This window comes from Leptonychotes weddellii, chromosome 4, assembly GCF_054177405.1.
Source record: "Leptonychotes weddellii isolate Sample4059 chromosome 4, ASM5417740v2, whole genome shotgun sequence".
NCBI classification, from domain to species: Eukaryota; Metazoa; Chordata; class Mammalia; order Carnivora; family Phocidae; genus Leptonychotes; species Leptonychotes weddellii.
In genome coordinates this window covers 18,353,909-18,423,487 of record NC_138372.1, presented here as the reverse complement: position 1 = coordinate 18,423,487, position 69,579 = coordinate 18,353,909, and the positions used below count along the sequence as shown (strand labels likewise).

The following is a 69,579-nucleotide window of genomic DNA, read 5'->3' as shown; positions in this document are numbered from 1 at the left end:
CATCGTGTACAACATGATTTCACTTGTGCAAACAAAGAAAAACCCACCCCCAAACTATTTATATTTGTTAAATATGTAACCCAGATGTAAACAGAAGCCTCCTTGCCTTATAAGAGCTCCAATCTCGATCCATGAGAGCAGCAAGAAAACATGAAATGTGCCGCAGATGCCTGCTCAGGAGAGTGGGCCCAGAACAATGGAAGGCCTTTGTGTTAGCTCCAAGAGGAGTCTGATAGAGGAGCTGGGGGCCTGAATTGCTTGGGTTAGGAAGGGAGGAGAGTGTGACTTTCCCGAGGGTCAAGGTGGTAGAATGCATGGGGCAAAGGGCCAGGGAGCACCCCTCCCTGGGAATGGGGATGCCTGAGAGGATGTGAACCCATCACAGAGATGACACTTAAAATTGCTATGCAGGGTACACGTGAACATTTCTGGGACCCCAAACCCTCTGTGAAGTCTACTCGACTGACCAGTGTCTGTGTGCATGAGTTTTAGGGTAGAATCCAGAAAGAAGCTGACCTTTCATCTGGGTCAGAGAAAGGAGATGGCCAGGGCAGAAGCAAGGGCCAGAGACTGAGGAGACTGGGCACAGAGGGTCCTCTTCTTTCCCCCAACACCATTCTTGGGACTCAAAGAAGTGACTTTCAACCTCCCATGATTCATGAAGGTGGAAGTAGGAGCCCTTCTCAGCATGTCCGCTACATCTCAGAGGCAAAGGGGGCCTCAGAACACATCAGGACTCCTCTGTGTAAGTGCCCAGGAAAAACCTGGAAGGGTCCGCATTAACGTGACAGGGGCTGCGCTGCCTCTGGGAGGAGAGTGGGTTTGGAGAGGTGAAAATTTTCACGTTTGCCTTCTATGTGTCTGTATTGAGTTGTTTCAAAAAATGTTTTTACAGTGAGCACGCAATACTGTTATGTTTAGGGAAAGCAAACACTGCCTGCGCCTTCCTCCCAGCCCACCCAAGGAGTACCTGGCCAGGGTGGAAAAGTTAGGATGTAGGAGTAGGTAAGTAGGAATAAGAAGCAGAAGTCATAACTCACTGCCTAGCAATGACCGTTCTCCCAAATGCTGCTCAAACTCCGGGGAGATGTCTGGCCCCCGGGCGGGCCCTCTTAGCGCACCCCGAACAGGCCTCGCCAATTTGCCCCAGCCCCAGACTAGCCAAAGGTCAGAGTAGCCAAAAAGGTTGCCTTAGGGCTCAGGGCTGTGAGGGGTCTCAACCTTGTGCCTGGAGTGCCCTGGTGGAAAATGGGGCCTTTGCTTTGGCATGGGGACTGCTGTGGCGCTTGGGTAAGTCTCTGTTCAATTTAGGGGCTGTGCAGGGGACATGGATGGGAGCCCCCCTGTGGCACTGAGGGCACCGCCTTCTCGTGACATAGAGGTCAGAAGTTTGGTCAACTTACTGTGAGCAAGTTACTTAACCATTCCAGGCTTCAGTGTTCTTTTTTGTAAAATGTTGTGAGGGTTAAATGAGATAATGCATCATATAGTTGGCACAAAGTAACCTTAGGAAGAATAAGGATATTGTAAGAACAGTCTTTGCTCAGCCAAGCCCTCTAGCCCTCATGAAGGAGGGGAGAGGGATGAAATTTTTTCCTGTAGGGGAGTGGGAGATGGAGCCCAAGGGCCAGTGTTCTGTCTGGTTGGAGCAGAAAGACTTGTGAGTCCATCTTGGGGCACCAGCATGAGCAAGGAAGCTGGACACTTCCAAAGGTTCAGTGGTAGAAAATGGTGGGTAGTGGGGTGGCAGTTGACAGCTTTAAGGGCTGGGGCCTATCATGGGGACCAGACCAGTGTGGATTCTAGTCTGCACTCTGCCATCAGGGTGGCCCAGCACGCACTACTGGGCCTCAGAATAGTATGGAGGTTTCTTTTCTTTCCTAAAGATTTATTTATTTTAGGGGCACCTGGGTGGCTCAGTCGGTTAAGCATCTGCCTTTGGCTCAGGTCATGATCCTGGGATCGTGAGAGCAGGAGAGAACAAGCAGGGTCCTGGGATCAAGCCCTGCATTGGGCTCCCTGCTCAGCGGGGAGCCTGCTTCTCCCTCTGCCTCTGCTGCTCCCCCTGCTTATGCTCTCTCTGTCAAATAAATAAATACAAATCTTTAAATTAAAAAAATTATTTATTTGAGAGAGAGAAAGCACATGTGAGTGGGGGGAGGGGCGGAGGGAGAGAATCTCAGAGCCAGACGTGGGGCTCCATCTCACCACCCTGAGATCATCTGACCTGAACCAAAACGAAGAGTCGGATGCTCAACTGACTGAGCCACCCAGGCGCCCCTGTGTGGAGGTTTCTAGTGCAGCCTTCCTTCAGGCTCATTAATACAAGTTCAAATCAGGTTTAGTCACTCGACAACTATGTGATTTGGGGCAAGTTACTTAACCCTCCTAGTGCTTCAATTCTCCATCTGTAAAATGGGAAGCATGCCGTTACTAGCTTGTCGTGAGAATTAAATGTGTAAGTCAAACACATTGTGTAAAGGATACCAGGCATACAATGAGGGCTTGCTAACCACGAAGACTTGGTATTGTCCGTCTGCAGCACGGAAATGGCAGGTGATCCGTGGGGTTCTTTCTGGTTTGGGAAGTCATCATCTTTCGTGTCTGACCCAGCTTCTCAGAGGGCAATTTAAGACCAGTCCCCTCTTGTTCCGTTCTACCTGCAGCCCTAGAGAATGACAAAGCTCTTGAATAACTGAGAAAAACATTCTCTACCCCCTGCATTTCTGTGGGAGAATGAAGGGAACGTTTTCTGCTCTGGCCAGTCATTAATGCTCCAACTTCTCAGTCCAGAGCCCAGTCCAGGCTCTGATCATTTACATTCCCATCTTCAAACCCAACTCACTAATTCCCACAGCAAATGCCACATGAGCATTTGCAGAACCGATTCATGATTCACTGAGTGGACACTGGAGCCAGATGGGCCTGCACTAGACTCGTGGCTGGACCACACTGGGTCTCTGAGACCCTGTTTCTTCACCTGTAAAATGGATAAATTAATTCCCACTTCTCAATTTAATGTGAGGATAAAATCAAACAATCTCTTGAATCCATTTGGGGCTGTTTTTAGCTGCAAGTAACAGGTGACTTGACAAAACCAATCAAGGCATTTCATTCTCTCCCAGAAGTATCTGGATTTGGTAGCTCTGAAGTTGGCTGGGCCGCTAGCTCAGGCTCCCTCTTTTTGCTCTGCCATCTTCAGTGTCTTGACCTTATGATCCCAAAGTGGTTGCTGCAACCCCAAACTTCATATCCTCATAAAACACACTCAAGCAAAAGGGTGTCTGGGTGGCTCCGTTGGGATTGAGCCCTAGTCAGCAGGGAGCCTGCTTCTCCCTCTCCTTCTGCAGCTCCCCCTGCTTGTGCTCTCCTGCTCTCTCTCTCTCGAATAAATAAATAAAATCTTAAAAAAAAGAAAAATCACACTCAAGCAGGAAGTGGGGTGGGGCAGGGAGGGGAGGGGAGGAAGAGGCTGAGGCACAAGTCCAAGCGCTGGTACTTTATTGGGAAGGCGCAGGCCCAGGGTGCGGGGGGCCAGGAGGAAGGGAAGAGGCAAAGCAATGAGGAGTGCTGTGTTAGGTCCGGGCTACTGCTTCCCAGCAAGCTGCAGAGAGGCACAGCTGGGCACGCAGCAAGTGTATTAACTAGCACAGAGACTTTTCTGGAAGAGCTGAAAGGAGGAATTTTGGAGAAAAGGAGGCAGTTAGTCCAGTTCCCTCCCTTTCCATCTACCATTTCCTACTTTTCAACATTTGCCTCTGGGGAGTTAATGTCTCCACGGTTCTGGACTGAATCACTAACCACTTGGCTGCGTCTGAGGAAGCCGGACCTCATGCCCCTAGGAGTGGTTTTTCATCCAGGCCTCAGAATGGAGGGGTTACTTGGTGCAGGGGGTCCAAATGGGAGCACTAAAGAGGCAGTTGAGAAATCTTTGGGAACCCGCTGCAGGCAGAATAGTGCAGACTGCGGCAACTAGTTGGGTCTAAAGCAGATTTTAAAAAATGAGCCAATAGGATTTATTGATGGATTGATGATGGAGTGTGGGGGAGGAGGAGAAATTAAGGTTTTGGTGGATGATGGTGCTGTTTACTTAGATGGGGAAAGCTTGGGGGGGGAGTTACTTTGTGAGGAAAACTAATTTTTTGCCCGTGTTAAATTGGTGAAGTCTACTAAGTGATCTAACTCTGGATCTGAGGGGCAGAGGTTCTAGCTGGAGATCTGAATTTGAGTCACTGTCACTATATGGTATTTAAAGTCAGAATACTGGTTGTGGTCACCTAAGAAAAGAGGTTGGTTGAAAAGAGCACGGAGAGACGAGACAGAAACTTTGACTAGGGCAAGCCGCACACCATGGGTGGCCTGTTTAACAGGTGGTGGGGGCAAAAGCCTCCTCATCTGGGGGCACTGAGGAGAGGATGGAGGGTTGGGAGTGGTGATGGAGACTACACTTTGGGGAGCTTTGCTATAAAGGGGAGCAGAGAAATGGGGCAGTGGCTCAAGAGGGCCAAGGTAGGATGCTTTGCAGGTGTTTGCAGGTGGGAATGAGCCAGCACGGTAAGATGGATAATGCCAGAGAGAAAGGGGACAGCTGCACGGATTTAGTCTCAGAGCAAAGAGGGATGGATCCAGATCTCAAGTCGAAGGCATGGCCTTAGAGAAGAGAGGGGACCCCCCCACAGGAGGGGACGTGGGGTGTGGGCACACTACACTGCAGGCAGGCAGCAGAGGAAGGGAAAGATGAAGTCACTCTGTTCTGACTCCATCTTCTATGACTGAAGTTTGAGGCACTGAAGTCATTGAAGAGGGTGTTGAAGACGGGAGAAGAGACAAGGGTGGGAAGTAGGTCATCCGAGCGAGAAAAGGTGAGTATTTCAGGGAAATGTAACAGGAGAGCTTGGCGGTGTGGGGGGCCCACTTGAAGTGCGGTCCTAAGTATGGAGTGAGTCGGGGTGGCATGGTTGGTGGGTGCTCTCTGCAATGTTAGGTTGTTTAGGTGCAGGTAGGTGCTGGAGAGGTGCCATGCAAGGGAGACGGGAGGGAGTGGAGTGTGCTTAGAGCCAGGCAACAAAATCTGAGTAAGGCAAGTGGACACAGGAGAGAAGAGGTGACTGGTGCAGAAAAGGTGCAAAGAGGTCGGATCAGTGGGTTGGAAATCTCAGTGAGGCTGGAAGAGGCGAAGGCTATTTACAAGGCAGTAATAAAAAGTTAACCACGGGACAAAAACACACCTTTCAAAATACCAAACAGCTAAAAGAAAAATGAAAAGAGGGAGTGCCTGGGGGGCTGATTTGGTTAAGCGACTGCCTTCAGCTCGGGTCATGATCCCAGGGTCCTGGGATCGAGCCCCGCGTCCGGCTCCCTGCTCAGTGGGGAGTCTGCTCCTCTCTCTCCCCCTGACCCTCTCCCCTGCTTGTGCTCTTGCTCTCTCTCAAGTGAATTAGAAAGAAAGAAAGAAAGAAAGAAAGAAAGAAAGAAAGAAAGAAAGAAAGAAAGAAAGAAAGAAAGAAAAAGAAAAGAAAGAAAAAGAAAGAAGAAAAAAATAAACAGGACTATATATAAAAGACTTGAGATACATGTAAATATAACATAAAACAGGATGATGGATGAGAAGCCAAACATATTTATCATTTTGTGCTGCTGTAAAAGAATTGAGGAATCTCTACAATGGATCTCTAGAATATACTGGCTGGTTTTTGTTTTTTTAAGATTTTATTTATTTGAGAGAGAGAGCATGTGCAAACTAGGGGTGGGGCAGAGGGAGAGAATCTCAAGCAGACTCTGCAGTGAGCGTGGAGCCTGTTGTGGGGCTCGATCTCACACACCCCCCTCCCCGAGACCATGACCTGAGCCAAAACCAAGAGTCAGATGCTTAACTGACTGAGCCACCCAGGTGCCCCCAGAATATACTGTTAAGTGAATATGCAAGATAGAGAAATGTATAGTATGCTTTTTTTTTTTTTTTTAAGATTTATTTATTTGAGAGAGAGGGTGAGCGAGTGCAGGGTGGGGGAGGAGGGGAGGAACAGAGGGAGGGAGAGGGAGAGTCTTAAGCAGACTCCACGCGTGAGCCCGACGTGGGGCTCGATCCCATGACCCTGAGGTCGGGTTGGACACCCAACTGACTGTGCCACCCAGGCGCCCCCAGTATGCTCTCTTTATATAAGAAAGGGGAACTATAACATATTCATCTGTTTAAATTTAAAAATAATTGGAATGATTAAATCGAATAAAAAAGGTCATTAAATGGGAAGGGAGGGAATAAGGTGGAGGACATAGGAACAGAAATTAGATTTTGAAGAGATCATGTTTTGTAGATTAGACTTGGAACTATATAAATATTTTATGTATTAAACTAAGAGAAATTCTTTTTTTTTTACATTCTGTAAGGAAATGCAAGTTGACATTTTCTCATGTCCGAGATATGTAGAAAGGATGTATTTGCACATAAATTTCCAGGTGTAGCTCCGCTTTGTTCAATGTCATAGATGGCTTTACAGGAATATTTTTATAGAGACATATCATCATTTCATTATTCAACACCATGCGTTGTGCTTTGACTCATCATTTCCTCTGCGTTAACCCACAGAGTGTGGCGGGCCCCTGGGGCGCTGCACAAAGCATGCGGCGCAGGGCCCATGCTAATCTCCTCTGGATCGTTCCAATTCTAGTCTACGTGTTGCCGAAGGGAGCCCAAGATAGTCTTTAAAAATGGAAAAATACATAAAACAGGTTAATGTATATGAGTATCCAGTGAGTAGCAAGCCACACAGAAAGGAACTATAGTAAACTGAAAACACCGTGAATGGACGTATCTGCGTCCTAGGAAATATCCCCCAAAGAACTACAAACAAAACCTTAAACTCCCTTTTGTTATTCTGATACTGTTGTGTGATGTGCAATAAAACAACTGAGTAATTGTGATTATCTATTTCATAATTCAGGATACAAATGAGAACTGGGATTCTCAATGTTGAGAAAAAAATATACACATGGAAGATATGAGTTAAGAAAATTTCTTAAGTCTTGAATTTGAATAGAAAGTATGAATGTGTTTTACCTTAAAAAGAAAACGTGTCCTAGCTTTGTCTACCAAAGGCCATAAACAATGACCAACATAGCAGCAGTAGACTATTAATTCTAGAGCCTTGATTTTGGTCTTGCAATGCCATTCACCACTAAAAGGAACCAGGATTTTGGTTTTTTCCTAGAAACAGATGACCCCAGGTCTGGAGCAGGAAATGTACAACATAAGTCTGGAATATCCTATCATACAAGATAGCAAGGAAGTTACCAATTCTACCATCAAAAGGGTTGTTATCAAAAGGACTCAGCAGCCACCTGAAGAGGCCCCCCCACTGGACAAAAAGAACAATTTGAGCGTCATTAAGTTGAATAACTACAATGAACTGAAACATATAAAATGTTTAATTCAGTGACCATGATACTAACAACACTAAAAAACAACCCACTGATCACTTTTGTATGGAGAATGCTAGTAAACCCAACTCATTATTTTGAAAACTGGCCAGATTTTTCCAATATGAACTCTAATTCTAGCTAACCAAAGAGCGGATGAGTCAAAGTTTCTCTTCACATTGGTATTTCAGGCATTATGTGAAGAAGGGATGGTAGAATTAGAGTATCCTCATTTTGCAACCCTTGATGAATTAATGAATCTAGGCACTGACCTTCAACGGCCACAGTATATAGACAACCAAGCGTGATGCATCTCCTGATGAAAGCATACACCGTCCCGCATCAGGCTCCCTGCTCGGCGGGGAGTCTGCTTCTCCCTCTGACCCTCCTCCCTCTCCTGCTCTCTGTCTCTCATTCTCTCTCTCTCAAATAAATAAATAAAATCTTTAAAAAAAAAAAAAAAAGCAAGCATACAGCACTATGTGGTTTTCTTACCACTAAATCTGAATCCAATCACACCTCCAGATCTATTCCTATTTAGTAGGAAATACAAAGGATAAAGAAATCTGTGTAATGACACCATGGAGATAGAAGAGCAAAATCCAGGGATGCCAGGGTGGCTCAGTCATTAGGCGTCTGCCTTCGCCTCGGGTCATGATCCCAGGGTCCTGGGATCGAGCCTCGCATCGGGCTCCCTGCTCTGCGGGAAGCCTGCTTCTCCCTCTCCCACTCCCCCTGCTTGTGTTCCCTCTCTCGCTGTGTCTCTGTTAAATAAATAAATAAAATCTTAAAAAAAAAAAGCAAAATCCAGACTGGGAGAGATGGAGGGAACTTATAGGCACCAAGAGATAAGAAATATGCCAGCCATTTGCAATACATAGATTCTCATTCAAATAAATAAATTACTGAAGAAAAAAAAAAAAAGACAGGCAATTAGAAATTTGAGAATTTGAGTATTTCATATTAAGGAATTGTTATTTTGGTAGGCTAATGATACTGTGTTTTCTACGAAGTCCCTATCCTTTAAAAATACATAAGTATTTATGGATGAAATGGGGTGTCAGGTTATGGTAAGGGAGAGGAGCCCGTGGTATAAATTAAGCGAAATTAGCTATGAGTTGATAATTGCTGAAACTATGTGATAGGTACGGGGTTTTGCTTAGTCTACTTTTGCACATATTTGAGGGATTTTTTAAAAAGATTTATTTATTTTAGAGAGGAGAGTGCACGCAGTGGCAAAGAGGGCAGAGGGAGAGAAGCAGACTACCCACTGCACTAGGAGCCTGACACGCAGCTCAATCTCACGATCCTGAGATCAAGACCTGAGCCGAAATCAAGAGTCAGACGCTTAACTGACTGAGGTACCCAGGCGCTCCTATTTGAAATTTTCCATGACAAAAAAACAAGAATTTCCAAACTCAGGTCATCATGATTTAGGCTTTCCCTGGAAATGTGTGATGATGGGGAGGGACGGAGGTATCTGGGGTATCTTTCAGGTTTCTTGCTTAAGGAATGGAACAGGTGGTGGTGTTTTACCAGGTTCAGGAAGAGTAGGGGAGGTGGGTTTGTGAAGAACAAGAGTTCCACTCTGGCCATGTTGATTTGGGGTTCCTGTAGTACATCTGGGTGGGACTGCACAAGAGGTTGGTGGAAATACTGAACTCAGAGATGGGGGCAGGTAATGAAAATGTGAGTCACTGGATGATGTCACAGGGAGAAACTATAGAGAAGGGGCTTAAGAAGTGGTCAACCAGACAAATAGTATCTTAGGAACCGGAGGGCCCCAGGCAGGTCTAGAACAGTTTTTAAAAGAGGGGAATACTTGAGTCTTACATCACACAGCATACAGAAATTAACTCAAAATGTTTTAAAGAGGGGCGCCTGGGTGGCTCAGTCGTTAAGCGTCTGCCTTCGGCTCAGGTCATGATCCCAGGGTCTTGGGATCGAGCCCCACATCGGGTTCCATGCTCCGCAGGAAGCCTCCTTCTCCCTCTCTCACTCCCACAAGCATGCTTGTGTTCCCTCTCTCGCTGTGTCTCTGTCAGATAAATAAGTATTTTTTAAAAAAAGTTTTAAAGACCTCAATTTAAGAGTTAAAATTATTTAAAACTCTTAGGAGACGCAAGTGTAAACCTTTATGACCCTGGACTGGGTAACAGATTTATCTTATTATTTTTTAAGATTTTATTTACTTATTTGGCAGAGAGAGAGGGATATCACAAGCAGGGGGAGGAGAGGGAGAAGCAGACTCCCTGCTGAGCAGGGAGCCTGATGTGGGGCTCAATCCCAGGACCCTGGGATGACCTGAGCCGAAGGCACTCAACCGATTGAGCCACCCAGGTGGTCCTGTGGAACAGATTTAGGACACCAAGGCATAAGCAATAAAAAATTAAGTAAATTGGACTTCCCCAAAACTAAAAACTGTTATGTGACAAATAACCCTATCAAGTAAGTGAAGAAAACCCATAGAATGGGAGAAAACATTTGCAAATCATAAATCTGGTCAGAATCTAATATGCAAAATATATAAAGAACTCCTGCACCTCACCAATAAAAAGATAAATAACCCAATTAAAACATGAGCAAAAGGGGCGCCTGGCTGGCTCAGTCAGTAGAGTGTGTGCCTCTTGATCTGGGGGTCGTGAGTTCAAGCCCCACGTTGGCCGTAGAGTATACTTAACCAAAAAAATGGGCAGAGGATTTGAACATGTTAAAAAAAAAAAAGTTCAACACACATGGAAAGATGCTCAACATCCTAGGATGAGGAAAATACAAATCCATACCACACTGAAAGATCACTTCCTACCCCATCCAGATGCCTGTAATAAAAAAAGAAATGGCAAAATGTGTGCTGACGAGGATGTGGAGAAATCGGAACCCTCGTGCCCAGCTCGTGGGAGTGGGACATGGTGCCGCTGCTGTGAAAATGGCCGGGCAGCTCGAGGAGGGACAGCAATTCAAGACCCGGCAATCCTACCCCAAGGTACGGGCGGGAAAGAGCTGAAAACATCTGTCCACGCAAGAACGCGTACACAGTAGAGAAGGATTCGTAAAGCCTTCAAGTGGAAAGAACCCAAATGCCTATCAGCTGATCAATGAATAAACAAATTCTGGCACAGGTTTTCCCCACTATCCAGAAGTAGAGCTTTCCCATGAACTCCTTCCGAAGCCAGGGGGCACAGACGGAAGCAATCCCCATTCATTTAGATGGAGACGTTTGTGAGCTTTCCCGGACCCCCAAAAACATCTCTTAGGCTTGTCGGAGACCTTCGGACACGCTTGCTAACGGATGCACAAAATAAATCAAGATAAAGCACAGATGCTCACACAGTTCAAAGGTGTTATGGTGGTTTGGTTTGGAGTGTTGTTCGTGGGGAGGGAGCCTGGCAGGGCCACTCTCGGGGCTCAGGCTGAGTGCTGCCTGGAGAAAGGCTATGGAATCGCAATGCTGCTCTTTTCGGCTTTTTTTTTTTTTTAGGTCTTTTGTAAAAGCAAAGTGGCATAATGTGAACTTTCAAAAAGTGTAAGAGGTTATCTGTAAAAGGACTATTTGACCAAAGGAGTCAAGTACATGCTAGAACACGGATGGAACTCAAGAACCTCGTGCTACGAAGCCAGTCACAAGACTACATGTCCTGGGATTCCATTTAGAAGAAATGTCCAGAATAGGCCCATCTAGAGAGACAGTAGATTCACAGTTGCCTAGGCCAGAAGACGGAACGGGGAGTGATTGCTAAGTATGGGCTTTCTTTTTTGTAATGGAACATTCTGCAATTGTATATCGTTCCACAACCTCGTGAATATTCTAAAAACTACTGAATTGCGTGCTTTAAAATGAATTTTTTTTTAAAAAATTTTTTATTAGAGAGAGAGCGCAAGGGACACAAGCAGGGGGAATGGGAGAGGGAGAAGCAGGCCTCCTGCAGAGCAGGGAGCCCGATGCGGGGCTCGATCCCAGGACCCCGGGATCATGACCTGAGCTGAAGGTAGACGCTTAACGACTAAGCCACCCGGGCGCCCCTAAAATGGTGAGTTTTTAATGCAAATTCTAGTTCAACTTTGGGCTCGTGCTCAGCAGATGCTGCAGTGAAGCCAGGCCCAGGGAGGCCTGGAGACACCATGTGCCCTGAGCCGGGTGGCGGTTGGCCATTCATGACACCTGTCCTCTTCTGTCATCTCCCACCCCCTCCCCCACCCGGCCCCCATTTAATTCCAGCAACTCTGGTGAATCCTAAACAGAATCTGTGGTTTCATCCCTCTCACCATGATTGGTTTAGGAGCAGGCAGGCAGTCCAGTTCTGCCCAAAGAAACTCGGGTTGCTGAGAGGCTTCTGGGAAATTCTCTTCAGGAGAAACAGGTCTTCTGCCTCTGGACACCAGAGTGTCAAGTTGAGGCCTGGAGCAGCTGACTTGGGAGGTGGGGTGGTTGGACAACATGCTGAGGACAACAGGGCAGAAAAGTTGGAAAGAAACAGCTGGGTACTTAGAACCACCTTACCTCAGGACTTCTCTTAGCGAGATCGATCTTCCTCCTATTGAAGCCACTTTATTTTACTTAGAGCCCAGAACATCCATTCTAATACAGGTTATGGTGACTGCTCCCCAGAGATGGGATAAAATGGGCTTGGAGACAGGGCCATGGGAAGGAAATCCATTTTATCATCAGACTTCGTTCGGGTCAGGGCTGGCACGGAGCAGGATTATGGCTGGCTTAAATAGTCTTTTTTTTTTTTTTTTTTTTAAAGATTTTATTTATTTATTTGAGAGAGAGAATGAGACAGAGAGAGAGAACATGAAAGGGGGGAGGATCAGAGGGAGAAGCAGACTCCCCGCCGAGCAGGGACTCCGATGCGGGACTCGATCCCGAGACTCCAGGATCATGACCTGAGCCACCCAGGCGCCCCCTGGCTTAAACAGTCTTACCCTGTTTTCAGGATTGGTTTCTTGGTCTGTAAGCCCAGGTACTCTCATGGTCCACGGCTAGTCCCATCAGCAAATATTTCCCGTGAAGGAAAAACAAAGTTCAAGCTCACCCTACTCATCCTAATTCCTAAGTAACAGAAGAGAGGGTTACTACTGGGTTTAACTTCAGCCAGTCACTTCACATGTTTTAACTGTAAAATGGGGGCAAAACACCTAATTTTTGACACAAAAATTAAGAGCCTTTGGCTGAGCTCCTAGCATGGTCCACAGCTCAACACATTTAACTGAATCTGAAGTCCTACAAACACTGATTAAAGTAGCCCCAGCTGTGGCTTTCTCAAATTCTGCAACTTCTGCTCAAATACCAAGCTGCCGTCTCCCTCACAGCTATACCATCCCACTCTGCAGAGGACGCTGCCCTCTGACTAAAAATTAAGAGTGTACCACCTAGAACGATTTCAGCAATAGAGAAAGCAAGTGGCTACAAATTGCCTAAGTGGACAAATTATCCAAAAGGTGCCCCCAAACAGAAGTCAGAAGTTATTTTTGAATAAAGCTGGGAGTTTGAACCCTGACTCTGTTACTCACTGTATGTATACAGAACCCCGAACAAGTTTCTTCATCTGAGCTCATTTCCTCACACATAAAAAGGGTGTTAACACTTGTGTTGCCCATTTCTCCCGAACGATAGAGGTGACCTGTGAAAGCATATTCAAATTGCAAGCATCAATTTATTACAAGTTCTCTTTCCTAAGAGCTAACTTCTTGCTCCTTCCTCTGGAGGAAAGGTGCTTCACTGCAGGGTCTCTAAACTGAAGCAATCAGAAAGTCTCCATTAAAAGCTCTGGTTTTGGAGCTAGAACAGTTACCAGCAAGGACAAGAAATTAATCAATTCACAGAAGACTTGCAGGCCTGCTTAAGAGAGTGCCCATCAGTCTAACACATCTTATGGCCAATTGTATAGACAGAGAAGCATTTTTTCCTGACACAAAGACTATAGTTGGACATACTAACTTTCTAGTTTTATAGAGATTTTAAGTGTGAATGAAGTGGAAAGGCTCTTCTGCTGTCCACTACCAGGCCAACACCTCAGATCTACCCAAACTCTGCCTTTAAAAATACACTTCAGGTAATGCTACATAACCAAGTACAGAAATCACTCCTCTGCTCCTGGCCTCTCACCAGTCCACTGCAGGGATCTTTCCTAACTGCACCTAGCACTGTGTTCTACAGACAGACTCGAGACCAGAACGGCTGTACCTGAAACCTCTACACCTCACACCAGAATGCATCCTGTCCCAAGAGACCTGGAGAAACCAGGCTCCCCCACTCCTGGGAAAAGATTAGAGGCAGCATTCCAAGCCAAACTGTATCCAGCTTTATTAAAGATACTTTTCATAAACAATCATGGTATTTCAGGCAGGACATGGGCAGACGATCGTTAACAGTATACAACAACTTTCAAACTCCCTTCTTCAATGGACTACCAAAATCAGAAAGCCACTATAAAACCCAATGAAGTCTTCATGTGATGCTCTGAACAGGGAAAGTTTAGAGTGAGGGTTGACAGTTCACATTTAGCATGTTGTTTAACAACTTTTCACAAGCCGACCCTGACTTTCAGGAAATGAAATGAAAATGGCAGAATTATCAATCTGAAGATCCACGAGCTAAAAAAGGAACTTTTTTGAGGGACGCCATCTCAGTGGTGACACTGTAAAGTCCAGATTGCCTGACATACTGGGAACCATGTCTTGGGTGTCAGGTTCCAACAGGTCTCTGGGTTTAAGGGAGTCAAGTCTATGTTGAAGGCAGAGAGGGAGAAGACATAAAAAAATGAGTTTTAGTTTTTCCACACCACCGAGGCGTTTGTGCCAAGGCGGCTCATGTGTGTCAACATCAACGAATCCCTCCTGGGAGCCAAGAGGAAGTTTCTCAAAACTAGAAGGGAAAGGTGTTTTTCCCCTTTTTTCAATCTAGCTTCGGAGATACTCTATTAGTGACATATGCCCTTCCCCCAAAACAATGAAGTGTTCTGTGTGCTAACAACATAGCTTAAAAAAAAGTAAAACAAAATTCTGCATTTTTATAAAACTTGATAAAAAATAGTATTTCAAACTGTACAGTCACCAGAAGTACACAGTTATCAAAAATGCACACACTTCACTTGGCATCTCCAGCACCTTCAGCTTTCTGTGCCTAGAAGAAAAAGATTAATACGTTACCACCTATAGATTTGACACTATTTTCATTCACATCCCATCCCTAGCACTACTTTGCTCCCACACCCAAGTTCAGATTTTAGATCCTTCAAGACGCAGTCCTTGTTTTGAGAATAACTTGGTAACTTTCCCTCTAGACCTCACTGTACCATCGGGGAAGGGGGCACATTAGCATTAGAAGGGGAGTTTATCCCCAGCTTGAAAACTCTATGGTGTAGCATGAGCTTGGGACACGGAGCTCACACTACAGTGCCCGTTATTGGATGGCAGAGACTTTAAGAACCCAGAATTTAAGTTAACGGGAAAACCATAAGCAAACTCTGGACTGAAAAGCAGACTTGGGCGATACAGACGCAGGAGAAAGGTAATAAAAGCTTTTGGGATCGGTAACTGACTCAGAGCCAACTTCACAAAAAGTGAAAGAGCAGTTGTACCTGGTCTGTTTTGGCATCTCCGTTTTCTGCAGGGTTATTCCCATCCTTGCCAGCATCAGCTTTCCCCTTTTTCCCTTTGGGTACCTTCTCTCCCTTCTAAAAAGGGGAAGCGAGAAAAAATAGAGTAGTTTCTTCTAATTTTGCATTAGCAGGGTATGGTCTGCAAAATTCTGTATGACACAGTATTGTTTATCAAAGATAACACATACACAAACTATAAACCCTCCCCCATCGATAAAAACGGATCAAAACAAGGCCAAATTATCATTTGCTGTGGTCTTTAGCACATAAGTTTTTATTCCACTGTAAATAATAGAAAAAACAGCGCCTTGAATACTTAGGTTTTAAATGTACAATCTTCTGTAAACTGATGACTACCCTTCCCCTCCTACCCAGGACCTTGTTGTCCAATTATTGTTATCCTGATGATAGAGTTCTTGGTTAGAAAACCAGTACTACAAATGTCAGGGATAAATAAGGCAAGCTATCAAAATAATAGGGATTCTGATCTGTAAACGGGGTCGTCATTGTGCTGAATTAAGACACTGAAGGACAGGCCTCATACTGTGAAAATGACCAATTCCAACATAAGTTTAAGGCCCAGTCCAAGTAACTTTCTCGTATCAAGTCTGTGTCAATGGATGAACCCATTATAGAGCAGAACTGTCAGCAACGTGGGAAACCACACAGCTTTATGCAACTCCTAGAAGCACCCTGGTCTCTCAGTTCCACTCACCTTTGCAGGGGCCTTTTTAGGCTTGGGCTCTGGCTTTGGAGGAGCAGGTTTCTTTTATGTCAGGGAGAGAGGAAGAGAACATTAGTACGAAAACAACCCACTGCCAAACCACAGTACACCACTGGCACAAAAAAAGTTTCTTCTTTTTCGTAAAGCTTCTGGGGTTGGCTTTCCGCTGGAGTTTCCTATATTCAGGAACCCATTTAAGTAACACACCAAGGTGTCCCACTTTGACTACAGCCACCAGAATTTCAGAACCAGCAAATATCAAACAGGAGAGCCCACAAGAGAGTAGATCATTCAAAAGCAGCCACTAACCATAACCCACGGGAAACAAAGGAAATTTTTAATGCTTTTTAGTTTCAGGAATAAACATAATTTAATAGCAGACACTTACAGCAGATAACCTTGCAGATCTTCTCTGTGGCTATTAAAAGAAAAAAAAAAAGATTAAAAATAGGACAGTTAAAAAAATCAAAAGGTAAGAAATTTTCTCATGAGTCTGGTCTAGACTACTGGAAGTGCAGAAAGCTTAGGGAAATTCGGGACTAGAGGTGTGGTTAATTGCCAGCAAAGGAGTCCCAAAGCTTTTTAAGACTCACCTCATCCTTCACCTTGGCTTTATCTCCTTTAGCATCCCCTTCAGCCTATAAAAGACAAACAAAGCCTAAGAAAGTTGTAGCTTCTAAGGCAATTCTTAAGGACTCACTAAGCGTAACAGTCCTAAGGAAAAAACCGAAGGGGGAAGTCTTGCACACAACTTTTCCATACAAATCTTCCGGTTTTAGCATCCCCAGCACCTATGAAAATGCCCGAAGTGCTCAAAGATCTGACTGCTCCTCTATGCAAGCATCACGCCCGAAATGGCCCAAAGCGCGCAGTAAAGGCGGGCGTCTGAGCCCCAGCCGGCCGGGAGCCTCCGCCAGGCCGCCCGGGGCAGCGCGCGCTAAACCGGAGCGCGGAGGAGCGCGGAGGAGCGCGGAGGAGCGCGGAGGAGCGCGGAGGAGCGCGGAGGAGCGCGGAGGAGCGCGGAGGAGCGCGGAGGAGCGCAGCCCTCGCCGCCGCGCCAGGCAGAAGCAACAGCTGCAGATGGTGCAAACAAACCGCTCCGGAGGCGGGGCCCGGGCGCCGTTACCATGGCAGCCGTCGAGGGCGGGAGACTGGAGGCGCGCGCAGCCGGGGGAACTCGTGGGCGGCAGCGGCGCGTACCGGCGCGAGTCCCGTGCGCCGGGGCCGTGGGCGGAGGCGGGGCCACACAGCGAAGCCCCGCCCCAAGGGACACGGGCCCCGCCCCCTCACGGCGGCGGTTTTTTGGCGGCAGCGCGCTCCCCCGCCCGCCAAGCCCGAGCGCCGCCTTCCCGCCCTTTCGGGTTTGAATTGCCCGCCCGCGGGGAGGGGAGGGGGCACGGCGATGGGGGAGGGGGCGCGGGGCGGGCGCGTCGAACCCGAGGGGAGCGGGATAAACAGCCGCCAACATGGCTCCTCCCGCCGCGGCCGCCGCTCCTCCAATATGGCCTCTGGCGCCCGCGGGCAGCCGAGACGCGCAGGGTTAGCCCGGGGCAGTCTGACACCGCCTCGAGCCCCTGTGCAGGGCGTCTGAGCCTGCTCCAGCCCGGCGCCGATGCTCGCGTCGCGAAGCCGGGGAAGCGGCGGCGGCGGCAGCAGCGGTAGTGGCGGCGGTAGTGGCGGCCCAGCGCCTGGGCCCCTCGCGCCACGTACCTTTCTCTTGGGCATGGTGGCGACGGCGGCGGGACGTAAGCGCTGGACGCAGGGATGCAGCGGCGCGCGGGCTTTGGCCGGTCCGGGGGTCGTTCTCGCCTCTTCTTCTTCACACTGCTCGGGCTCCGGGGGGTTTATAAAGTTTTTATAGCGCTGGGAGCCCCGGACCGGTTAGAACCGGATTTCACCTCCCGCCGCCGCTCATTGGCTCAGCTGGGGTCACGTGGGCGGGGTTTAAACTCACCTCCTCTGGAGGGAGTGAGGAGGGGGGTACGGGGGAAGGGCGCGCGAGACGGCGGCGCGCCTAGGGGGTGGGGGCGCAGTGGGGGGAGGCGCGCGTCGATGGCAATAAACGAGGGTGTGTGTGTGTGTGTGTGTGTGTATGTGTGTATGTGTATATGTGTGTGTGCGCGAGTCGGCGGGCTCTGCGTTTCGGCTCCCGCCAAGAGCTGGCTTTTGCAAACTACCAAGTTCCTTCCACCTTATGCAACCCAGCTACCCACTTCTCCAAGCCATGCGACACTTAGGGCGCATCTCGGCCGCTTTCCTTCCTGTTCCCGCTGGGGGCCCCAGAAGAAGGGTTTTCGAGGCCTGGCCGCACCGCCCTTCTCCGCCAGAGGCGGGAGGAAGCGCGCGGCGTGGAGGCACAGGCTGCAATTCCCAGGGCCAAGGCGGACGCTGAAGTGGGGAAAGAGCGGGGAAGCCAGCTTGGCGCAGCCGGACGTGCATCCTTCCAAGCTGCCACTCCGAGGAATCCTCTCGTGCTCCTCACCTGGAAGGCGTTCCGCTCGAGGTGGGGTGAGGGTTCGAGGTGGGGAGACTTTACACGCAGAGGTCCCTTTCGGGTGCAGTGGGGCAGGTAGGAGCTGTCCTTTCAGCACCCGCTTCTCGGCCGCCTCCCCAAATGCCAACGAAGCCCCCCCACCTCAAAGCCTGTCGAGGGGCTCCCTTAGGTCCCTGTATTCCCGAACCTCGGAACCCCGCCACAGAATGATGGAGAGCAGCCGCCTAGGCCTACTAGCACTCCCCTCCCCCTACGCTCCACCCGCTCTGGAGACATCAAGCTCAGCTGCCCCCACCCGACGCGGCCACCAAGCCCGGGCGCTGCAAACGCAGCTGGCGAAATCCCTCCTTCCACACTGGCAGGCTGGCTTCCTCTCACTTGCGGGAGGACAAGAAGGGTGGAGGAAAGCGACCGGGGATCAGGAAACAAGTAGAGGAACAGGTGTTGCGATGGCAAAAGGGCTTTTCCACTGGCTTCCCCCACCCCGCACTTTCCCAAAGCTGGGGATCCTGGAGGTAGCCAAGCGCACCTGAGGAAAAGCAGACAATTGCAGCCGCAAAACCAGGTGTTCTTCTGTTGTACTGTTTGTAGACAAGTTTTACATCTAAGAATTTTTAAAATTCTATTTGAAACCCAGAAGAACACAAGAACACAATATCCTCAAGTGGGGGACTGGCTCACAGGTAAGAGGACATTTAAATAGGTCCCACCTACTTTCCTGAGGCAAGGGTTGAGCCGGTCTGTACAAATCCTGCGGGTAGAAAGCAATCACAATGAGTCCCTATCAACTATTTGCAGCTCCTGCACCTTGGCAGTAGTGGTCCCTCAGCCCCTACCCATCCCACTCTGTGTACCTTCTCCAGGATACAGGACCTAAAGCCAAAGAGAGACACCAGCTCCATTAATCATCTCTGCTGTACCTCAGTCATATTAGGGAAAGTCAGAAACAGAACGGAGACAGGACTCAATAGCCAGGCTCACTGGGCAGATTCCGTTTGTTGCCTCCAGCCCCTCATTCCCGCTTTAATTGTAGGGCTCTGCATTACAGCCGCATAATTCATGCCTCCCTAATTAAGGCTGTCAACAGCCCCATTGTAAAGCTGGAAAATGTACAGCACCTGCTCTCTGGGAACCCTGTGCCAGGGATTGGTTGTGGGGAATGCCAGGTGTGTGTGGGGGGCTTGCCAAAGGGTGTATTGATTGGCTTCTCAATCGCAGTGTCTGGCATTTCTGCCTGATTCTGGGAGCAGGGATGATGGCCAATGGGTCTCTTGTGCCAGGTATCCTGGCACAGGAAGGGGAAGAGGAGACTGGAATACAGGGAAGTTAGGGGTTTAAAGACTGCTGGGAGCACTGCTTGCAAGACCCCACCTCTCCCCTAGAGGGAGGTGCTGGGGAAACAGTTCGCAGAAAGTAAAATGGGAAGACTAAACAGAGTGGTGTTTGGCTGGTGTTAAAGGCTGGTGCTTGCAGCTCTGGGCACCTGAAGCAGAGCTGCTCAGGCAGACGGCCCTTCAAAGGCACTAATCCTCTCAGCAGCTCTGCAGCAAGGCCTGGCAGGGAGAGGTAAGGGAAAGGACATGGCCCTTGACTTGGTCCTCTTCTCCCTGCTGGGCAGAGTTGGCCCTAAGAAGCGGAGACTCCACTGCGCTGAGAATAAATCAGTCTCAGGGGCTACTTAGGGGGCCAGGTCAAGAACAGAGAAGCCTCAAAGACTGAGGCGGTAGGAAGCAGAGTCTGAGATGGTGAGGACGGCAGTCAGTCAGTTGGGAGAAGTGCTTGTTTCTGTGCTCTGGGTCCTGTGACGCGTTCCAGGGAAGGAGGCCTGTGGTGGATTAGATTCACCAGGGCCTACAGGCCCTTCTGTTACCCTGTAGTCATGGAGGGGGCTGGTCTCACAGGGGCGTGGAGCCTGGCCCCATGCCCTGCAAGAGGAGGAGAAAAGCTTGTGTGGGCTGAGTCGACAATAGGTAATTGGATTGTAATCACCCGCCTGGCTTCCGCGCGCCATTGGGGGCGCTGAGCCTTTCAGTGAGCAATCAGTACTGTGTGGTGGGAGGGGGTAGAGATTCAATAGCAAATCCCAGGTGGAGAGCCCAGGGGGAGGAGCAGCAGATGGGCAAATTTTCTTTCTGTCTCTCCCTCCTCTTCCTTGCCCAAATAACGCTGGCTGCCTATTAGCTATTTACCAGCAGATCCAAGGTGGAGCCAAATCTTTTGTCAAAGTCGGGTAGAAGGTTAAGATGGAAGGGTAAAGGGCTAGGGTTTTGGGGAGACCTCTGCCCTGAAATTCTGTGTGTTGAAGGATGTGCTGGTAAAAAAATAAAGTGCATCTAGGAGCACACGTAGAGGTGGCAGAGGTGGAAGGAACAGGCAGCAAAGACCTGGGACTCCCTGCTCTCCAAACCTACGGGTGACCAGAGCTGGCTTTAGTGTACTTATGGGAGACTCGCACCTCAACCCTCCCCAGGGGCCACTGTCCCAGGCAGTCCAAAAGGTGTATCTACGGCCAGCAGACCTGGCCTCTGGGGCTCCCCTGCCAAGCAAAGGAAACACAATTCATCATTAGGAGGGAGACGCCTTTCACCAAGAAAAGAGAGGGGAGTGGGGCCCTGGAGGCAGAGGGCAGGGCAAAGTGGCAGGAGGCCAGCCTCACTCAGGCTGATGCAGTGCCCAGACGTGCCAGCCAGTCAGCCCGCTTGAGTTCCAAGGCCTGCAGGAAGCCTTGGACCCGCTCTTCCCGTCTGGCTGAGAGTTTGTGCAAGTGCGTCCGTCGGAGCTGGGCATCCCCACTGGCCTGGAGCCCCTCTTGCAGCAGCTGCTCTGTCACTGCAGCCTGGTCCCTCTCCAGCTGCTGCCTCTTCCGCTCCTCTGCATACATGTCTCGGGCCTTCTGCTAGACAAAAGTGGGGGTCGGGGTGGGGAGATCATTTTTAGGTGTGAGTGGAACTGGGATGGAGGAGGTAGGGGGTGGGGCACCAGGCGGGCCAAGTTAAGTGGAACAATGGGGAGTTTGTACCAGATCAGGAAGAGCTTGGGAGTGGCTGTGCAGGGGGGGCGCCCATGAGGCAGAGGACCGGCAGCGGCAGTTCTGGGTCCATCTTGGTTTGTTTTGGGTGGGAGCCTCTGTCTTTCTTGAAATTCTTCTCAGGCTCACACTTGGAGGGGAACCAGGCGAACGTGGGTCTGACTTCTGGTTGCCCCACCAACTAGCTTTGTGGCTTTGGGCAAATCCTCTCCTAACCTCATTTCTTCATCTGTAAAGTGGGGGTTGTGTCTACCTTGAAGAGTGATTTTAAGGATTAGAGATAATATATGCAAAACCCTCTCTCGCATATTAGCAGGCTCTCACACAGAAACAGCAATTTCACAAGTTATTGTCTATTCTCTGCTGCAAGGAAGGTCCTATTCCTGCCTGGGGCACGGCCAATGGGTCACCTCCTTTGGCTTCCCGGGTCATTCTAAGGGTGCCATCCTCCCAACCCCCTCAACTATTTTTCCGAGTTTGGCTCCAGACTTGCCTCCTGTAGGGAGACCGGCCTGACTCTTCCAGCAAATGATCCTCCTAGGAACGTGGTGAGAAACAGGTTCGGCTCTCTTAAGCCACTTACTGCATTCTACCGAGTAGAATAGGTGTTATCCATAGGCCACTTCTTCTGTTAGAAAATAAAGCACGTGAAGGCTTGCCCGAGTGCTCGGGGCTCCTGGAACCAGCTCTGACACCAGGGAAGGGATCGTGCTCCCTGGCAGCACTTCTCATTCGCTTGTGTATCTCCAAACAAACCATAAACTCCCAGAAGGCAGAGACCGTGTGGCGTTTCCTCTCTGGCACTTTGGGCGCCCTGTACATGTGAAATACTCAACTGACTGACCAGGTGGCCCTAGGAGGGCAGGGAGGAAGCTCCTGGTGAGGGGAAAATCCCCCCGGAGCCGGACCAAGGCCATCCTGACTGGATATGGAGCCTTGGCTCCAGAGCTCCTCCTGCCAAACCTATTCCACGTGTAAGAAACTACACTTTGCCGCTAGGTTGGCCTTCTATACCCTGATGACCCTTACCACATTCTACCTTGTAGTACAGTATTTGTGTACTTGTGTCCTACTCAGCCTGTAAACCTGGATTGCTCCGCCTTCCTCCCTTAAAGAGTATCTTACACATGCACAAGCACTTGACCCTCTCAGTGCAGCTACTTTTTATCTTTTGGAGACAGACATGGAAATTCAGAGTAGGGAAATGATTTGCTAGGGTCTCTCAGCAATCAAGGTTTACTGCATGAATAAAGATAACAAATGGAAATTCTGGAAAATCCCTCCCTAGGCTCCTGTATGAACCCAGGCATTCAAGGGCACTCTTCTGCTAGGGTGATGAGCTCACACATGGAGCTATGAAGACTAGAAGGGTTTGAGAAGTCACTGTGAAGGCCTTCCATCTTGCTGGAAGGGCTTCTTCCTGGCCTTGGGCAGAAGGAGGAACCCTGGGTTTTGTGTACAGAACCTTACTAGGGTATGATGTACAGGATATGGAGGATATGGTCTCAGCAATCCACGTGCTTATGGGCCGATTAGGACACAGAGCTCAGAGAAGAGAGACATTGTCACTGATGATGATCAAGAAACAGTGACACCTCATGGACAGGCAGAATCTGAGCTGGGTTTTAACCAATGGGGAGGATTTGGATAAAGGTGGGGTGTATGGGGGGAGAAGAATATCAGGCAGTGGGAATAACGGCAAAGACACACGGAATTGAAGAGCTTGACCAGGCCAGAGTGAGTCCTCTGCACAATGGGTGGCTTGAGGAAAAATGAGAAAATGAATGGCCAACTTGGTAGTTGGCTATTCACGGTCAGCTGCTCTTCTCTTACCACTGCTTGTGGACCAAGCCAAGTAGGTAAGTACTGGCAGGACAGAAACGAGGGGAGTACTCAGCCACAGAGGGAGGAAACATGGAGCTGCTTAAAGTCACTCTGTGAGGCTCAGGCTTCTTCTGATGGCATCCCCAGACTGAGTGCCGGGCAGGGAGGCTGCAGTCAAGGGAGGGCCTGGCCCCTAATTGCCAGGAATCAGATTCACTGTTAGGATGACAGAGCCAGGGGAGCTCCTAAAGACCATCTACCCAGGGCGCCTGGGTGGCTCAGATGGTTAAGCGTCTGCCTTCAGCTCAGGTCATGATCCCAGAGTCCTGGGATCGAGTCCCACATCGGGCTCCCTGCTAGGCGGGGAGCTTGCTTCTCTCTCTCTCTCTCTCTCTCTCTCTCGGACTCTCATGAATAAATAAATAAAACATTTAAAAAAAAAAAAAAAAGACCATCTACCCAGCCTCCCCATTGTACAGATAAGGATACTGAGGCTGAGGTGGGGAGGGCCTAGGTCACAGCAGGCTGAAGTTCCACTGGTTTCTCCACTAAGGTAGCTTCCTGAGAGACCTATGGGAAATGTGTCTCTGGATAAGCTGTGCTTTGTAGGGGTGGCGTGGGGAACCAGTGCATATAAATGCCTGTCTATCCAGCCTCCGCATGGTCTGGATCTACCTCCACATTTCAGATGTGTTTTAAGTCTTCTCAGGTATTCAGCCTCAGAAGATCCAGGCTCAAGAAGTCCTAACAATCAATTTCTCTCTCCCTGACCATACTGTCTACTTTCCCTTTTAATGACCAATCAGGTGTGGGTATTAATAATTTCCTTAGAGACTTTTTATACAGACCTCATGCCATCTTGGTGCAAGGGCTCCATGGAGCTTGCTTTGAGAAATGGGGCTCTGCCCTATTCATCTAAACCTCTCCTGAGCATTAAGCCTCTCTGCTCTTGTTCTCTCCTCAGCAGAATTAGGGAGCAAGATGTAACAGCCCCTCCAGTACATAAATCCTCAAGTCCTCCGCTACACTGTCTGGGCCTGGAGAGAGGCTGAAGGCATTTGGTTACAAAACATTTATTAGCCAATGACAAGTCCACCCATAAGTCCCCATTTGCCGCAGTCAACGTGCCCAGGTGAGTAGCATGGGGGATGCATTTCTGATGGCTGCCTGAGACAGCTACCCCTGCCAGAAACACCACATACTGAAGCACCCCCAGGGTCTCCTGCCTAGGGAACTGTACTGGCACGGGATGAGAAGGGTGCTCTGAGCCTATGGCTTTTCTGGAGACAGGAGAACTCTGATGAAGAGCTCAGAGACACACACGGGAAAGGATACTGGCCATGATTCTCTGAAGATGAATTCTGTTCCAGCACTGCTCTCAGCACTTTTGCTGTATTAGCTTACTGCACCCTATCACAAACCTGTGAGGCAGGACTTTTTTTTTTTTTTTTTTAAGTAGGCGCCATGCCCAGTGCAGAGCCCAATGTGGGGCTTGAACTCACAACCCTGAGATTAAGACCTGGGCCGAAATCAAGAGTCGGACCCTGAGCCCACGGAGCCACCTAGGCGCCCCAGGCAGGCATTCTTATTGACACCACTCCTCATTTTACAGATGAGGAGAATGATACTCTGCAGGGTTAAGTCATTGCAAGTCAGTCCCAGAATGAGCAGGATTAGCAGGCAACGCCATGGTTCAGTCAGGAATGTAGGAGACAATAGTTCAAGCTTTTAACTTTTCCTAAGGAGAAGACAGCGACTACCTGAAGAAATAAAATAGAAATAAAACAGTCGGGCGCCTGGGTGGCTCAGTTGGTTAAGCGACTGCCTTCGGCTCAGGTCATGATCCTGGAGTCCCGGGATCGAGTCCCGCATCGGGCTCTCTGCTCGGCAGGGAGTCTGCTTCTCCCTCTGACCCTCCTCCCTCTCATGCTCTCTGTCTCTCATTCTCTCTCTCTCAAATAAATAAATAAAAACAAACAAACAAACAAACAAAAAGAAATAAAACAGTCGACTGACTCAGCCTCACGTTTCATCTCTGATAAATGCATCAAAGGAAGTTTAGTGGGAACACGTATCCTCTGTGATACCATTCTTACCGAAGAGATAGACCAAACACTTACTAGTCATCTCCGTCAGTGACCCCCCATGGACCTTCCATTCCTGCAGCTTGTAACTGAGGCTCAGTGGCTCTGCATTGCCACCCACCCCTCCCCTGCTGATGTTCTGTCTTACTGCATGCTTTACCAGCAGCCCCTATTTTCTACAGCTGATGGGTGATCACCTGAACACTGCCAAGGTCCCTTCAGATACCAAGGTCTAGCCCCAACCTGTAGCTGAGTCCCTGCTTCCCTTAGCTTGCACCAGGGACGCTCATCCCAGTGAGTTACTCTAGGTCTAGAAGCTACCCCCCTGGCTTCCTGTAGGAACAGAGACACACTGTGCTGGGCTTAGAGATAGAGCAGCTCAGATTTGAACAATGGGAATTTGGGAAATGGGATGGGAACACAGACATGGAGGTTGGAAACTGAAGGGTAGGAAACTGAACAAGGAACCATGAAGTCTAGTTTGGTCATGAGACAGGGTACATAAAGGGGAGACACTGGAAAGACCAGCTCTCTGGTCTGAGGTCAGACTGGCGAGGATGTTGTTAATCTGGAATCTACTCTTAGTGCTTCTGCTGAGGTGCTGAGATTTCTAGAAACAGAGCTTTGAGGACTCCTGGGTAGATAAAGCCTGGCCAGGATCCCCAAGAGGCCCCCTGAAAAAAGGGTTCAGGACATCTCTGTTTTAACTTTGGTTTCCTTACTTTAAAAATGGTGGCAATAACCATGGTATCGACCTTCTAGCACTAGACAGAATCCACGTAAAGGATGCCTAACATGTGGTAAGAACTCGATAAATGTTTGCAATTAGGATTCCCAAGTACAAATTGGGACTCTTAATACTTGTCCTCAAACATGTCCCACCTCACCCCAGGAAAGAGCAGAACCATCCTCCCAACCACCCAGGCCAAAACTTACACGTCTGGATTACTAGTACCATTAATATTTGTACTCAATTTGTTTTATCCTCTGAGATCCATGAGGTTCAAAATTACATCATCAACATTATCACTAACAAAAACCTCTTAAATAATGGTTAAGTTTCCTTTCAGTTTGTATTACCCTTAGAATAGATCTCACTAAAGATGTATAGTCAGAGAACTATGTTGAGATAACCTGAATTCTTTTCTCTAGGGGTTACATTATTAATTTAGAGTTACTTTCATTTGTTTCTGTTTTTAACATTTGTTTTTCCCCATCTCGGTCCACTCAAACCTCCCCCTCCCTACAGCCACCACCTGACCCTGAGGCACATCCTTTCATCTGGACTACTGTAGGAGTTTGGTCCCTGACTCCCGCTTCCCTGAAAATCCTGGGTGATTGTTGCAAAATGTAAATCAGATCCTGTCATTCCTCTGATCAAAATTCTTCAGCCGCGTCACCATGGCCCATAAGGTCCTATATAACCAGAGGCCTGACTCCCACCCAGCCTCATCTCACACCCTTCTCCCCCCTGCATGATGGCCTCTTCATTTGTTCTTCCAAGACCCAGACTTGATGATCTCGGTGTCCTTACATTGCTGCTCCTGTTGCAGAGAGTGATTCTTTACCCCCAGATTTTCACACATCTGGCTGCTTCTCATCTTTTATATCATGGCTTAAAAACCACCTCCTCGGAAAGTCCTTCCTTGACTGCTCTATGCAGTACCTCTTGCTTTCTTCATTACTTTCTAGTATATCACTCTATTTTCTTCACTGCCTTATTACAGTCTGAAATTACCTTATATATTTGTTTACTTGTTTATTATCTATCTCAAGTAAGACTACAAGCTCCACGAAGGTAGGAATCTTATGCTTAGTGTAGTCTCTGACTCATACTTGGTACTCAATAAATGTTCATGCAATGAATGAAAGCTAAGTCCTCTGAAATTACTATAAAAGGCTTCTGAGCAGCCAAGTCAGAGATGAGAGTATATCCATACACAAAAGCTCATGCACCAACATCCTCTGGGCTTCAGAGCCAATTTACCTCACTTTATAGACCTATTTCTAACAAGCTCGACTGACTGGTTTCCTTGCCTATAGCTGATTTAAAACAGTAAATAGGAAGAGGAGGAGAGGGATGCTGTCAAAATTAGCCATTGACGGTGGTAGAAAATGAGACGGAGGATGTACAAAAATACACACGAAATCCCAAAGCCAAGTATTTGGGGACCATCTAGCTTAGGGCAAACAGTCCCACCCTTCAAGGGCATCCCTGTCCAATGAAGGGCTTTAAGATGGCAGTGGCCATCATCATTATTAGCGAGTGCCTGGTGTATACTAGGTGGCAATGATTATGTACAAGACACATTTCGGAAGGTTTTCCATCAAAAAAGGATAGAGGGCGTCTGGGTGGCTCAGTCGGTTAAGCGACTGCCTTCGGCTCAGGTCATGATCCCAGGGTCCTGGGATCGAGTCCCACATCGGGCTCCCTGCTCGGCGGGAAGCCTGCTTCTCCCTCTCCCACTCCCCCTGCTTGTGTTCCCTCTCTCGCTGTGTCTCTCTGTCAAATAAATAAATAAAATCTTTAAAAAAAAAAAAAAAAGGATAGGAAAAATTTTGGTTCTTAAAGGAGCTTTGATCACGTGGAAAAATCTGATATTCATTCCTCACTGATGGTGGATAATTGAGACTCTGCTGTTTTTCCTTTCACTTGAACAGAACTTCCTCTTTTAATTCTTCATATTCTAATGACCAAGCACATGACCAAAGCTTCATGATTTGACTGACTTATACCAGGAGTTCTGGATGTGGGATTCATGGACAGATTCCAGGGGTTATGTAAACCCCCGGTAGTAGTCTAAGTGTTTCAGTGATGAGTACAATTCTATGCAAAATGCCATATGTTAGAATGATCTGTGCAATTTTTCTAGGGAGATGGTCTACGGTTTTCATCAGATTCTCCAAAGAGATTAAGAAGCCCTGACTTAAATCATTATTTCCTCCTGGCCATTTTCTTTCTAGACTCAAAAAACAGCAGCAGCTTTGGGTTTAAAAGTCTGTGGCCTAGAGACAGTGACTCTGTCCCTGTTTCCAGATTTGGAAAATGAAGACACCAAACCTGTGGGATTGCTGGAAGGGTTAAGAAAACTTACTTGAAAACATCTAACGTACTAACCACCACACAAACTACCATTATTATTAAGAATTCTAATCAGATGCAGGTGACTCTGCCTCCTATTAAAACCTGTTTCAAGATGTGGTGATCAAAACTGAAAGAACTTCAAATGTTTGCAGAACATATTTTATATAATAGAAAGACAGCGCTACTTTGTTCTTAATCCCTTCTGGAAGAGGCTTGACTTTTGTATACTTCCATTTCTACAATCTTTTATTAGTTTAATACCGTCAGGGAATGGCCAATCTCTCTGAGAGGTCTTTCCTGTGTTTCTGAGGCAAAGAGATTAAAGACATGTAACTTGAATCCTAGTTCTGTCTCTTATTGGTTATGTGTCCTTAACAAAAGAATTTCGATGTATTCACTTGCACAAGTGGGGCTGATAATACCCAGGTCATTGGGATCTTGGGAGCATTAAATGATATAGTACCTATAAAATGTTCACAGTCCCTGACAAATAGTAAACAAGTAGTAGCTACTATCATCATTAACATGCTTATTAGCAAGTGCCTCGTGTAAGTAGCAGGTGGTCAATCGATGCTAACCTTTTCTTCCATCACATCCAGTCAGACCAGCCCTGAACTCTTTCTTACCTGGAGCGTGCTATGGTTCATCTGGTACTGCAGGATGGCCTCACAGAGGTTCCAAAATGTGTATTCTGGCCACAGAACGGGTTGGAACACCAAGCAGGAGTGGGAAGTCTGGGAAAGCGGGGGAAGGAAGACAGGATAGTTTAGCAGCATGCTGCTGGAACATATTCCTGGTCAGGCTTCCAAAGAAGGAGCAGGATGAGCATAACCCAGGGGCCCAGAGATGAAGAGAGCCCGGGCACCTCAAGCTGGAGCTACCATCGCTGCCAGTCCTGAAGTCCCTCGCTCATGGGGAGGGGTCATCTGAGGCACCTGAGTGCAGCAAGGCAGAACTATAGCAAGACTAGATCAACATTCCCACCAGGATTTTTCTAAGAGCCAATTTTAGGACTATGAAATAACATCTGGATTATGTTATCGGGTCTTGGCCCTTAGAGGTCATCTGGGAGACATGTTGTCTGATAAAAGTCAGCAGTGAACAAATGGTAGCTGGGGCTGTTATTTTTAAGTAGCAGAGTAGGACACGTGGTGAAGAGCATGGGCTCTGGGGCCAGACTACCTGGCTTCGGATCCTGGGTCCACTATTTACCATCCATGTGACATGAAGCAAGTTACTTAACCTCTCTGGGCCTCAGTCTCCTCAACTGTAAAACTGGGGAATAAGAATACCTGGTTTTTAAGGTACAATGAAAATTAAACAAGGTAATGTACACAAAGCAGTCAGACTACAGAGCTGGGTGAACCCTAATAATAATCACTGATGTAAGAATTCCTTTTGGAACATTCTTGACAGCCACCGCTTGATACCTTTAGTAGTGAGGAGTTCAGTGCCTCAAGAGGGCTGACTTTAGTTGTCAGACAGCTTGTTCTGCTAAACCAATGTCACCTTCCCTGGTACTTCTACCAAAGTCTCAAGTCTTTTCTCTGGAACAGGTCTGTTTCTTCCTCAAAGTGACATTCTTTCAAATATTTGAAGTCAAGATTAGAACTGTTATTTGTCCCCAAGGTTGTCATGTCTTGCTCAGTTTACCTTTGCCAAAAAACCATACATTTTAAGGCAGCAGGGATTATTTCTGACTTGGTGATTGCCATATTCCCAGCACACGAAGGAGGAATTCAGTATTTTTTTCTAAGGGAATAAACTGTCACCATGCCTCCCTTTTCCAGACCACTATCCTTCACTCATTCCTTACATGCCGTGAGTTCCAGATTCCTTGCTATCCAGGTTGGCTGCTTCTGGTAAGTCCTCCAGTTTACCAATGCAGTCTTTTAAAACTCAGTGCCCAGAAGTAAACTTTCCAGACATGATCTGACCAGCACAGCAGACCACCGAACCATAAGCTGCACATTATTTCTTTCAATATAGCCAAAGACCAAAAGTATCTTCAGTAGCTAAATCTTTTAAGACTATAGTCTATTAAAATTTCTGGAACTTGCTTCAAAGCTGAGTCCCTCCAACCTCTCCTTGAACAGTCATGTGCTACTTAGGGGCCAAGCTGACAGATGATGGAGATTTTCAAGCAAAGGCAAACTGATTTAGCTCTGAGCTTTTGGGGGACCATTTACACAGGGGTGACTGAGCTTAGAGGCAGCAGCAGGCCCCTAAGAAAGAGTCTGCATATAGTTTCTATCCCTTGTGGACTGTGCTTGCATAGACACAGCTGCTTCATCTGAAGGAGACAGACCTATAACTGCAAGGCAAGGTTCTAGCCCAGAGGGGCTGGAGTACCTGGCAGATTACCAGGGCAGCTGCTTATGCTCAAGAACACAAGGCAGAAGTCCAGTGCTTTGAACAGGGGCACAAGTGAAGTTTTCACCACAGCTGGATAGCCTTGATTTTCCTCTAGGCACTTCAGAGAACAAGAACCACACAGGCTGGCAAAGCCAGGGACAGAAGAAGAAGGACAGTAAATGTTACCAGGCACATTTACCTGGATACATTTCTCCAGATTCCCCCTGCCACCCCAGTTCTCTGGTACCAGCATGGCTACGAGTGGGGATGAGCCCTACTAAATCCATCCTGTGGGTGCAATCATAGTCTTCAGGCTGACACAAACACAACAGTGGTTGCAAACTACTTACCTGCCAGAGCAAGAAGTCACTGAGCCTCACTTCCCCGGAAGTCCGTATCAAGATGTCAGGATTCGGAGAGTGGTTGGTATAGAGGCACTTATCGAGCAGAGACTCAGAGACATCACTAAGGCGAGTGGGGAAGAGACAAAGGTAAGCACGCATCTTTTTTTCAGATTATTCTCATGGTGAACTCATACGTAAGGCTTCCCAGTTTATAGAACACCATTAGCCAATACAGGCGGAGGCCCTTAACATTCAAATAAATGTATGATTTTAGTCCTCACAACTACATAAAGTATTTCGATCCTCATTTTATACATAAGGAAACTGGGGCTCAGAGAAGATAAATAACTTGCCCAAAGTCATTTCACTGCAGGCCTAAAACGAGATGCACCCACTAGAATGTGTCCTTCACTTGAAACATCTTGTTTTTTAAAATGCATACATCTGGGGTGCCTGGGTGGCTCAGTCAGTTAAGAGTCTAACTTCAACTCAGGTCATGATCTCAGGGTCCTCCAACGGAGTCCTGAGTCAGGCTCTGCACTCAGCGAGGAGTCTGCTTCTTCCACTCCCTCTCCCTCTGCCCCTCCCCGCTCATCTGCATACACACACACTCACTCTCTCAAATAAATAAATAAAATCTTAAAAAAATAAAGAAAAATAAAGTAAACCCTGCAATTTGATACAACACTAATGCAACTATTTTTAATAAAGATAAATCTAAATGTACTGATTGGGGAAGATCAGAGCTAAAATTAATTGAAAAAAAATAAGATTCGGAAAATATACAGTGCAGGGGTGCCTGGGTGGCTCAGTCAGTTAAGTGTCGGACTCTTGATTTTGGCTCAGGTCATGATCTCAGAGTCATGAGATCAAGTCCTGTTCTGGGCTCCACAATGGGCATGGTTAAGTCTGCTTAAGATTCTCTCTCACCTTCTTCCTCTGCTCCCCTACCCCTCTTAAAAAGAAAAAGAAAAGGAAAAAGAAAATATAGACTGCAGGGGCGCCTGGGTGGCTCAGTTAAGCACCTGCCTTCGGCTCAGGTCATGATCCCAGAGTCCTGGGATCGAGCCCTGCATTGGGCTCTCTACTAAGTGGGGAGTCTGCTTCTCCCTCTGCCCTCCCCCCCACGTGCACTCTCTCTCTCTCAAAAATAAATAAAAATTTTAAAAATAAAAATAAAAAATAAACAAAGTTTAGAAAGATATACATCATACTCTTACTGATGATTACTTCTGGAAGGCTGGATAAGAAGGAAAGACTAGGGGCGCCTGGGTGGCTCAGTCGTTAAGCGTCTGTCTTCGGCTCAGGTCGTGATCCCAGGGTCCTGGGATTGAGCCCCGCATCGGGCTCCCTGCTCGGCGGGAAGCCTGCTTCTCCCTCTGCCACTCCCCCTGCTTGTGTTCCCTCTCTCGCTGTGTCTCTCTCTTCAAATAAATAAATCTTTAAAAAAAAAAAAAGGAAAGACTATCTCTTTTTTACTTTATGTACTTCCGTTATTGTTTGAATGTATTATAAAGAACATCTTTTAGGAGCGCCTGGGTGGCTCAGTCAGTTAAACATCTGCCTTTGACTCGGGTCGTGATCCCAGGGTCCTGGGATAGAGTCCCACATCAGGCTTTCTGCTCTGCGGGGAGCCTGCTTCTCCCTCTGCCTCTCTCTCTCTGTTTCTCATGAATAAATAAATAAAATATTTTTAAAAAAAGAACATTTTCAAAAAAGATTTGTTATTTGAGAGACAGGGAGTGAGAGCACGTGTGTGCGCAGGGTGGGGAGGGACAGCAGGAAAGGGGGAGACTCCCTGGTGAGCGCAGAGCCTGACCCGGGGCCACGACCCCAAGATCATGACCTGAGCCGAAATCAAGAGTCAGCTGCTTAACCGACTAAGCTATCCAGGTGCCCCTAAAGAACATTTTTAAAAACTTTTAAGTCATATGGACCATGAAACACTGCAAAAAATCCGTATTACTTAGGATTTAAAAAAAGAGCAAAATAATCAGCCCTCCCACGTCGGTTAGGAGCTACTTTCCCAAGCAGACGGACATTTAGAAAGGAGATGGGATGGAGGAAGAATGGGGACTGCCATCATTTATCTGAAGTAAAACACTCCTGTCCATGGAAAGAAGGTATTTGAAAGGCTGGTTGTCTGTTGGTTCTAAGAACACTGTTTACCTGTCCTACCAAGCACCAAGAAGCAGAATTTGGAATCTCCAAGTGGTAAGACTTGCATCTTGGGAGGGGTCTAGAAGATAAAATTTCTTGGTGGGAAGATTCTTCTAGGAGCACAGTTAAAAAAGCAGAGAGATCTGGGCTGTCTATTTTTTTTTTTTTTTTAAGATTTATTTATTTATTTGAGAGAGGGAGAGAGAGAAGCAGACTCCCTGCTGAGTGCAGAACCCAACTTGGGGCTAAATCTCACAACCCTGAGATCATGATCTGAGCCTAAATTGAGAGTTGGACACTCAACTGACTGAGCCACCCAGGCACCTCTGGGTTGAGTGTTTAAAATGAGACTACATTTACCAACTGTGTGCCTTTGGGTCCTCTTTTTACAAATCACAGAGGGAGTTAAATTTTTTGTACCATCACATGGGAAATAATATTCACTTATGAACTGCAAGAGGAAGGGCTCTAATTCAGATTTCCCTGAAAATCTGAGAGTCTTGTCTTAGCAGCATGGTCTTAATTCTCTAAGAAATCTGAGACCCTGTATAATCAATATAATTTCTCAGCTCTCTTATCTTTGAAAATGGGCACATCTGTCCTATCTACTTATAGGTTACTGTGAGGGTCAAATCAACTGAAATAACAGCGGTGCCTAGGTGGCTCAGTTGATTAAGCATCCAACTCTTGATTTCGGCTTAGCTCATGATCTCAGGGTTGTGAGTTTGGCCCTGTGTCAGGCTCCATGCTGAGCGCGGAGCCTGCTTAAGATCTCTCTCTCCCTCTGCCCCCACCCCCTAAAAAAACAAAAACAAAAACAAATTAACAGATTTGAGTGTACCTTAGGAACTAACTATAAAGTATTATGTAAATAAAGAAGAAGAAATGTTATTTCCAGTCCCACCACTTTGCTGTGTGACTTCAGATCCCCACTTAATCTGAGTTTCAAATGTGTCTGCCAAAAGGTTTTTTCCACCTACTTCAGGCAGTGGGCAGAATTCTTATCGAAAATGAGGTCACTCTAGAGGGGTGGGAGGAGATAAAATTGACAAAATGAAAATAGAACATCTGTGCTATGGCTAACACAAACCCATCATTACATAGCATTAGCTGTCGACATGAAGACTTCTAAGAAATACTTTCTTTTCTTTTTTTTTTTTTTTTTTTTAAAGTAATCCCTATACCCAATGTGGGGCTGGAACCCACAACCCCGAGATCAAGAGTCTCATGCTCTACCGACTCAGCCAGCCAGGTGCCCCAAGAAGTGATTTCTATTAAATAAAAGTCAAATACCAACTTTCACCTATAAAATTAGAGTAGTTTACTACTCTATTTGGCAAGAATGAGGTGAAACGGACACATCCAGACCCAGATCCTGAGGTAATCCAAAATGCTGACAAGAGTTAAATTTATAGACTTCATTGTAGCATCCTTTGTAATAACGAGAAATTAGAAACAGCCTACATAAACAACAACTTGAATGATTAAGTCAATTAAAGCAAGATACATTCTGCAGCCATTAGAAATAACGATATGACAAATTATTAAAAACACAAGGCACGGAAAAGTGCTCATATTACATCATCAAGTGAACAAAAGCATGATTCAGGTGGTAAAGTGTTCACAGTGTGATTTCTTTTGTTATAAATACTTACGTCATTATTGGATTTGTGTTTTAAAAAGATGACTCTGGCTGAACTTTGAACCACAACTGATCACTACTTTCGTCAGCACCAGCTTGTGCCCTGCACATCCATTAGTCTGGTACCCAGCACCATGGGTGACTTATGTGTGTACATGAACCAGACTGGGAGCTGCCTGAGGGCAAGCCTCATGACACATTCAGTTCTGTATTCTTGCTCTTCTAGCATGGCACCTTCTTGGGACAGAGAAAAACTTGATACATGTTTGAACAAATGAGTGAATGAATCACTGAAAACAGATCTCAAAAACAGAGACATGTTGGTTTTCTGAATGTGAGGAGCTTACAGGCTAAAAAAGTTTTTGACAATGTACTTGCAAACAACCTAGAACCCAAACACAGGTAATAGATATTGTCACAACTTGATGGAAAAAATCAACTCAGTTGATTAAACTCACACACACATATTTAAGCAAACAGGAAGACCTAGAAAGACATACTTAAAGTCGAAGTGTTACCAGGAGTGTTGCAGATCCTGAAGATCTAAATTTTCATCTTTATAAATCCAGTAGTTTGCAAATCCTCTCTGATGAACATGTATGACCTTTATAAAAGTATGTGCATACTGGGGCTCTGATTAGCCCAGTCCGAGCAGAACACCAACCTTTCTAAGTTTGCAGCCTCCTTACACTGGTGACCCTGCCCCGCCCACGCCATATCTATCCGCTTGACTAATCCCACATAGGTAAGTTCCTAAGCCATGCAAGGCAAAGAAAATGAATATGGGAAAACTTCCTGGGCAAGAAGGAGAAGATAAAGGTCAGTGATTGTCACTGTGGTATGAGTATCAAGAACACTGAACTAAGAGGCAAGATCAGAGTTCTAGTCCTAGGCATGAACACACACATATCTAATGGCTAAAAGCTTTCTTTGTTTTCCACATAAACATTTATCTCTTTAAATGAAACATTAACTGGAAAGCACAATAATACTGTGAACAACTATGAAATCACCCCACAAGTCAAGAATCAGAAAATCGTAATAACCTGCATCTACTCATATAACCCTCTTCCTCTTCCGTCTCTCATCTTCCTGCCTGCCCCCCACCGACTTAACCAGCATCTTAATTTCTTCCCCAACAGTTCATTTTCAATCCACAGCTTAACTGACCTCTCTACAGCATTCGACACCGTTGCTCCCACCAATGCCTGCATCCTCCCACCGTGCACCAGCAAATTCCCTCTTCTCTTGGCTTCCGTAATACTGACTTGCCCAGCTTTCTTCCTGCCTTTCTGGTTGTTCATCCTCTTTTTTCCTTAAGGCTCCTTCTCTTCTACCCAGGCAGCAGAACTCAGAGTTTCTCAAAACTCTCCCCCACTCACTCTAGACTCTCCTCGATGTCCTCAGGCCCTCTTTGCTTTGGTTACCAACTACTCAGATGACCTCCATGCCATTATGTCCAGTCCCCACCTCTCCTCGCAAACTGTCAACCTGCCATCTATGCTCAACATCTACGGTGTATCCCAAATCAAACTGCTGACCTTTCTCCTCAAACTGGACCCTTCTTCAGGGCTCCCCGGCACAGGGAGGGGCACTGCTATGCAGTTTCGGAAGTCAAAAACGCTGGAGTCACTCATAACACATCTTTTTCCCAGACTTGGCCCATGAAGGCCCCTCGATTTTATCTACTTCCTAACACTTGATGCAGTCTATTTGACCTCTTCTTCCTCCACCACCACCACCACGCAAGCTCCATTCTGGGTAATCTCTACCTGAATTATCCCAACAGCCTTTCTGTAACCGACAAGCTCCTCACACTACTACTGCCTCTTTCCCCAGTTACCGCTTTGTCTTCCTTCTCTGGCCACTGATCATTTCCTTGGCAAAGCCTTCCCTACCAGGTCTACTCCTCTTACTATAAATTCTTGTTGTATCATGCACCGATGTTTTTATAGCATTTGATCACCATTATAATGGCATGTCAACGTGTATAATATTGATTATTGTCTGTTTCCTTTACCAGAGCTCCCTGAGTGCAGGAAATATGTACTTTTTTTTTACCACTGTACCCTCTCTATACAACAATGTGCTTGGCCTTTATGTGGCACTTTTAAAATGTTTGTTGAGTGAATAAATGACTGACTGACTGAATGAACTATGTGGCACAGAACGATCACCTGGCTGTTGGAGAGGAAAAGGACTTTAAAATAGCCTTAAAAACTGTCTCCTTTTCTGCTTATCTAATCCCGTTCTCACTGAGCAACTTTCTGATTTTTAACTTAGTTTCCCAGGTAAATCAAATTATACCCAAGAAAGGAATCAGACAATTTCCTGAGTCCCAAGGTCCTAGATGACAGAGGGAAAGGACAGGCACTCTGGAATCAGACAGCTCTTGAGATGAGTCTGCTCTGGCACTCACTAGCAGGATGGCCTGGGGAAAGCCACTCTAATGCTCAGCTCAGCTTTCTCGTCTATAAAATGGAGAAAACACTGGAACCTCTCATACATGAGATCAATGACTGAGTAAAATACAGAACATAACACATCGCCTGGGTTATTTTTAATGTTATTTTACTCTTGCTATTATTAGTTTATTAATATTATTACCAAATGTTACACGAACAATAACATGAAGGGACTGAGAGGCTAAGTCTCTACCACTCTAATAGTTCGGATTCCACATGCTGCTTGTGGTGAACAATTTTCTTTTTGAAAAATACCTGAATCTTGCATGAAACCGTAACATGAGAGACCTAAAGGACTATACCAGCAACAAGCTGCATTCCTAAAAAACTATTCGAGGAAAAACACTGCCAAAGGACCAGGGGACATCTATTTTTTTAAGATTTTATTTACTTATTTATTTTTTAAAAGATTTTACTTTTAAAGTAATCTCTACACCCAATGTGGGGCTTGAACTCACGACCCCGAGTATCAAGAGTCACATGCTCCACAGACTGAGAGCCAGGTTCCCCATGGACATCTTTTTTTTTTTTTTTTAAGATTTTATTTATTTGAGAGAGAGCGAAAGAAAGAGCACGCAGAGGGAGTGAGCAGAGGGAGAGAGGGAGAAGCAGACTCTCTGCTGAGCATGGAGCCCGACATGGGGCTCGATCCCAGGACCCCGAGATCACGACCTAAGACAAAGACACTCAACTGACTGAGCCACCCAGGCGCACCAGAGGGCATCTTTTTAAAAAAAAATTTTGAGCCATCTGGGTGGCTCAGTCAGTTGGGCGTCTCCCTTCGGCTCAGGTCATGATCTCATGCGCAGTCCTGGGACCAGGCCCCACGTCCGGCTTCCTGCTCGGTGGAGGGTCTGTTTCTCCCTCTCCCTCTGCCCCTCCCCCCTGCTCATTCTCTCTCTGTCTCAAATAAATAAATTTGAAAAATCTTAAAAAAAAAAATTTCAATTCCAAAGGCACCTAGCTGGCTCAGTCAGGGAGCATGTGACTCTTGATCTCAGGGTCATGAGTTCGAGCCCATTAGGTGTAGAGATTACTTAAAAATAAGATCTTGGGGCACCTGGGTGGCTCAGTTGGTTGAGCGTCCGCCTTCAGCTTAGGTCATGATCTCCAGGTCCTGGGATTGAGCCCAATGTCAGGCTCCCTGCTCAGCGGGGAGTCCGCTTCTCCCTCTCTCTCTGCCTCTCCCCCTGCTTGTGCTCTGTCTCTTTCTCAAATGAATGAATAAAATCTTTAAAAAAATAATAATAAAATCTTAAAAAGATTAATTCCAATATAATTAACATACAGTGTTATATTAGTTTCAGGTGTAAGGACATCATTTTTTAGTGAATGCCACAGCCTTGCTACTTGCTACACCATTTTTCTGGGGCTTCTTGGGGTGTAGTGAACACAGAAATTCTGAAGCAGGCTTCGATAAGCCTATCCTAAGCTCTGTGTGGGGAGGGTCACGCCCCTAAATCTGCCTACATGCATCACTAAGTTGACTTCTGGCCCAAGGACATGGTTTAAGAGGGCACGCCTGGTTTCCCTATCGGTTACCATGCTAAACAAGCAGGGATACCTGGGATCCAGCAGGCCTTGCTCCACTCCCCAGGCCATCTCTCTCACAGCATTACTGATCTCGTGACGGGATGTGTAAGCAAAGCAGACATTTAGGAAACACCTGAGAAAGGAAGAAGAGAATAATTTACTAGAGGACAGAGACTAAGGACTAGCGTCACTGCCTACAGAGTACTGCTTCCCCAGAAGAACACACACATACCAAATGTGAATCGTGGCTATTTCTGAAAGGTGAGATTATGAATTCTTTGTGTTTTCTAACTTTTCTTAGAATAAACATGTTACTAGTTTTGTAATAAGACAAACACTAAATGACCCTTTTACTCCCTAACCCTCTCTCCTTCTACTGCCAACCAGCTTTCAGAGGATGTGGATCCACTGTGATATTAGCACAAGCAAAGTAGAATAGGGAGGAAATTTGATGCAGTCTAGTCCACTGCCAAACACATATCATACTCCAAAGGCACACATACTGAAGTTTGGATTACTGAACTCTGCCTCCGCACCTGTAGGACCCCCCCAATGTCAACCTCTCCATGGGTAAAGGAGTGGGACAGAGAAAGATTTTCTTGAAGGATCTGTCTTCAGAGACAGAAATATACTGTAGACAGAGACAGAATATATTATAATGTGGGATATCAGGCAGGTCCTGGAAGGAAAACTCTGATCCAGAGCTCAAGGCCATATCCACAGCTTACCCACCTTATAACGCTCATTTTCACCCTAGCCCCTGTCAAGTAAAATAATAATAATGGGGGCGCCTGGGTGGCTCAGTCGTTAAGCGCCTGCCTTCGGCTCAGGTCATGATCCCAGGTTCCTGGGATCGAGCCCCACATCAGGCTCCCTGCTCGGTGGGAAGCCTGCTTCTCCCTCTCCCGCTCCCCCTGCTTGTGTTCCCTCTCTCGCTGTGTCTCTTGTCAAATAAATAAAATCTTAAAAAAAAAAAATAAATAAATAATAATAATAATAATGATGATGATTATATGTATGTGCATATGTAAACATATGTATATGCATGTATCGTGGGGGGCAGGCGCATGAAGGAGGAAGAGGATAAAAAACTGTATGTGTGGGCGCCTGGGTGGCTCAGTTGGTTAAGCGACTGCCTTCGGCTCAGGTCATGATCCCGGAGTCCCGGGATCGAGTCCCGCGTCGGGCTCCCTGCTCAGCGGGGAGTCTGCTTCTCCCTCTGACGCTCCTCCCTCTCATGCTCTCTGTCTCTCATTCTCTCTCTCGCAAATAAATAAAAATCTTAAAAAAAAAAAAAAAACAAAAAACTGTATGTGTGAGTTCACACACATTTGATAAGGTATTAAGAACCATCGCTGGTCTGCCCTGCAGACTGAGGAGGTCTCTAAGCATCCCAAACTGCTCCTGGCCTCTTGTAGCAAATGCAGACCAACAAAGGCCCAGCGTGTCTCTCTGAAGCTCACAGGGAGTCAGAGGCTGCTCCCGGTCGCTAAGGGGAAATGGGACCACTTACTTGTTATAGTTCTTGGTGGTCTGTACCGCCTGTGCAATCAGCGCCTGGAGATCCAAGGGCAACAAATGCAGATCGCCCAGCACCCGGATACATACCCCATGCTTCTGCAGTTTCTCCCTATCAGGAAGAGGAGGCAGGGTTGGGACGGAGAGCCTGTGGTACTGGAGAACGGCCCACACTCAACTCCCAGCTCCTAAGCACTGCCCTGTGTGCCATGTGTCACCACGTCCCCTCAACAACTCGGACCCGAGTTTGCCACATTCCCCATTCTACAGTAGGAAACGGAAGCTCAGACAGGACAGGCAGACAGACACGGCCCAAGGTCAGACAGTATCAGAACTAAAACCCAGGTCTGCCCGGTCTGAGAACCCGAACCCAAACTCTTTACCACACATTACAAGGCTTCATGCGTCCTTGTTGGCAAGTTACATTTTATGTATCCTGTCCCGTTTTGACAAGTGAATAAACTCAAGGGCAGAAGCTATATTGTTCATTACTTCTGTACCTTCTGGTAAAAGATGTTAATAACAGCAACATCATTAAGTTTATGTTTACTAAGTGCCAGACATTGGTCTAAGTGCTTTACACACATCAATATGTTCCATCCTTACACCAACCTTCGGGGCAGACACTATTATCATTCCCCTTTTACAGGCGAGGAAACTGAGGCACAGGGAGGTTAGGTAATTTGCTCAACATCAGACAGGTGGTAAGTGGAAAGCTGAATTTAAACCTAGGGAGCCTGGTTCCAGGGCCTGTCCTCTTCATCATGGCATCTTGCTGCCTCCATATAGTATTCCCAAACTCTGCACAGTGGGCAGAATTGAATTCAGTTACCCAACCAGCTTCCCTCGCCTGGGGACGCTATGGAGAAACTGAATTACTAGCATTTGAAAAATGGGAACTTAATAACAAGAAGTATCCTGTAGAGCAGGCAGGTCCTGGAGATCTGTGATCCAGAGTGCAAGGCTGCATCCACAGCATCACTTTGTAACCCGCATCACTTTGCTTCTAGAGCGAAGCAAGATCTAACCACCTGTTTTTGAGAATCCATTGAAGCTGCTATAGTAGGCAAATGTATACTCGGATCAAGGCAAAAGCAGAAGGAAAATAGCTACATTCAAGTCCTAGAGCCAGCACTTACTAGCTGACCTTGTATAACCACTAAGCTTCTCTGAGTCTCAGTTTCCTGCACCCTGTGAACTGGAGGTAATAACCATCCCTGCCATACTCTCCACACTGGCTTGTGTTGAGTGAGAGAAGGTACCTGAAAGTGCTTATTCTCAGACAACAGTCAGGTTATTTGAGTGAGGTCCATAGGGAAGGAGAGATAAAAGCCCTTGACAGGAGCCAGGAGATCTGGTTTCCCAACCTGGTTTTGCCATGAGCTTGCTGTGTGACCATGAGCATGCCTTAAACTTCTATCCATAGGGTTGTTTCCCAACTGATGAAACTGAACTAGGCCTGTGGTTTTCCAACCTTCCTAAAGCCAAAAACTCTTTCTTCAAGTCACACATTAAACAGAAGCCCAATATATAAAATAGGTAAATGCCAACCAGCACCCTGTGCCCCATTCCCTCTGGCTTCTTTGCACACCCACTCCTCAGAACTCTAAGGTTCTGCTGCACATTGTTGGAAAACCACTGATAAGATTTCTTCTTGTTCTGTCCAGGACTTTAGAACTTAAGACCATTTTCTCTACTGCTGACTGATTAGAGCAATCTCAGTAGCACCCTAGTGCTATGCATTTTGATCTTACAGGAACTCTAAGATTACCTCCTATCTTTCGGACCACAGTGTAGCAGACAACAGCTCAGCTCTGGAGTTGGAAAGATCCTGTCTGTCTTGGCTCTGCCTGTCTGATAGCTGTGTGACCCAGGAGACACACCTAAACTTCTCTGGTTTTCACTTTCCTCCTCTCTACAACTGGGATAATAATAATCTCTTTCTCACAGGATAATGTGAATATTAAATGAAAATACATGTCCGGCTCAGGGCCTGGCACACAGTATAAATACTTTAAAACGGTGGGATCAGTGTGACGTACAAAAGAATTTGAATACCTGGAAAGTGCCCCCAATGCCTCCAACCCCAGCCCTTGGGTAGGAACTCTGAGCCACTCGGGCTCTGCTGGGGACCAGGAAGCTAGGTCTGTGGCCAAGTCTCATTATCCTATATGGACAGAGAGAAGCCTCGCTACCCTCCCCACTCCAAAACCCACACTGGGACAGAAATGAGAAAACTGTTCTAGGCCCAGCTCCACTGGTGCCCTAGGCTCTCTGTTTTCTCATCTCCCTGCATCCTGGTACAGGGAAGAGCTGGGCAGAAAAGGGTTGTAATGAAGAGTGTGGGGCAGTCCGGGCTGGGGAGGTTTCCACACTTTGAAGCAAATAATCTCCATCAAACTTCCTCTTTGTCCCTTTCTGGCACTGCTTCCTAAATTAGTTTAAACTTAGTGACAGCTAAGAACAGTACTGAGTCTTCCCCATAAAGGCCTCGTACATGTCATCCTGTCCCTTCCAAGAGAATATATAGGGCAGCATAGTAATGTTTAGGATGACTAAAAGGACTTTTCCAACATTTCTTTCATGCTACTCCCCTGATCACAGTTTATTGGTCGTGGGGTAGAAATCTAAGGTGGGCTATTAATTAAGGGCTTTAGTTCATTCTGGGCTGCTCTCTTGAAGCACAGAAAGGTGGAGTGCAGAGAGTAAGAAGAGGCCCTTCTAATGGATTTCAATTCCTGGTTTCAGTTTTCCTTGAGGCTGGTTATACTTGTCCTTAAATTCTGTGAAATACCTCTATATCCTCAGATAAATACCCCCTTAAAAAAAAGGGGGGGGGGGACTAGCTTGCCATAGATGCCATCGAAGAGATCTGACTAACATTAAAAGGGTTTAGAATTCCTTAAATAAGCCTGAGATAAGAGAGGTGAGGGTTATGGTGTAAAGAGCACGCTCCCCCCTCCAACAGAATCTTACTGTTCTTCCATCAAGCGGCTGAACTTCTGCCGGGCCAGATCCATTAGCCCGTCTACCTCACTCTTGGAGCGTTTGAAGTTCTCAATGCTGAACGCGTAGACCGTCACCTCTAGGATGCCCAGGTTCAAACACCAGCGCAGGGTCTGAGAGGGAGAAGGCAAGGAGCTAGGGTATAAGGAAGAGCAGGAAGGGAAATAAGAGATGCCTCTGCTCTGACTCAGCGTTGGAGGTGAGAGGCAGACTTTTCTCCTCCCCAAACCAAGTAAAGCTAGGATAACACCAGTGTTTCTGTCAGAATAACAAACCAAGTAAACAGAAAGCTACCACCTGAGAAACTGAAAAATGCGAACTTAATGAGTACTGCTCTGCTGGTGCTATTGTGGTTTACCAGAAAGAACTCTTAACCGACAGAGTAAAGATGTAGGTTCCAGTCCCCAACTCCAATGCGCACTTGCTATGTGAAGGTAGGCAAATCATTTAACCTCTGTGGGCCTAAGTCTCCTTATCTGTAAAACAGGAGCACCATCCATCACTCACAAGGTGGCTGAAGGACAATATAAAACACAAGGTATTAGGGGCGTTCAGTTGGTTAAGCATCTGACCTCAGCTCAGAGTCATGATCTCGGGGTCGTGGGATCGAGCCCCACGTTGGGCACCACACTCAGTGAGGAGTCTGCTTGTCCCTCTCCCTCTGCTCCTCCCCCTGCTCATTCTCCACCCCCCAAATAAATAAATAAAATCTTAAAAAAATACCACAAGGAATTATTACTCTCAGCACAAGTTCACCTTTTCTGTTAGATTGAGAGGCTGATGAGTTATAAGAATAAAGGCATTGAGTACACAGCTGTGTAGCATTTAAGTCTACACAGGGTTTTCACATACATTATTCCATTCGATTCTCTGAACAACCGCTTGAGAATGGCATTGCTGTCTTCAAGACTACTTTATAGAGGAGAAAAACTGAGGCTCAGAGAGTGGAAGAAATGTCTCAGAAGGCTACAACTCTACTGTATGAATCCATTATATAAGGTTCTAAAACAGCAAAAACTAACCTCTACTGATAGAAATCAGTACAATGGTTGCCTCAAGAGGGGAAGAGGAGGTGGGACAGGGTTTGACTGGGAAGGGAGGGGCACAAGGGAACTTTCTGGAGAGATAGAAATGTTCTTTATCTTGACAGGGGTATGGATTAGACGGGTAAATGCAACGGTCAAAACCCCCACCTTGTGCATTTCACCATAAGAAATTATACCTCAATGAAAAGAGAAGTGAAACTCACATTAAACCCAGTCCTTTGGGGCTGCTCTACTCCAGAACCACTAAAGGCAGAGAACTAACTAGAGCTAAGAATAACAGTGTTGAGATAGGGAGCCTGTAGGTTAAGGGTAGGGGACAGAAGACATTCAATCAGAACTGAACTTGAAGAAACAAAGCTGAAGGAAGCTGTCTTTCTAATCCCTTAACAGGCATACATGCAACTCACTTCATTGCCACCTTGGGAAAATTACCAATGAGAACCTGACACGTGAATGGACTCAGGCTCCACAGACGACAGGGAAGCTACCTTTTGGCTGGCACATCTGGGTCAGAACCTACCACTGACCAGTCAATATAGCTGCTAATGATAACACTGCCAACTTTTTGAGCACTTTATGCCAAATCTTTTGCCAAATGCTTTTCATCATTTTATTTCATCCTCACATAATCTCCGGAAGTAGAGATTATTGTTGTCTTCATTTTATTGATGAAGAAACTGAGGCAAAAGGAAGCCAGCCTGCTGCAGGTCACAGAGCCAGAAGTGGCAGGGCAGGGGTGCCCACAGGTTCTGAGTGACTCCAGAGCTTAAGCTCCTAAGCACTGCGCAAAACTGCCTTTTCTTAGTCACAAAAGAGAAGATGCGGTCACCAAACCTAAAGACCTCCTCAGGGTGTTCAACTGAGCCCCACATCCCCTCACTCAAGGCAAAAACTCTCCAGACTGAACTTCCATTCTTCTTAAAGTTAGCTTCACAAAGACAGACCATATTCCATTCTTACTGTTAAATTTAAAGTTTTCCAATTTGCAACATGCATTAAAAGCATAAAATGCCCTTGATCTTTGCTTAGAGTGATGACCCAGGTTGTCTGGCACTTTTCCCAGTTTAAGCGCTAAAAGGCCTCAAGCAGGGGTGCCTGGGTGGCTCAGTCATTAAGCATCTGCCTTCGGCTCACGTCATGATCCCGGGGTCCTGAGATCGAGCCCCGCACCGGGTTCCCTGCTCGGCAGGAAGCCTGTCTCTCTCCCACTCCCCCTGCTTGTGTTCCTGCTCTCACTGTCTCTCTCTCTGTCAAATAAATAAAATCTTTTAAAATAAATAAATAAAAATAAAAAAATAGGAGCGCCTGGGTGGCTCAGTCGTTAAGTGTCTGCCTTCGGCTCAGGTCATGATCCCAGGGTCCTGGGATCGAGCCCCCCATCAGGCTCCCTGCTCGCCCAGGAGCCTGCTTCTCCCTCTCCCACTCCCCCTGCTTGTGTTCCCTCTCTAGCTGTCTCTCTCTTGCTCTGTCAAATAAATAAATAAAATCTTTAAAAAAAAAAAAATTTAAAAAAATTTAAAAATAAAAGGCCTCAGGCAAACTAGGATAGGCAGTCACCCTACCTTTGCTCCAGAAATGTTACTTCAAAGAATTTATTTTATTTTATTTATTTATTTATTTATTTATTTTAAAGATTTTATTTATTTATTTGAGAGAGAGAATGAGAGAGAGCACATGAGAGGGGGGAGGGCCAGAGGGAGAAGCAGACTCCCTGCTGAGCAGGGAGCCCGATGCGGGACTCGATCCAGGGACTCCAGGATCATGACCTGAGCTGAAGGCAGTCGCTTAACCAACTGAGCCACCCAGGCGCCCTCAAAGAATTTATTTTAAAATGGAACTATTTATAAGATCTGATAATGGTGGAGCAGCTAAACAAATTATGTCAGATCCTTGTAATAATATATTCTATAGGTATTAAAACATATAGTTAGAAAAGCTATAGATCAACCTAGAAAAAGACTTGCCAAAATACCACGTAAAATAAAGTTACCAAAAATACATGTGTAATTTTACAAATGTTAAGTGATGTTAGAACATATTACAAGGACTGGGATGAAGCACAGAAAACTACAAACTGCTGATTTACTGAGGTGGTAAGAGAAGTCAATTTTGTTCTTATTTCTAATATTCTGTGATGATTCACTATATAACTTAATTTCTGTTAATGATGATATGAGACCTATAGCAGGCAAGCAAGCAACAAAACAAACAGCTATTAAAAAAATACTCTCAAACCATAGTAAACTCAGGGCCTGATTTTGTAGCTATAGTCCAATTCTTCACACACTGTTCCCACTGGGTTCTGCCACCCACACTCACCTCAGCCAGCTTGTTGAAGCCCTGTGAGTGGCCTTCCTGCCGCTCCACTTGGCACTTCCTGGCATAGCGACGGTTTCCATCCATTATAAAGGCAATGTGTTTGGGCATTGGGCCCGCCTGTGAAGTAAGAAGACAAATGAGGCACACAAGGAGACACTAAACCCCAGGCTGATAGGCTTGAGTTAGATGATAAAAGCGCCCCTGAGGAAGAGTACTGGGTATTTTGAGCTTTTGGCTCAACAAATGGGTATTAAGCGCTTTTACTTATTTATATATATTCATTTATATTGAGCACCTACTACATGCCAAGTATTATGCTAGGCTTTTTTTTTACTTCATCTCAGTTTTTCTTCATATAAACCTATAAAGTAAACAGTATTAGCTTCATTTCATAGGTGAAAAAACAGGCTCAGAGAGGCCAAGTGACTTGTACAAGACACACAGCTAAGAAAAGGCAAAGTGGTTATTCAAACTGAGGTCCGTATGCTTTCAGAGTTCATCTTTTAACAATATGCACTTGACCACCACTTTGGTTTCATGTCTCCACCTGGAAGGCACAGGAAGGATATTGCTGGCTGTGGTCCAGGGGCAAGGGTATCCTCCACAGAAAAGAGGAATCCACTCTATCCAATCGCTGCCACACAGGAATGGGGGCTCAATGTTGTTGCTCTTCTAATTACACAAGAGAAGCCAAGCATCAGGATTTTTATCAAAATGTAAATGTCAGAAGCCATTTCAAAGCAAACAAAAAAGACATTTTGGGGACCCAATAAAACATCTTATCTGGCTAAGAGCTGCCTTTTGTTGTCTATTGCAGCAGAAATATACTCCTTAGCCTAATTTCCCTCACTGAAGGGCCTCGTCACTGACTGCTTTCCCCACGCCTCTCCAACATTTTCAGCTTTTGTCCCCCACATGTAGTCTTAAAAAAAAAAAAAAAAAAAAAATTCCAGTCAAGTCATGCAGCTTGTTCTTCCCAACACACGACTGCAGTGGTTCCCCAAGAAGATGCTTTCTATTTCCTGGCCTGCCTGAGATCACTTGGCATTTGTGTGTGAATGTGTATGGGGGAGTGGGGTATAAGGCTTGCTGACTCATAAATTCACTGCTACCCACTGCTTGACAGACTGTAGCTGAAAGACAAAACCAGGTGGACTGGCTTCAATCTTAACCTTGTTATATGCAGAAAATGTATATGCCTCAGAGAAAAGCGGAGGCAAGATTTGGGGAAGTAAGTGGGTGTAGGAAATAGAATGATTGTAGTCTTCAAACAGCTGAAAACAGCCCCAATAACAGCAGTAATTAAGAACCGCTAGACACTGTTTTCGGTGTATGTTCCATTTCATCCTCAAAACAACCATATAAAGTCACATGGTTAATAAATGATAGACTAAGACTTTCATTCTGTTTGTCTGTCTCTACAGCCCAAACTTTTTTTTTTTTTTAAAGATTTATTTATTTATATGAGAGAGAGTACATGAGAGGGGGGAGGGTCAGAGGGAGAAGCAGGCTCCTCGCTGAGCAGGGAGCCCGATGCGGGACTCGATCCCGGGACTCCAGGATCATGACCTGAGCCGAAGGCAGTTGCTTAACCAACTGAGCCACCCAGGCGCCCTCTCTACAGCCCAAACTCTTAACCATTATGCTCTACTGCAACATCAAGGAAAGATTATTCTATCTAAATCTAGAGAACAGTACAAGGAAAAATAGATTAAAGTTCCAAGTAAGAAATTTCAGTTCCCTATAAGGAAGACCTAACAGTCTAGGTTGCCCAATGATATGGGGAGGTGCTGGGGTTCCTGAAAATGTGAAAGTTAGGGCAATAATCTGCCAGAAATGCAGACCTGGAAGTTACCTTGCAATTCAAAGACTTGTTGGTCCCATTGTTAAATTCCACTTAACATCATGTGTTACTCAACTTTATTTTTATTTATTTATTTTTTAAAGATTGTATTTATTTATTTGAGAGAGAGAGAATGAGAGAGCATATGAGGGGGGGAGGGTCGAAGGAGAAGCAGACTCCCCGATAAGCAGGGAGCCCGATGCGGGACTCGATCCTGGGACTCCAGGATCATGACCCCAGCCGAAGGCAGTTGCTTAACCAACTGAGCCACCCAGACGCCCTGTGTTACTCAATTTTAATAATAGCTTTTGACACAAGATTACCCAACTAACCAGGAGACCAACTGTACTCACTTTTATGATGTTGGCACAGAACCATTCCCAAAGTGACAGCTCTCCTTCCTTGATCCATGACATAGCTCCTGCCCTGGCAGAAGATGACCCCAGAACAAGAAGACACCAGCCAGGTAAACTTGGATAAACAAGTAAGAGAATAAATCACCAGAGCTTGCAAACAGCTTCGGATGACTTTGTAGGGATTTATCTGGACTGTGGAGAGTAGCCAGGTTTAGGATCCAAAGACACTGGTCTAAGGCTATAATTCTTCACCACCCAGAGTTTATAAGCCAATGAGACCTTCAGGGCAGAGGCCTTTCCTTGGTTTTGGCTTGGTGGACCTTGCTTCTATCCCCTTTTCCTCGGTATTTGCACTGACTTTTCCTGAACATCCAAGTCTGCTTCCTGCCACCTCATAGTGCCTACATCCTGATCGCTCCCTGCTTCCGCCTTCTCCATCTTCCCCAAGACCGTTTCCCATTCTGCGCTCCAACACCCTTCAGGTGTCGCCCCCATCACCCCCAATCTCAGTATTCTCCAAATTATTTATTCCCTCACTCATCTCTTCCACTGTCCCCTCTGTTTCTCCCACAGCCGTCTCCCCGCCCAGTCACCTCTCTCGCCTCTCGCTCACCCCTTGAACCCAGCACCTGCTCCACACCGCCCAGCGCCTTTCAACCGCTCGACTTCCTCACGACGTGGCGCTGGAAGAACACGTCATCCTTGGGCGCTAGAACACGCCCCCCGTCACGTAATGGGCGGGGCTGCGCCCTGCGCCTCCGGGCTGGGAGAAGGGGCGGTGCTAGCGTTCCAAGCGAAATTCGCACTCCCAGGAGCCGGGAAGGGAGGGTGGGGGGAGGGAAAGAGATGGAGAGCTAGCGACCGCCCCGCTCACGTGACCGAGGGGGGCGGGCGAGTGGGCTCCGGGCCACGTCCTGGGGACCGGGCCGGGAAAGGCGGGGTCGAGATCACCTAGGGGAGCGGGATGGTCTGTAGAGCCAGATCGAGGCCTCGGGCAGGCTGCCCTATAGGGCAAGAATTCGCGGATCCGCTTGCCAGAAGCGCAATTTCAGCAGCTGGTGGCAGGTTAGAACTGTTGAGAAACGGGGTTGGACAGTGTCCTCCTTGCTGGAAGGCATGAGAAGTGGGCGTTGGAGTCCTGGTTCAAGTCTTTCAAATTCTGTATTTACTGCTTGCAGTTGTATTTTGTGGACTTAATCATTTGCTAACTTCCTAGCCTTAGTCAGTCTCGCAAACGCACTTAATATCATTTTGCGCTGATTTAAAGCACTCATATTTTAGGATTTTCAGATTCTTAGGACCTACCCAGAGCAACTCAAAATGGGGTTGAGGCTGGAAAGAACTCTGCTCTAAGAGTGACTAATGAAAGGCTATCAATTAACCCTGATAGAAAAATCAAAGGCATTAAGCTCTGTAACCTTTAAGGAAAACTGTTGCAGAACTTGAGGGACTCACAAAAGAAACTAAGAGATCGATCGCTTCTCAGCCTTTCGGCTAAGATCAAATGTGAAGAAACTAAGAGTTCGATTTTCCCAAAGTTAAAAAAGGAAAAAAACAACTTTACAATTTCTAAAGAATCTTGTTATTTCTCACTTTGTAGTCTCATCAAGAGAACAAGGCAAGGAAGAGTTATTGCACTGGTAACTCCCAGTTCATGTGTCTCATGAAAAGGTTACTTTTAACACACATGATCAAAGAAAGCCCTAGAGATGAGTAACCCACCCTTGAATAGTCTTAAGCTTTTCTAGCCTTCCTGCTTTGCAACCTGGGAATTAAGTTTCAGCCTAGCTGATTAGTTCACTTTTGTAGGAACACCATTTACTGAAGCCCTGTAGTAGAGTTTGCTTTTAGCAGCTTCCACGGCCAGCTTTGACTTTTGGTATGAAGTCTCTCAAGTGGATGTATTAAACTTCTTACCCTTGTCCTGACATCTCTTTGCTCTTTGTGTAATAGATGGCATGCCTCCAATCAATTTTTTTTAAATCCCCTCCCTTGTTGGCGGCAGAGGTGGCGGGGGCTGGGGGGGGGGAACGGGGACTAGATGTTTTAAAATACAATATTCATTAGAAGGCTAGCACACTTGGGCTCAAAGAAAACGTTGTTTTTGTATAGCTAATCAGTGTTACTTCCTCTGGCCTCAATTTCCCTAGTTCCACATATTTCCCTCCCTGGGGTGCTGCAGGGGGTTAATTAATTAAGATTTGTAAAAGGCTTTGAGGAGCAGGGGAGAAAGTATTAGGGTCTCATGCCCCAAGCCATGGCCCCATCCTTTCATCCCAGCCAGTGGCACAACCCCATTCTTATGCATGCCAAGCTCCTAATCCCCTCTTGAATGTGGCAGCTTCCAAGGAAGAGGACAAGAGGCCTTAACTAGAAACAAAAATCCACTGTAATGAGGTGGAAGGACTGAATTTTCAAGATTCATTTCTAACAAAATGGCTGAACAGGAAATGTAATGGTTCTTCTGTTACTTCTGAGTCCCAATCCAAGAAAGCGGGAATTATGGAAGAAAAAACACCCTGAAGATCCAACAAGAGGACAGTTTCAGTACCAATAACTTTTTATTTATTCATTGTATTTTTCCAGGGTAAAGAGAGAAGGGAAAAGGGTCAGCATGTGTGTTACAAAACAATAGCAAGTGGGAAAGGAAGTACCCGGCACAGCAAAACAACCATCAAATAAACACTCCCAGAGATGGAGTCACTAAAGCCCAAGGAGGCTCAGTCTCCTGCAGTTCAGAAATGATGGGAAGGAATCAGGGAAAGAACAGATAGGTACAGCTTTCCTACCACCGACCCCCCATAAATTCAAGATTTCACACAAAGCTTTGGTTTCTAGCAGTAAACATGGAGTTACATTCGTCCGTCTCCTATTAATCTTGTGGCCACTTTGACATAAGCTTCTTGCACCTGCATAAAAGTTCCTGAGTGATTTGGATATATTCATCTTCCCTTCCTTGGTCTCCCAACCCTACTTTCTACGTGGAAAGCACCCCCCCCCATTGCATTTGCTTCTCTCTACCGTAAGACTGGAGATTAAAGTAGGTTTGTTCCAACCAAATACAAGCATATCAATATGAATCACATCAAGGAATGGTCTTGGCACAGGAGACTGGGAACAAGGGAGGAAGTGTTCTTTGCTTCTTCCAGATGTAAATGTGTATGTGTGGGGGCTTTTTTGGGGAGGAGGGGTAGAGGAGGGGTAGGGTAGGAGTCAAGTTTTTAGGACAGAAGATCTGGCCAAAAATAGGAAAAAGGGGAAGGGAACACAAAAGAAAGGATGGTTCAAGACCGCCACACTTCCAGAGGGGTCACCAAGCTATGTTCCAGATTCTTTTCCTGGTGCAGAACCTTTTGTCAAAGATGCTTTGGCTATTTTTCTCAATACAAAAAGAAGTTTGTAAACAATAAAACCCCAAAAGAACATGGAGAAGACCAACACATTATATTTACACAAACCAGACCACCTAGCAATCACCCAGTCCGCTATTCGTTAAGTCCTATGAAACCCAAACAAATACGAAAACTAGAGGGGGGGCAGCGAGCGGGGGAGACAAGAACCCAGGATCAGACACACATCACCCAATGCGTTCTATTGCATTTGCCCCGTTTCAACAGTGAGGTAGGTTTGTGGTGATCTCATAGCATGTAAATAAAACCTGTTCTCCTTTAGCTACCACGACACTTAACCACTGCGGCAGCAGGACAGGACACTGGATCTGGGCACCGTGAAGAAGCCATGGCTTATGGTCTCTCTGGAAGCCAACAAGAAAAGCCCAGAATTTATAAAGGTTAAGAAATTTAGCCTTCGCTTCATACACTCATCCCTGGGCAGCTCAAGATGGGTCCAGAATTATTTTTCTTAAACCCATCCTTACCAATTCATTTTTAAAACTTGCAACACGCGCGTGCGTGCACGCACGCACACACACACACCCTGTTGTGCATGGTAGGTCTAGCCCAATCCAGTGAAGGATGGATCTGGTATGTAAAGTGAGTCCTGTGCCCTGGGATTAGAAGTCTGGAACAGGAATCCTTTATTACACGTATAGACAACTCTCAACTAATCTTGGCTTCCCCATGGCACCTTTCAGCTGGTGCGGCCTCTCCTGACGCTACTTCCTGGACCATCTTTTCCTGTTCAGACCAATTTCCAATCTTCCAGTAGGAGATCAAGTCATGGGGCAACTGAGTTAAAACCTAGTCTCCCATGGCTCACTGAAGATAGAGGGGTTTCAAGAGAACACTATGGCAGAAAAGCCAGCTCTAATTGCCAAAAATGAGGTAGTTCAATAGGCTACGCACTCCAAATAGATGTTCTCCCTGGTGATCAAACAAAATATTCCTGCTGTGCAGTCCCGGACCTGCTGCCGACTTATCCCTGAGATCGCTAATGTACCTGAGAACACAGTGCAGGAATGAGGGCCTTAAGATTAAAATACACAAAAATACAAAACCAGAATATTTATATTACGAAAACAAAGTTAAAATGCACAAGATACGTCATTCGCACACAACTAGTGCAGTTGGCATCCTGGAGAAAGTGGGGCCCAAGGTGCGGTGTCCACGGGAGCAAATAAATAAAATTCTATCGGCCCAGAATGGGGTGGGAGTCAGCTTCGGGGCAGCAGGTCTGCAGCTGTTCCCCCAACAATCCTGTGGCTACTGTCACAACCCACTGCTTGAGACAGTCCTCAGCACCCTATATCCCAACAGTAGGTTATGAGACAAGATGTGGAAAAACCCGCCTTACCCGAGAGACTCCCTCCCACAGAATGTGGTGGCTCGTGGGTTGGGCCCATCCATCTGGTCTCATGCTTAAATCTCTACATTCTGGCATGGGAACAATTATTACATCTCCTTCTTCGAAAGGAAAACAATTCCTCTCCCCAGGCCACTTTCAAAAGCTGGAGATCTGGGGGCAGAGACTCCTATAAAGCACACAGGGAGGGATTTTCTCCAGAACCCTCAGAGCATTTGGATAGAGCGCAGTTGGAGATCATTGGCCTCACCCCTTCCCCCCTACCCTGTGCCAAGAGGGAAGAGGGGGTGACGCTGTGGACCCCGGCCTGAGATGCATGGCAGAGCCAGCTGCCCCCCACCCACCCTGTCCCCACTTTCTCCACTCTGCCGATTGATGCCTGCTCCTCAAAACTTCCTGATCGCCAAAGAATTGCCCCCACCCGCTGCAGCTCAATTCTGGGCCTCTGGGAGCAGGGCAGGGCTATGGATCTCTTCTTCTTCTTCCTCCCGAAAGTAGGCTGGCTTTCCCTGTGAGCTGGGAGCCTGCTGGGCCTTCAGGGGACACGAGGCCACCATATGGCTGATGCTCTGGCAGAAGTGGCACTTCTTGGGCTGGGGTGGCAGCTTGCATTCCTTGGCATGGTGGTCTAGACCTCCACAGTTGTAGCACCTAGAACAGAGCAGGATAGTCAAGTTGAGAAACGAGTGAGAGCAGAAGCCTTCCTCTGAGTGAGGACACCTGGGCTCTGGTCAGTTACTATACTCACTCCCCTTCCTGGAAACTAATTTCCCCACTTAGAAAAGGAAGAATATGACCATAACTGCTACCTCTAAGTTCTTCCTAAATCTGTAATTGTCTAGATGGTATCTTCAGATTCAGGTTAACCTGAAAATACTGAAATATCAAGAATGGAAATCATGGACCCCAACTGGAAACTGCAATTTGGGAGATAGGTAAGATGCTACCGTGCCCTTAAGAAACGGTACCTGTCATTCACTAAAAATAAGGAAAATTAAAGGAATCAGACCATATGATCTGCTCCAGGACACAGTGAAGACAAAAAAAACGAGCCACTTAGGAGACCTAGTGAAGAAGCAGCAGGTACATACACCAGTTTGCCCTCATCACGTAGAGTTTCACATTCGTGGTCTCCTTTGCCTCTAAAATAATCATGTGAGGCTACCATCACTACCCCTAACTAACAATGGAAGCAAGAGCTCACAGAGCAAAATTACTTGTCAAGTCAAAAAGCTAGGTCATCACGTGCCCTTCTCACGTACAGCCCTTTCCCCATCTCCCACATCCTAAGGCAGAAACCCCGAATACCCAGGTGTTGCCAGGGACCACAGGCTTCATTTTGTCTTTGGCATCCTGGTCCAAGAAAGGGGCTAGATTGGGAGAGCTCTCCCTTCTCAAGCCACCTTCATACCTGTCTCCCTTTGATCTGCGCTTCTGCATGTTCTTCCCTTTGGGCCGCCTCTCACTCCCAATACAAAACACCCCACCAGGGCCGGTGACCCTGATAGACTCTAGGCCCTTAGCCGACTTCTTAAAGGTGAACTCCACTGCCTCACCCTCCTTCAGGCTCCGGAAGCCCTCCATGTGCAGCTTGCTCTGGGGAAGGAAACATGGGAGATTTTAATGTTAGTTCTCCATGCTTACACCAAAAGCCTGCATACATGCGTTCTTGTAAGTTGTGAAGAACAAGTGTGATAATACTGCCATGTTATCGGTAAAGAAACTGTCAACTCAAAGAGCCCCATAATTAAGAACAAGTGATCTAGGTTACATTAACAAAGAACAATCATTACATAATCAGATGCCATAACATTTTCGGTAGCTAGTCTCATTTAAACTAAAACAGAACAGATCAAAAAAAAAAATTTTTTTTTTTAAAGATTTTATTTATTTTTATTTGAGAGAGAGAGAATGAGAGAGAGGGAGCACATGAGAGGGGGGAGGGTCAGAGGGAGAAGCAGACTCCCCACTGAGCAGGGAGCCCGATGCAGGACTCGATCCAGGGACTCCAGGATCATGACCTGAGCCCAAGGCAGTTGCTTAACGGACTGAGCCACCCAGGCGCCCCAGATCAAAAATTTTTAAACTTAGCATGCATAAGAAATCAACAAATAGGGGCGCGTGGCTGGCTCGGTTGGTGGACCATGTGGCTCTTGATCTTGGGGTCATAAGTTCAAGCCCCATGATGGGTACAGAGATTACAGGAAGGAAAGAAGGAAAGGAAGGAAGGAAGGAAAAGAGAGAGAAAGAAAAAGAAAGAAAGAAAGAAAAAGAAAGAAAAGGAAGGAAAGAAAGAAAAAGGGAGGGAGAAAGGGAGAAAGGAAGGGAAATCAACAAATATAAAATTGTAAAATGTAACAGCCTTGTACACTTTAAAAATGTTGAGGTCATGGGCGCCTGGGTGGCTCAGTCGTTGAGTGTCTACCTTCAGCTCAGGTCATGGTCCCAGGGTCCTGGGATTGAGCCCCGCATTGAGCTCCCTGCTCGGCGGGAAGCCTGCTTCTCCCTCTCCCACTCCCCCTGCTTGTGTTCCCTCTCTTGCTGTGTCTCTCTCTTCAAATAAAAATAAAATCTTAAAAAAAAAAAAATGTTGAGGTCATGAAAAACAAAGTCTGAATAAGTACAGAAACTCAACAATTAAGTGTGATGCATGCTCCTGGATTGGGTCCTGGAACAGGGAAAAAAACCATTAGGACAACTCACAAAATTTACATATTGGAATACAGATATGTTCCCATATTAAATGCCCAGATTTTGATCTTTGTACTGAGACTGTGAAAGAGAGTGACCCTAGTTTCGAAAATACACATTGAAATATTTAGCAATAAAGGTGCTTGATGTCTGTAACTTATGATTAAGAAGGAGACAAAAAAAGTTTATTTGTACAATGAAGAATGACCAGGCAATTGGGACAGAATTTTAAGAATTGCTGAATCTGGGTAAAGGTCCTATGGGAGTTTTGGGGTAAAGGTCATATGGGGAGTTTTTAGTATTACTCTTGCAACCTTCTTCCAGGTTTGGAATTCTATCAAAGTAATGTTACTACAAGGTCAAGGAACAAGACAGTATGACCCAAGCAGATGGATCAGTAAGTTTATAAGGGAAAATCCACTAAGAGATCCAAGTACATATCGAGAAATTAATAGGTGAGGGAAACAGTTTAAAACGGTTGAGAAAATTAGCTGTCCGTTTTGGATATCAAGCCAGACTTCTACACTTTCTATCACATGTATGCAAAATACATTTCAGAGGGTTTAAATATCAAAATGTTAAAAAAAAAAAAAGGGGGGGGCGCCTGGGTGGCTCAGTCATTAAGCGTCTGCCTTCAGCTCAGGTCATGATCCCAGGATCAAGAGCATCTCAGGTCATGATCCCCCCCCATCGGGCTCTCTGCTCAGCGGGAAGCCTGCTTCTCCCTCACCACTCCCCCTGCTTGTGTTCCCTCTCTCGCTGTCTCTGTCAAATAAATAAATAAAATCTTTAAAAAAAAAAGTTAAAATCCTGTAAAAAGACAGACTGATGAAACTACAAAAAGCAACTATAAATCAGTCAGAAAAAAAAAAAAAATCACAGAATATCATGCCTAACACATTTTTGAATGAACCAATGACCCAAGAGGTAAATCTGAATTATCTGACTTGGGAAGATGACCAGGTACTACTGGTGAAGGAAAAAAAGATCTAGAATGTTTGGAACAACCCCATTAAAACACCACATGTTTTGGGGTGCCTGGGTGGCTCAGTCGTTAAGCATCTGCCTTCGGCTCAGGTCATGATCCCAGGGTCCTGGGATCGAGCCCCACATCAGGCTCCCTCCTCGGCAGGGGGCCTGCTCCTCTCTCTTCCACTCCCCCTGCTTGTGTTCCTGCTCTCGCTGTCTCTCTCTGTCAAATAAATAAATAAAATCTTTAAAAAAAAAAAAAACACCACGTTTTTACCAAAATTTAAAAAATATCAACACTTGCCCGGCAGCCTTCTCAAAAAATGGGAGTTATCACCTAGCTAGGTGAGCAGCTCTAACAGGGTCAGAAGAACCCAGGGTTCCTGATTTAAATAAAGCTCACAGCCTATTCCACCTTGCCACTTAATACATCAACAGCAACACCTTAGTGCAGGTGAATGCCTCTCCCATAGCCTCCCCAGAATAGACTTCATTATAGCTTACCCCATTATAGTCAAACATCCAAAGAGTGTGTCAAATGTCAACAAAGTGTGGTCATAGAAAATAGGGTTCAGAGAAGCAAAAGGCATCACTGTGCACCCACTCTTGGCTTAAGGGAGCATGAATAAGTAACATTATTATATTATGCAGGTGGTGGTTGGTAGGAGGAATATTTCAAACTGGAACTTAGGTCTTAGGTGCAACATGCTCTTTAGCTGATGGGATCCCCAATTTCTCCATCATTTACACTGTTGTTTTAATTCAGATAGCATTGCTGAAGACAAAGATCCCATTGAGATCATTGGTTAAGAGCCTAAGCCTGAGTGCCAGACATGGTAGTTCATGGAATGTTGGTTCTACCAACTGTTGGCTGCGTGACCTTAAGTCAATCATTCACCTCTGGCCCTCAGCTCCTTCAGAGGATGGGGTAACAGGTAAGTTACTCACCTAAGCCTCTAATGAAGATTATATGGGCATGGAAACATCAAGAATATGCTCAGCTAATATTTCATGTATTATTATCTGTACCTTTTGTCCACCAGTTCCATCATAGGAATAGCCTCTCCTGTCTTTTCCTACCCACAGGAACAGCCTAGGACAAGAAGACCGCGCCCTTCCCCCAATGTTGATGTGAGGGAAGGGGCAGAGTGTTAAAGCAGGAAATAAAAACACTGCAGGGCTCTTTCCCCTTTCCTGTTGCACAGAAACTACCCTGATTTGAAGTTACATTTGACTTGTTTCTTATTCATCTGGGACAAGCCAGTCGGTGAGGAGGTACAATCCCAGGTCCTCCCATTTGCCTAGTGGGCTCCAAGGCTGGGACACTCCTAGTTCCAGCTGTGATTGAGCTGATATGTGATTAAGAACAAGGGTTTGGAGTCTGAGGGCCTGTTGTTCCCTCCTTTCTGCGCTGACCTATAAAACGGAGCAAATATTAATTTTATGGAGGAGCTATGAGGTTTTATGCATGAAGAGTGGTTAACACATCGCCAGCCACACATAAATCCTCAGTGAGTAGCAGTTATCAGCCCCTTCAGACTGGATCAGGGCAGGGTAACAGTGAGAACCAAGTGTCAAGAGCCTCAAAATTTTAACTCTGGTTTTTATAACTGTGGAAACTCAGAAAAAAATATCCATCTACACCTCCTAGGCTTACTGGGACAACAAGACAATACCAGTGTGGGCAACGTGAAACTGGTCCTCTCAGGTCACCCACTCCATCACTGGAGGATCTGAGGTCTATTTAAGCCTCTCAAAAGTTTAAAAAAAATAACCCCGCAGGCACCTTACCATAGCCGGTCAAGATTTAGACTGGTGGTCTCCAGGGGTGGCTCCCTGCCCCCCACCCCGCCCCTTTCTACAGCACATAGTTTGAATTCCTCTCTTATCAGATAGGTAATCACCGTGCAGCCCCACTGAGCTGGCCTCACAGGGCCTGCATCAGAAAGGAGCCTGAAATTCTTGCTACTACCCCCACCCCACCCCCAACCACACACAAAGCAGGGCCCCGCCCCTCTCCCCATCCCCTCCAAAAAAGAAAAGGCCTGGGGGGGAGGGGCAAGGCTTGAGCTCCCCCAATAGAGCCCAGCCCCAGGAAACAAAGAGTTGACACTGGTTGGTTCTGGTGGTCAGATTCCTGGAGTTCCAGAGGCTGCGGCTTCCCCCGACTCCCCCCCACCCCACATTCACCACATTCATCAGTTCCTTCCTCTCCATGTTGGGGTTATGGTCACGGAGAGAAATGGATAGAGACACCTTTCTTCCCCAGTCAAGCCTGCTGGGTCTGCCAAAGTCACCACCAGCAGCCATCCTTCCTTCTCCCTGACCTGCCATCCCAGCCTTCCACAGAGAGAACTACACAGGACCCCTGCCCACCCCCCAACCCTTGTTACCTTTGGTCAAATCCTTTATGCAGGAACCTGAACGAGGGTTATTTATTCCGATAAATTATGTGAAAGGTTAGTGGGGGAGGCAGGCTTCCTTCCCATCTTCCTTACCTAGTTCATTCAAGGCCAGAGGGTGGGCAGCCCACAGGGGGTCCACTGCACGGGGGCCCATGGCATTTCTTCTGTTGGATGGCAGGGAAGGGTTCAGGCCAGTTCTCTATTTAGACCCTCTGCTTCCTTCTTAATACCTCACCACTGTCTCCACTAACCTTCCCCTCATCAAATACTCCATCCCAGCATCAATCGGTGGCTTCAGCAGTTTCTATAGTAAAAAGGAGCTTAGGGGTCACTCAGAGAATGTGATGGAGTAAAAAGCACACAGACACTTGAGTTTCCCCGGAAATTACTCTCTAAGGTCGGACACACGTGGGTTTTTTAATCTTCTGTAAAAGCAGGGCATCAGACTGCATGATAACCAGCTCCAACAAGGCCCATTTTTAGTCACATTGCTCCTTTCTACAGAAGTGGCAGGCAGAATTTCAGGAAAACTTGCTTCGGTCTCAGGGATCCAAGTCTGAGTTCCTGGTTTTTCTGCAACACTCAGGGCCATTCCAGCTCAAGACTGATTAGTGCATGTCTATCCCTTCAGGGCTAGACACCTAGCAGTACACAAATCTTTGTGGCCTCAACCAAGCTCTCCACTATCCTGAGTTGCTGATATGTATCCACGCTTAGTAAGGCTAAGGAGAGGCTAAGGAGAGCTCTAAGCACTTACCCTTTATACCAAGCCTGCCAAGTAGGCCTTATTATGACCCCATGTTACAGCTGAGGTCAGGGAGGCAGAGAAGGGAGGCACCTCGTCCAAATTCAGTGAGCTGCAGAGATGCTCTGATTGCAGCTAACCTGACCCTCCAGCCAGTGCTCTGCAATAATGCAGATCACATACACATATTCTAGAACTTTCTGACAGCCGCATATAAGGAAAGGAAGCAGATGAAAGAAATGACTCAGTCCTGAGGTGTTGTCATAGTCCTACCTGAGCTTCATTCCTGAAGGTAGGATTTGGTAGGGGCTAGAAAACCAACCAGCTCTACCAGAAGCAGTTTGTTTGATGATGTGTCAGGGAGGGTTGAGGAAAGAGATCTGTCCAGAACCAGAGGCTGCCAGCAGACAGACAACCCCCAGAGAGCACCTCTGCTCGGACACAGCCAGGACCCCAGCAACTGCCTGGAGTCCTCCACCAGATGGTGCTGCTCAGCAGCTTGTCTGCATTAAAAGCCGCTCTCGGGTGACTGAAGGAGTTGCCAGGTTCGGAGCTGAAAACCAGAGCTTTATCTCCCCAGCTCCTTAGGGCAAGGAAGCTTCTGTCCTCAGGAAGGAGCTTCAAGGGGACCAAACTTTCAAGGATAGGAAGCTGACTTCTCACCAGGGCCCACACCCACCCAAGGGGTGCAGAAGAAAGGGTCCTGCAGTTTTAAGCCAGAAACCCAGTTGTTCTGGTGCTCTTGACCATTTACAAAAGCCACTTACTCTTCTTGGACTTTGAGTTCCTATGTGAATTAAATACTCCAAGCTGAGATCATTTGAAATGAGTCTGTACAAATGATTTACTATTCCTGAAAATTTCCTCCTCCCCCACACCGCCTGACCCCAGACTTCGGATAGGTAGTAATTGTTACTCCTGCCTGCAGGAAGAAGGGAGGGTGGAGGTTTTGCCTAGAGCAGTTTCCCCTCCAAAAACAGGCAATTCTAGTAGGGTGGTTTGATTAGGAATGTTCAAGAAACAATTTTGCCCTGGGGAAAGTCACTAAAAGACAGGCAGTTGTGTCACCAGCTGAATGAAGGTGACAAGTTTCTCATATTGAAAGCTCACTCAGGATGGTGGCACAGCCTTTACTTCGGACACTGTCCAGAAAGCATGTCTCTTCAGAAAGAGAAAGACCCGAGAAGATCCCATAACGCTCAAACTAACCTCTACCAACTTTCTGAAAATCAGGGTGATTCACTTACTTCTTAGAATCTGATTTGTCCTGTTAAGATGAAAAAATTAAGCAATGACCAAACCTGTGGCTTCCAGTCCATAAGCAAAAAAACCAGAGGATCCCATCTGGGTCTCCACGTTGTGACAATCCTGCCACCAACTTTCATGGTGCATCTAAGAGCCCAGCCCTATTTTAGACATCGGTCCGGAAAAGCAGTTATCAGCTAACATTCCCTCCCCTATCTCCAATCTTTTTCTCTGGAGGAAGACCTCTACTGACAAGGACCCCAAACTGTTCACGTCCTCCTGATTCGGGAGCTCCTTACTTCATATGCATTCCTTCAGCCCACCAAGTAAGGACTAGGAAACTAACCGGACAGCTAGTCCCGCCCTTAAGATCTTATAGGTTAGTTAGAGAAGGAGAGATAAGACAAGCACATCACTAACTAGATATGAGGTGAGTAATCAGAGGCACTAGTAAAGTTATAAACCAAGTGGGAAAGATCTCTTTACATTCTCCCCTCCCCGCCCCCAACACCCAAGAGTCCTAATTCAGACCCTGCCGGAGGTTGCTCTCCCACTCATCCTTCGCAGAAAAAGCAAGCCACGTGGCTTCAGTTGTTAACAGTTCCTCAGGATTGAAATATTTCCTCCTAACCCAAACTTGGTCTCTTAGTCAGATTTGGGCTCTTCTTTTGCCTCCAGGCCTTCCAATTCCGCTTTTTAGCTAGAAAGCCATCTTAAACTCGTATTTGGGTTCTGAGCAGCTGTAGAGTAAGCAGGGAGCCTTTTCTTGTTCTCAAATTTCCACAAATCTTGGGGGTTTGGGAGTTGAGCCACAGGAAACATGAGTTAAGCCAAAACTCTTAAAACGGCTATGAAGATTTCAAAATTCTTGGTGAATCTTAGGAAAACAATTTAGTGCTTTCTTGCCTGCTTTCCCTATATAACTATTTCTCAACTGAGGGGGAGTCTGCCTCCAAGGGGGGCATTTGGCAACGTCTGGAGACATTTTTGGTTGTCACAACCGAGGGATGCCCTGAACAAAGAGTTATCCTTTTCTAAATTAGCCAACAGTGTTGAGGTTGAGAAACCTTGATTTAGGGCTGGCCATCTGCCAATATTATGATTCTTAAATTCTCCTAACCCCAGGGACAAGCAGAGAGTTCTAGATCTAAAGATCTGTGTCTGAATAAAACGGTTGTTTAGAGAAATCTCTTTTGCAACCCCCCCCCCATTCTTAAGGGTAAGGGTAGGTTTTCTTTCCTACTCATCAACGGGGGGGGGAGGGGGCGCACGGGGGGGGGGCATGAAGTGTTCTGAGAGGGAGCAAGGACAGTAGCGAATAGTGTTGGGAACCAAATAAGCCCAACCTTGGAAGGAAAAGAAAATGTTAAATTGCTTTCCCCCCTTTTTATCTTTTCTTATTAAAGGGCTTCCTGACTCTTCTTCCCTGGTAGATGTTTACCAGGACAATTATCCTTCTCACCACCTCAGGCTCCAGGATACCTACCAGCAGCAGCCAAAGGGGAGGTTTTCTTCTTAAAGAGAGCTGCCTTACCCGAGCCCCCACCTCCCGCCACACACACACACACACACACACACTCTCTTTCTCTCTCTCTCAACACATTCCTTCCCTAGAACAATTTTTAGGGATCATCCTGCATCTACTCAATTCCTCTACATTCGATCCCCAAGAGATAGTTCAGATTTCTCAACTGCAGGGACTGTAATCACCAGTCTACTGCTACCATAGGGTTTGAGGATCAACCCAAGCTCCGGCAGCATGCTATCCTACCAGGTAAGGCTCAGGGAATTTCCAGTCATTGTCCTCTGTGACTGTTGGTGGAGGGCGTTTGGGAGACAAATTGCTGATTCCTTCTCCCTGCTCAACTCCCTCTTGATAACTTACTCAACCTCGGCATGTCCCCGGACATTCCAAGACCCAGATTATCTCCCAACTAACCCAATGAAGGAGGATGGTGCAGGCTCCACTCCCCAAATCTGAAGGTCCCTGCTTTCCTCTAGACCATCCAGTATTTTCCAAATGCTCTTGATCCCAATGTTAAGTGGCTTGAGGCACAGATTCATTTGTTCAGGAACACCTTCCTTGGTATTTGCATAGCACCAACGATCCCCAGATGATGAGGGGCTACATTCCTCCCAGCCCCTATTTAGCAGCCTTTGGAAGGGAGGCAAGAAAATGTTGGGTCTCTTTTATTCCAAGCCTCCCAAAGTTGGGGAAGCTGTCCAGTCCGTCTCCAGACCAACAGAATTTAATCTCTTTGTGATCAGATAAATGGGAAAGTGGGAGAGCTGGCTACCCCGCTGAGGAGGGCCATTCAAAGCTGGTTCCTGTAATAAAGTGATTTAATAGATCTAAAGAGGCCAATTCCCTTCATTCTCCCACAATTACTTCCTGTGGGTTATCATTCACATATGTAAATGAGACGGGGGGGGGGGACAAAGCCAGAACTAGTTGTTGGGATGGTGGGAGGGCGGCTGAGGGTGGGAGGAGATACAGGACGAGGCTAGGAAGTGGCTAAGCATGTGGCTGCACACCCTCCCAGGGTATGTTCGAGTAACCCAGTGACCCCCTCCCCAGTACCCAACATGAACTGGTTCCCTGCATCCCCTATCTCCCCACTCCGTGTCCTCGCTGAAGGCCATGCTCCGGAGACTTCCCTGCAGCCTCCCACCAGTCCACCCAGGATCTCCCTTCACCCCTCCCCCTCCAGAATACCATCCCTCAGGCTCCAACCCTTAATCCCCACATCCTCCTTTCCCCTCCCCCAAGGCTCCTAAAGCCAACCTCTCCGAAGTAACCCCTCCCTGCCCGGCCTGGGTGTCAACCTACTGGACCTGAGATGATCAATTTCTCCCTCCCAGGTCCCACACCAAACCTCCAAAGGTGCAAGGGAGCCAAGCAACTTCCTTTCATGGTTGTTATGGGTGGCTGGTGTCTCAGGACCACCAGAACACTTCTAAGAGATTCAGGAGGGGGTGAGAGGAAGAGGAAGCCGGGGAGGAGGGAAACCTGAAGTCTCTGGCTCCTTGTTCGAGGCTGGAATGTTAGGACAGCAATCAATGGCTGTCTGGGGCCATAAATGCCAAGCAGAGAATAGGTCCAGAGGCTAGCCTCCCTCCACCCCCTGCCCTGCGACACTGAATTTCACCCCCACTGGGCTGCCTTGCTTTAACTGAGAACTTGGGGTTGTGACCTAACTCCCTCCCAGCCTGGACTAGAAATCTAAGGCCTGGACTCCTTAGGTTTTCCTTCCTGGTAGAACTCCACAGCCAAAGCCCAGTGGGTTAATTCTGTGTCTGAGATGGGTACTCTGGAAGAGGTTTCAGGCCCCCAGATTCTTCAAGGATCTGCCAAACTCACTCCGGCCCCAGGGCTTGAGTTTTGGGTGACCACCTGGGTGAGGAGACCCGGCTGACTTCTCAGCTTTACCCGTTTGATCCCGGAGCGGTCTGCCTGCTTCTCTCCCGCCAGGGAGCTCCATTCACACGTTAGTGAAAGACGCTGGGCGCTCAGGGCCCTGCTCTGAAGGGGCATGTGCTTCCCTGGCCGGTCTGCTCGGCCCTCCCCCCACCGGCAAGCACAATACAACCTTAGTTTCTGCCACATGGGGTCACCTCCCTGCCCCCTGCCCCCTTCCCAGGGGAAAGAGGTAACAGACACGTGGTAAGCTAGAGGGGTTCCAGGAAAGGTTGGGGGTGCTGATAATAGATTCTGCACCCCCCCGTCCCGTTGGTGTTAATGGGGACTCAGAACTGGGGTGCCACGGCACAGACGAGAGCGCACAATGAGGGCCCCACGATCTCCCTCAATCCAACAGCCGAGTCCGGCCGCCCATCCTTGAATATGCGCGCCAACATTCCCTTCCCCCGGCGAAGTTCCCCGAATCGGTCTCACCTGATGCACAAAGACATCCACCGGGGGGTCAAGCGCGACCCCGGCGCGGGCGGTCATGGACAGGAAGCCGAAGCCCATGCGCACGTTGAACCACTTACAGATGCCGGCACCGTGCAGCAGCTGCGGCTCTTCTGCCGCCCGGGCGGCGTCGTCCGGCGTCTCCTCCGGCGCCTTGGCGCAGCCACCTGGAGGTTGGGAGGGCGCTCAACTGGGGGGCCACGGAATTGGAGGGTACTCTCAAGACCCAGCAGGGAGACCCCAGTGTCCAGCCCCCGCGTGGGCACCAAGGTGGCTGCAGGTACCAAGCAGCTGGCGAGGAAAGACATGTCCTGGCCGCCTCCCGCGCTCCCCAAGCTCACGCTGAAGCCAGTGTTGCCCCAAAAGTTTTGCTCCTCTTCCCACAACACGTTGCCCGGGGATAGATGGCCCGACAGGCCCCTCCTCTTCTCTCCCCCCGCCCCCGTAGCCTCGGCGTGCACGCCACTGGGACACCTGGGTTCCTTGGTCCAGAAATGGCCCCTGAAGCAGGAGGCCGCACAGACTTAGGGTCCTTCGGCCAGTCTGGGGGACATTTCCCCACCTCCCTTTTATGTGGCTCCTGGGCGCCCCTGAAGCCTAAGGTGTCCCCAGTAAGTCCCGAGCTCGAACCTGCAAACTGCTGGTTTGACACAGAGCCCATGGTAGTCGGCTGAGCCCGCGGCCCCGGGCCCCTGGTCGGGTGGCTGCTGGCCCCAGAGAAGTCCGGAGGCAAAGGGGTGGCTCGGAGAAGAGGCTGCTACATCTTCCCCAGCACAATAGCGGTGGGAGGGCCCACGGCTTTTCAAAGGCTCCCAAATTCTAAAAGACAATGACCCAACCCCCCGCGGGCAGCCCCCTCCCCTCCCCTCCCTCTTCTTTCCCCTCCCTTTCCCTCTGGCTCCAGCTCCGGCCCTCCCCCATCGCTATGGTCTCTGACACCTCTGGGGTGTCCCTTCTCAGAATCTTGAGGTTTGACACCCCTCCCCACACACACATCTGGAGATGGGGGCCGTCAGCCCTAGAAGTCTTGAGTACCCCGGAATTTGGGATCCTGTACTTTAACGACTTAGTGGGGGCTCCCCAAAGCAGCATACAGGTGGGGGGCTTGTGTGGGGGGCGTAGTTCTAAAACCATGTGACTGCTCCCACACACACTCACAGACCACCCCCACCCCCCGCGCAGATAATTATACATTCCAGAGAGTTGGGGGAGGGAGGTGTGAGCCTGGCAGCGCTGGCCAATCAGAGACTCAAACCACCTGTCAAGGGAGAAATGGATGAGCCCTCCCCCTCCCCCAGCTCTTGAGCGCCCCTCCCCCTCCCTTCCCCTTCAGGCCTCCGAGCTGACCCGGCTGCTTGGCGCTGACCCGCTCTCACCCCCCACCCCCGTGTGCTTAGATAGACCTGGAGTTCAGGACATTAGGAAGCCTGGGATGGGGAAGCAGGGGGGAGGCTGGAGACCCAGCAGGGCTGATCTCCAGTCCTGACCAAGGCGCTGCCTCTCAAGGGGCTGTCTCTGACTAACTGAATGTCTCCGCCTCCCTGAGTTTCGACCGTTTTTCTAGATCTCTCAAAGTGCTCCTAATTGATTCTGTGTAAAAAATAAATCCTTTCCTTCCAAATCTGTATCTAAAATTGACTACACGTGGTGCTTCCTGGGCGAGCAGGAAGAACCCAAAGAGTGTTCCTCCCTCCTCCAGCTGTCCTCATCCTGTCCCCATCCCAGTCGCGTCCCTATCTGTTGCTGGGAGAGGGACTAGGTGGGTACGTGGATGGAGGCATTTCTTCCAGTACTCCGGACACTCGGGTTCCCAGACCCTCCTCCTTTCAGAGTCCCATCCTAAAGTGCGCTTCCCTCCCCAAGGAGTGCGGTTGGTGGAAGAACTGGAGTAAAGGATCTCCTTACTTAAAGAGGTAGCCTCCCCTTCTAAGAGATAAAGAGGGTTGGTCAAGGGGTGGCTAGTGCCCTGGTCGGAGATGGACAATGGCCGGGGGCTCAGTGCACGGCCCTGGCCCTGCCCCTTCACTTCCGGTGCTCAGTTCAAACTGGACAATGCCAGCTCCGGCCAGTTCCCCTCCCCCACTGCTACAACCCATTTAAAGAGACAGAGCCTGCTTTCGGGGGCATCCGCTTGCTCTGAATTCAGTCTCCACCAAGTGTACAGAACCTCTCGCGCTTCTCACCCTGAGCCTCTGTGTGTGTGTGTGTGCGTGTGTGCGTGTGTGCGCGCGCGCGCCCACATGTGTATTTGAGAAAGAGAGAAAGGGAATGAGTGGGGGTAGGGAAGGGAAAAAGAGAAGAGCAAGGGGCTGTGGAGAGATTATTTTTCTCTCTTTCCTATATGGAATCCTCTTCAAGAGACTAAAACTTGAGTGTAAGGGATGGCGGATAGGACTTTGGGTGATAAAGAGGACAATTGTGGCCCTTTGCTACTCAGCCTTAAAAATACATATCATTAACAAATACCGTTAACTGTGCCCCTGAGAACCTTAATTTAGTTCTTCCAAGTACATCAGCCAAAGCCATTTTTATTTATATAATCCTCCCCACCTCAGAGTCTTATCTCCCCTCGTTACTAGCGCCTTTAAAATATATGCACTCCCTGTATCTCTGTCCTTAAGATCCAAGAGCAGGTGACTGAGGTCTGGCTGAAAAGAGGGGAAAGGGAGTTTAGCGGTTTGGTTTCGCTTGGTCCGCTCACGAATGAGAGCTGTTCCCTCGGCAAGCGTGACCAGCCTCTCTGTCCAGGGTCCTGAGAATGCCAGGAGCCCTGTCCACGGTGCTGAATAAGGCCAAGCTCTGCTGGCTCCCAGCTCCCAGCTTTGAGAATGCCTTCTTGACTTCCCACCTCCAAGTCCTTCCCAGAAAACCTAATTCTTCTCAACCCTCCAGTGACCCTGACACACTTGAAACAAGTGAAGGGATTCTCTTGAATGCCAAAAAGAGGGAATTTCCAGCAGTATGATTCTATGAGAGCAGAGCAAGTATCTCAAGCTCCCTTTCAGAAAAATGGATTTAACTATTCATTTGGCCACAGAGGGTGAGGAAAGAGGAGATAATGTTTTCTGATTCAAAGGAAACCAGAGTAGGGGCACCTGGCTGGCTCAGTTGGTAGAGCATCTGACTCTTGATCTCCAGGTTGTGGGTTCCAGCCCCATGTTGGGTGTAGAGATTACTTAAAAATAAAAGACCTTTAAAAAAATAAAATCTTTTTAAAAAAGGAAACTAGAGCAGAAGAAACAAAAGAAAACAAACAAACAAAAACAAAGGAAACCAGAGTAGAAGAGAGACTAATCTGTTTTCAAATTATTTTCTTAATTAATAGGAAAATAGGAGCACAGGTGTTGGAGTCAGCCTGCCCATGTTTGAATGTCGAGTCTACTTTCACAGCTCTGTGAAGTGGGGCAAATTCTTTAACCTCTCTATGCCTCAGTTTCCTCCTCTGTCCGATGGGGATAATGAGAATATTTAACTCTTACAGTTATTATGAGGATAAAGTTAGATCCTACACATAAAGCTTTTAAAATAATGTCTATGATGGTTTTTAATAATGTAATCTACAACTATTATTATAGCTATTGTGTGTATGATTGTCTCTATGAGCCAAAACCTGCTGGATCATTTGTTTCTTAAGACTAGGGCCATTCATGTGTTGCTTCTTTCTGCATCTTCTCCCACATCCTTACCAGTACCTAGCACAGTGCCTGGTACATAGAAGACTCTCAAGAAGAGTCTCCTGAATAGGCTTTAATTGACATAATAAACATCATTATAATAGTCCTAATATTTATTCTCCTGGGCTATCTCTCTTAAGTCTAAACAATGCAACAGAGGAGGCACTCAAGACCTCATAAATTTGCATATGTAGAGGCAGAGGATGCTTTAGGAAGGGACATGTGGCTCCCAACATAATTGGCTCCTCATCCCCAGTGGGTTGATTCTATGTGGGAGATGGGAATTCCTGACCAGACCCCTCTTCTCTTGTGTCCTTATCTCAGTGAAAACTT

The 69,579-nt window shown here is 47.1% G+C and overlaps 3 protein-coding genes and 1 pseudogene across 10 annotated transcripts in view; 1 reads left to right on the top strand and 3 right to left on the bottom strand.

The window, feature by feature from the left end:
• LOC145721209 (cytochrome b-c1 complex subunit 8 pseudogene) overlaps positions 1 to 11,258 on the top strand; it is a 23,817-nt pseudogene extending 12,559 nt beyond the window's left edge. Inside the window, exons 1-2 of one of the 2 annotated variants that reach the window (XR_014144749.1) lie at positions 7,894 to 8,777; positions 10,232 to 11,258. The product of XR_014144749.1 is annotated as a cytochrome b-c1 complex subunit 8 pseudogene, transcript variant X3 (transcript). Of the gene's footprint in view, positions 1 to 7,893; positions 8,778 to 10,231 lie in introns of those variants that run through there. The other variant, XR_014144748.1, reaches the window with a different exon arrangement.
• Positions 11,259 to 13,695: 2,437 nt separating this feature from the next.
• On the bottom strand, positions 13,696 to 17,661 carry HMGN2 (high mobility group nucleosomal binding domain 2). The gene is made up of 6 exons (XM_006739556.3): positions 17,452 to 17,661; positions 16,335 to 16,379; positions 16,130 to 16,159; positions 15,733 to 15,783; positions 14,997 to 15,092; positions 13,696 to 14,539 (listed from the first exon to the last, which is right to left on the bottom strand). The coding sequence occupies exons 1-6, from the start codon at positions 17,464 to 17,466 to the stop codon at positions 14,504 to 14,506; spliced, it is 273 nt and encodes a 90-aa protein (XP_006739619.1). The 5' UTR covers positions 17,467 to 17,661; the 3' UTR covers positions 13,696 to 14,503.
• Positions 17,662 to 18,782: 1,121 nt separating this feature from the next.
• DHDDS (dehydrodolichyl diphosphate synthase subunit) lies at positions 18,783 to 49,563 on the bottom strand. 6 transcript variants are annotated; one of them, XM_081817809.1, is made up of 9 exons: positions 49,457 to 49,563; positions 48,841 to 48,958; positions 46,645 to 46,761; positions 43,250 to 43,392; positions 40,269 to 40,385; positions 38,787 to 38,888; positions 30,962 to 31,076; positions 28,883 to 28,990; positions 18,783 to 21,131 (listed from the first exon to the last, which is right to left on the bottom strand). In XM_081817809.1, exons 2-9 carry the CDS (start codon positions 48,901 to 48,903, stop codon positions 20,892 to 20,894), a joined length of 1,005 nt encoding a protein of 334 aa, XP_081673935.1. In that variant the 5' UTR covers positions 48,904 to 48,958; positions 49,457 to 49,563; the 3' UTR covers positions 18,783 to 20,891. The 6 variants fall into 6 exon arrangements, with proteins under 6 accessions (XP_081673935.1, XP_081673940.1, XP_081673939.1 ...); XM_081817814.1 differs by having other exon boundaries at positions 18,783 to 21,128; positions 49,457 to 49,562; XM_081817813.1 differs by having other exon boundaries at positions 48,841 to 48,913; positions 49,457 to 49,555.
• Positions 49,564 to 52,281: 2,718 nt separating this feature from the next.
• On the bottom strand, positions 52,282 to 66,233 carry LIN28A (lin-28 RNA binding posttranscriptional regulator A). The gene is made up of 4 exons (XM_006746633.3): positions 66,203 to 66,233; positions 65,555 to 65,739; positions 55,016 to 55,200; positions 52,282 to 54,255 (listed from the first exon to the last, which is right to left on the bottom strand). The coding sequence occupies exons 1-4, from the start codon at positions 66,231 to 66,233 to the stop codon at positions 54,036 to 54,038; spliced, it is 621 nt and encodes a 206-aa protein (XP_006746696.1). The 3' UTR covers positions 52,282 to 54,035.
• Between the last annotated feature and the right edge of the window lie 3,346 nt (positions 66,234 to 69,579).

What these genes read in the sequence shown, in the direction of transcription:
- HMGN2 (XM_006739556.3), bottom strand. An exon ending in AAGCCAAGGTGAAGGATGAG is followed by an intron (nt 16,160 to 16,334) that starts GTGAGTCTTAAA and finishes TTCTTTTAATAG; the next exon opens with CCACAGAGAAGATCTGCAAG. An exon ending in GATCTGCAAGGTTATCTGCT is followed by an intron (nt 15,784 to 16,129) that starts GTAAGTGTCTGC and finishes CTGACATAAAAG; the next exon opens with AAACCTGCTCCTCCAAAGCC.
- DHDDS (XM_081817809.1), bottom strand. Translation starts at nt 48,903, where the DNA reads ATGTCATGGATCAAGGAAGGAGAGCTGTCACTTTGGGAATGGTTCTGT. An exon ending in TCTGTGCCAACATCATAAAA is followed by an intron (nt 46,762 to 48,840) that starts GTGAGTACAGTT and finishes CTTACTTCACAG; the next exon opens with GCGGGCCCAATGCCCAAACA. An exon ending in CAAGGCCTGCTGGATCCCAG is followed by an intron (nt 31,077 to 38,786) that starts GTATCCCTGCTT and finishes CACTCGCCTTAG; the next exon opens with TGATGTCTCTGAGTCTCTGC.
- LIN28A (XM_006746633.3), bottom strand. Translation starts at nt 66,233, where the DNA reads ATGGGCTCTGTGTCAAACCAGCAGTTTGCAG. An exon ending in GTCAAACCAGCAGTTTGCAG is followed by an intron (nt 65,740 to 66,202) that starts GTTCGAGCTCGG and finishes CCCAACCTCCAG; the next exon opens with GTGGCTGCGCCAAGGCGCCG. An exon ending in CGCAGATCAAAGGGAGACAG is followed by an intron (nt 54,256 to 55,015) that starts GTATGAAGGTGG and finishes GCTCTGTTCTAG; the next exon opens with GTGCTACAACTGTGGAGGTC.